General features: G+C 36.8%; 1 protein-coding gene across 1 annotated transcript; it reads left to right on the forward strand.

Annotated features, from left to right (window-relative positions):
* Positions 1–28,709: 28,709 nt before the first annotated feature.
* On the forward strand, positions 28,710–58,404 carry LOC129253615 (uncharacterized). The gene is made up of 4 exons (XM_064095908.1): positions 28,710–28,863; positions 39,707–40,223; positions 48,039–48,316; positions 55,164–58,404. Exons 1-4 carry the CDS (start codon positions 28,710–28,712, stop codon positions 55,598–55,600), a joined length of 1,386 nt encoding a protein of 461 aa, XP_063951978.1. The 3' UTR covers positions 55,601–58,404.
* The last annotated feature ends 11,996 nt before the right edge of the window (positions 58,405–70,400 follow it).

Consider the following 70,400-nt stretch of genomic DNA (forward strand, 5'->3'; position numbering starts at 1 on the left):
ATTTTGGAAATATATGGATCTATATTATGATATTTCAACAAAACATTGGGTAATCATTAAATATAATTAATCATATTGCACAAGTTTCATGTCATATGATCAAGGTCATAGGTATTTTACGATCACCAAAATTTGACCATGTTGTTTTATTATCATTGAATCTCATAAAGTTTCTGAAAAAACAAACCTTTGAGAGTGCGTATATAAATCTATTTCAAGAAAATTGGACATAAAGGTATTCAACTATCACATCATTGTGCATGAGTTTCAGGTTAAAGTTATGGTCAATGAACGTTGACTGTACTGTGGTATCAACATCAAAAACTTTACTTAGGTTTATTAATTTTCAAGATAATTATATATCATGTCACTAGGTGAAGGTCAAGGGTCTTTTGAGGTTAAAAAACCCTTAGGATTCTATTATTAAATGAATAGGCTTTCATGAAAGTCCCACATTGAGTCTACATTAAAAATGGAAGAATTTTACCTTTGTTTCCTCAAAAGGTCAGTTATATCTAATAGGTGGCCATGATTATGTCAATTTGCCAAATAAACTTTGGAGTTAAATTATCTTGAACAGCTTTCTATTAAATAAATACATACATTTTAACATTTATAGCACTTCTTCATGTAAACATGCTCAAAGCACTTTCCAATATAATTGTGGGGGGGGGGGCGTCGTTGTCTAGTGGTTAAGACTTTTTCAATCTGAGGGATATTGGTTCGATTCCCAGCCAGGGTGTGTTTCCTTCATTAAGAAATTTATCCATATTGTGCTGCACTCAAGCCAGGTGAGATAAATGGGTACCTGCAGGATATAAGTCCTTAAAAAGCTGTGAGCACCGGATGCGGTAGTCCAGCTTAGCCAGGGTAATATAGGAGCACTATACAAATACTATATTATTTTATTTATTATTATAAAAATGAATAATTCTACTTTTCAAGTGCTTTCAATACATAAAGTGGGTGTTACAAATAAAATTCATAGGTTTGTAAGCTTTAAAAAAACAATTGTACAGAAGGGCATGAACGGATTTTGAATATTGGGACCAGTGAAACTTATGCACTGTTGACCTAAGTTGGGGGATAGAAAAGGGTCTGTAAACAAAAACCCAGCATGAAATGTATTGTGGTGTCAGGTTATCAATGGACAAGTAAACAAAGCAATTTTTTCTATAATTCTGTTTTTGACCAGTAGCAAGTGAATCTCTTTGAACAAAGGAAACACATGATCATACTTTCTGGCCGTTGAAATGGTACCGACTGCTCGATTCTGAATGTGCTGTAGTGACTATTATCTAAGCGGCTGAACACCAGTTCAAAGTGTCCCCAAGTGGTTATAAATACGAAGTAAAAATTAAAGGTCCCCGTACAAAACCCTGAGGAACGCCATATTGCAACCCTTGACCCTTTTTTTCTTAATGGCTACCGACCGCGATTCGTTTTAAAGGCAAGGTCAGTATGTCAAAGGTAGTTCAGATTTTGATTTCTTGACTCTAAAACCCCCAAATAAATATTTTGAACAACTCTCTATCAAAATGGAATCACCCCGTAAAGTTGTCATTTTTCAAAATGACAGGCAGCTGTCAGTTTGATTTTTTCATGGCGATAATCTCTGATTAGGCGGTCAAGTTTAGGTCAGTTAACTGTGTGGACTTAAGATTTTAATTTCCTAACCTAAAAAATCTCCATGTTGCTATTTTAAAAACTCATTTATAGCACAAATGAACCCAAATTCCTTTTTTTTCAAACTGGCCACCAGCAGCCACTCTGGATATTTTAATTATATCATAGTCAATCTCTGTTCAGGAGGTCAAGATCACTTCAACTCATCAAATAGACTTAAGATTTTGATTTCCTTTTCCCTATAAAACTCATTCTTTATAATATTTTTATCAGCTTTATAGCAATATCCACCCAAAATTTCTTTTTAAAATGGTTTCCGGCAGCCATTTCAAAGCTTTTATACGAATTTCATGGTCAATTTTTCTTCGTACAATTAATTGTCCAGAAACACATGAACACATGAATGTGATTGGCAAATTTATTTTATTCCATTAACGTTTAGCTTTAAAATATAGACATTTGTGACCCTTAAATTGGCAGCCACCTTGGAGTTTGAAGTTGGGGTAATTCAATTCAGCAAATAGATGTCACATATCAATCTCTTGAAAACTTTACCCCTAAATCAATATTTCTGTCAGATTACTAGGCCAAATGGCCCAAAATATTCTCAAAATGGTCTCTAGCTGAATTCTCCCTAATTTCACAAACCCTTAGAAATATTGGCATACTGGCTATTTTTTTTTTTAATTTATTAGAGCACAAATGGTCAAAAAAAGATCTTTACACTCCACATTCCTCACTTGAACCTAGGAAGTGATTCGCTAGGTCCATAGGAGAGCTTGTGCGTCACAGACTGTAGATGGTTGGACCATTGGGTGACCCTTTGATTGTGAGCAGAGCCATCAAGGGATTCAGTCAAGTGAAGGAAGCTACATCTTGTTTTGAATCTCTTTTTGGCAGGTTCATAGTTAAAAGGTGGATGATGAGGGTGATCTTCTTGCTTGTTTTTTCCACCTTTGCTGGCACCTATCTTCTAATGTGTAAATGGGCAATACCACACAGTAGGTAGAGATCATCTGCTCTTGTTTTGTCGCAGCCAGTAATTGCTCTGCAAGCAGCATTCAGGGCTGTATCAATCATTGCAGCATGTGATGACCGAAAACGGATGGGGACTGCATACTCAGCAGTCTAGTAGCATAGAGCAAGAGCTGTCGCACGGATGGTTTTGGCATCTGTTCCCATTTTATGTTGGCAAGCTCCTTCAGGATGCTGTTCCTTGCTCAAACTTAAGCCTTTGTCTTGGAAACATTGTCTTTGTAGGTAAGGGAAATGTCTAGGGTGACGTCAAGGTAGATTGGCTTACTGGTGTGTTCCAACCATTTTCTATACCATCTGAACCTTAGTTACTGGTCTGCATCTCTGTTTTTTAGGTGAAAAGCACTGAGTTGGTTTTTTTCTGGATTTGCCCAGAGATGATTTGCAGCGTAGTAAGGAGTCAGGCCTACCAGAGCATTGCTGAGTGCTTTTTCATCTCTTCAGAGGACTGTTTCTGTGAAGCAATGCAAATGTCATCAGCGTACAGGTAGCTCTCATTATTTGGTGGATTGGTTGGTCATTTATGTAGATGCTAAAGAGTGGGACGAAAGAGTGGGACGATGATTCTTCCTTGTGGGAGACCTTTTGTGTGTCAGCCTTCTGCTACTGAAACCACTGAGATGCACAAAAACTGCTGATTTGAGAGCATGCTCTGAATCATCTGTGTCAGCTTAAGCCTTCCTTTGTCATCTCAAAGACTTTCCTTGTGAGTATTCGATGATTGTGTCATAAGCTGTAATGAGGTCAACAAAGGCTGCTCCAGTTATCAACCCTTTCTCGAAGCCATCTTCAATGTACTGTGCCAGATTCAGCAGTTGACTAGTACAGGACTTTCCTGGCCTAAATCCTGCCTGTTCTGGAATGAGGAGCTCATTCACCAAGGGAGCAATGTGGTTGAGTAGGAGCCTTTCAAAGATCTTGTATGTGTGACAAAGCAGAGATATGGGCCGGTAGCTCTTTGCATTGGCTGGTTTTCTGCCTGGCTTGAGTAAGGCAACTACCCTTGATTTCCTCAATAAGTTTGGCATTGTGCTTTCACTCAGACAGTAGTTTAGCGTGTCAAGCAGCCGTTGCAACAGGTCCAAGATGTTTCATCTGCTCACAGATCGAGGACATCATCCAATCCAGCTGCCTTGCTGATCTTCATTGCTTTGATAGCATTGCACAAGTCGTTCATGCTGAAAGGTCTTGTGAACTCAGATGACTCTTGGCAGGCTGTCCGCACACTTTTAGGTTGGATCTTCGCGGGTAATTATGAGGGTTACCTTGGCTGTTCACTAGAAGCTGGTTGGCCACTTGGGACCTAGATTGGGACTTTGTAGAGTCTTTCCCAAGGATCCGAATCTGCATGGTGTTTCTGCCGGCCCTGAGTATAGCTTGTACGGCATTCTTGTGGAATATTCTTCCTTGATGATTTCTTCAGCAGCTCAAAAAATATGTCGTAATGAGTAGGGAGTGCAGGGAGGTTCTGAAGATATGTATCCAGATCTATGCCAAACTGCTCAGTTTACTTTCTTCAGGTTGAAAGTCTGCAGAAGGGAACTTTGCGAGGAGTGATGTTTACCACGGCATCAGGCCATTTGCAACATTGATATTTATCATATAAAATTAAATTATTTAACCACTATCAAAGCAGCAGCAACAAGAATATCAAGTTTAGCAACCTACGTGTATACTTTGGCGGAAATGAAAGAAAAATCAGACTCTACATATTTTTATTAAAACTTTTCTGGTGTAAAATGAGCCGTTACCATGACAACAGGCAATTTGCAACATTGATATTTATTAATAAAATCAAGCATTCCCAAGGGAACATCAATTTTTATCATTCTAATGAATTCATGCAGAATAATTACGTAATTTTGGTTTTGTTTTTGGTTTTGGTCATGTAGATTAGTTCGTTTTTACTGTACATCCCACCATTACCTTTTTCAACATGTTATTTTTTACCAAATAAGTTGGCATTTGGTTGCCATGGCAATGGTCTGAGATGGTACTTACATATTTACCAACAAGCATATTTATTTTTAGCAACCTAAACTCAGCGGAAATGAACGAAAAAAATGTGACTCTATATGTTTTTATCAAAATTTGTTCTTTTCTGAGAAAAATAAGATGTTACCATGGCAACGGGCCATTTGCAATATTGATATTTATCTTTAAATTCAAGCATTCTCAAGGCAACATCAATTCCTATCATTCCAATAAACTCATGCATAACACTTATGTAGTTTTTATTCTAAATGAGTGGGAAAAACCCAACGCAAGTAGATTACATGTAGGTCGCTTTTATTGTATTTCTCACCATTGTCTTTTTTTACCATGTTATTTCCTTTTTTTACCAAATTAGGTATTATTTGGTTGCCATGGCAATGGAATGAGAGTGTATTTATACATTAAGCAAAAACCACTCCTATGTTTAACACCCTAAACGCAGGGAAAATGAAACAAAAAACAGATTCTACAACTTTAAATCACATTTTTTACTTTTCTGGAGGAAAAATGAGCCGTTACCATGACAACGGGCCAATTGGAACCAATTTGATGATCTTAAATATTTTTGAATTTCATTTGTATTTGATTGGAACCCTGAAATCAATCTATTGGCTAATTTATATCATGTTTTTCTACCATTTACAGGGGAATACATAAAATTTTTGAGAAATTAATCTGTTGCCATGGCAACGGTCGAAGACGGCATTTATAAATTTGGCAACAAGCAGATTCGTATTCAGCACCCTAAAAATAGGGGGATAAGCACAAAAAATCAGATTCTACAGAAAATTTTTGGAATTCTTACTACTTGCCGCCTACTATATAGCCAAAGACTCCTTTCATATTTTTGGATTAAGCCTTGAGTAGAAGGCATAATCTGATCTGATTGGAAGTGATTTCCACAATTATTATTCTTGCAACTGAAACTTGGGTACAGGTAAAATAAGTTTATCTAAATTCTTGAAATTGATAAAAGGGGGAATCACAACACCGTTCTGTTTTAAATTGAATAGAAAATTGAATTCTTTCTTACTTGCCCTGCTTTTCCTTCTCTTCTTTATTCAACTCAACTTCCATTTCATTTTTGTTTTTATCCCTCTTTATCCTTTCCAGCTATTTCTTATTTATTTTTTTCTGATTTCTCTGAGTAGTATTTCTTGTTATTATTGTTGTTGTTGTTGTTCATCATCGTTGTCTTCTTCTTCTCCTTCTTCTTCTTCTCCTTCTTCTTCTCCTTCTTCTTCTCCTTCTTCTTCTTCTTCTTCTTCTCCTTCTTCTTCTCCTTCTCCTTCTCCTTCCTCCTCCTCTTCCATGTCCTTCTCCCCCTCCTCCTTCCGCTTCCTCCTCCACTTCCCTCCCCTCTTCCTCGTCTTCTACTCCTTCTCCTCCTCCTCCTTATGTTTGCACCCTTTTCATCACCTCCCTCCTCTCTAGCTTTCACTCTATTCCTCTTTTCTCCTTCTTTTCATATTCTTTCTCTCTGTATTTGACCTCTCTAAGATCTGCTCCTCTACACCCGTAAGTGATTCTAAATTAAATTTCAAAACCAATCAGTTGGAATTATCTGTGTATTATGCTCTGTAGTGCAGTGACTACTCCCTGTGACTCGGAAAAGAAAGACATCAAAAATGATTATTACCATTTTCCTACCGACAAATAACAGTATGTCTGGGCTGTAGAGTTCTTGGCCCATACACTTTAAAAATATATGAAAATATTCTTTTGGCCCTCTGGCAATTTCATGACATAAAAAATTATGAATGTAGTGGTCTATGCAGACAAACATTCAATATACCACTGCTATTGGTGTCTTGTCTTTTCTTCCCTTTACTCTCTCTCTGATCATAAGATTTGTGCTAGACTTTGATAAAAAAAATATAGATGTATGATATCAGAGGTTCTTTATTCATAATGCTTTAAATGAAAGTAAGTTGTCTGGAATTTGTGAAGGGGAAATTGAGCCCCTTTGGTGATTTTATTTTCACCTGACAGGGTGGAAAAGTACATTTTTTATTGTGATGTATGGGTGCTGTTGTGAAGGAAATTGGGTGTCGGGTGTCTTATTATGAAATCATCAGTATTCTAGACTTCTTTTTCTTAACCTTTTTATTGTGGTAGTTGACACAGGGATTTTGGAAGGGGAAGTACACTGATATCAAGTTGGGTTAAGTTGAAAAAAAGAAATTAGAGAAACATTGAAAAAGGTCTGACAAAAGTCATCCAAAATACTTTTATTCCATAAATTCACATTTTGAACAGTTCATGATGACACAGGATCTGTAGACAAGTAAATGTCATAACATAGTTTTATCTATGCAATGCCAAGTGCTGTTTACATTAGGCTTTGATATTGCAAATGGTCTGTTTGAATCCTGCTACATTTACTATCATTATGACATGAAGGAATCCCAATGAATAAAGCAAACTATAAATAGCCCTTTCAGCCATTTTTGTTTTGTACAGGAGCATGTCCCATTTGAGAGTAACTTTTCAGCATGGACGGGTCCATGATTCAGCCAGGTCGTTTTTCAATTTAGCAATTGACCTGTTTGCTTTTTTCTGAACTTGAATCCATTCTCCAATGATAGCAGTGCTGAACAGGGAATTTTTTTCTACCAAATAGGAGGGTAAAGTGAGTTGTCTTTTGTAAGAAAAATAGGCCGAAGCCCCTCAAAAGACGCTAAATCGTGCACCCACATTGAAACTAAATCATTGTGACGGGTGCAAAACAAAGCTCAATTTCCTCGTCTAACGCCCCATTTTACTTTGATCAATTCAATCCTACTCTCAAGTAATAGAATCAATCATGAAATGAACACCTTTTATTTCATTAAGGCTGCAGCGTCTCTTCCAATACACAGACTGACGACCTATGACATTCACATGCAACCACCTTCCAAAAAAGCTTCGTCTTGACTTTCTCCTCGTCTCTCTGCACTGGAATTGCCGGCACAATATTAAGCCCCTTAATGAATTTGCATCCATCCTAAATCACACCAAATTGGGCAAGCCCCGTCAAGGCTGATACATTTTGGCGTGCCTTGCAGGCGAGCGCAAATAAAACAGCAAATTGTTTTAATCAGGTAGGATGCTGCACTGCCATTTATTAATTTGCCACATTAATTTTGCCAAACTGGCTCCGCTTTTGTGTTGCCTTACCTCTTCTCCCTTCGTTCGCCCTCTTGTCGTCGGTTACCCTAAAGTGCGCATGCAATGCAAATATCCGGTATGCGTAATGAGGTTTGATCGAAAGCGTAATGTGTGTGAGGGAAAGGGAAAGTGGTGGGATGGAAGAGCAATCACGGACCAGTAATTGGCCTTGTTCATGTGGGATAAACTCTAAACAGATCCTATGTGACTGGATGGTGGTGGAAGTGGACAACGTTGGCAAGATTGATGTATCGGACTGTGTATACATCATATTACGGGCTTTGCGCAAAAGCCAGTGTTGTATTTTGACAAATAAGAAACAGTGGAAAAGGGGCACTGTTCTTAATCCTTTATCTGTCCAGTCTGATGGGGTTTGTCTGAATTGAGCCTCCATCTTCATATATCAGATAATAGTCATTGGTCAGTGATTATTACAGAAGTTGAAGAGGCAAACATGTGCCTTTCATCTCCTATGTATTCCAGTACTTCAGATCGGCCATTAAGCAGTATATTAAATAATTTCTTCAATAAAAGTAGTATTTAACCAGAAATATTTCATGATTATACATAATAGAGAAGCTGGTATTGTTATAAGGGAATTTCTAATTATCAAATCTTTAGGTCTAAGTTTAGTAAATGTTTGGATAATTGTGAAAACGCCAATTTGAAACATGAACTATATTCATATAAAGCTTTTCTAGCATTTTGGTATTTCATATTGAGTAGGGAAAATTAGGGAAAACCCATTAGTTCTCATCCAAAGGGTTTGATGTGTATTATGAATAGCCTAACACCTAACCTGAATCAATGAATTTCATAGTGTGGCATATTCCCGTTAGAGGGCCTTGTGAATGAAATTTCTTAAATATGGCACAATTAGATAGTGGGATTTATTGGGCTAATCCTCATTTCATCTATCCTGGGAGATGGTCATTTTGTTTGTCTAATGCATTCCAATAAGTATGTTAGTTTACAATAATGGTAATCAAGGGAGGAAAACGAGGGGAAAAGAAAGAAAAAATCCAAACCAAAGTGACAGTGAAAAAGAGAGAAGAGCAACGAGGCAGAAAATAAATGATGTGAATTGCCTTTCTTCTTCCTGTCCCCTGTTATAGTATTATTTGTTCTCGGCGACGATCTGTAATTGGTAAGAGAATTCCCATGTTGGCTTTGAAATGATGTGAAATTAGGCTCTTTTCCCCTGCAGCCAATTGCATCTCCCCAACCGTAATGCATGCAAAATGCAATTACAATCCTCAGGTCGGGAGCTAAGGTTTTATGGATTTCTGTCTATGAGGAACGCCTCTGGTGTTGTATCCTATTTTTCTCTGTACATCTTCACAGTGGTTTTATCAAAACGGTTAGCCCCTTCACCCCTTAAATTCGCTGTGTTTGTCGTTTGTTTCGTCTCTCGAGTTATGTTTTGCCTCAGTGTGCCCGTGAGGGAGGGATATGTTGCGATGATTCGCAAGCCAGCTATTGCTCGGGGTCATAATCGGAACCAGTCTAGCGCGCACTCAAATGTAATTTGCCATGTTGCAAACCAGAGCTCTGTCTAAACAAGGAGAGCGCGGGGGCAGTGTTGTTATTGCAGGGTGCCCCTGTCGGGACTAATTCAGCGTGAAAAATGCCAAATGTGTCAGGCAGGAATTGTATTGATAATTGACTGACTATGATTTGGTTATGAGTCCGGCGCAGCTTAAATAAAAAAAGAAAGGGGAAAGCCTCTGGCACTGGGGGGTAAAAACTCAGTGAGTCTGTTGATGATGTTTCTTTTGCTTTGAATAAGCTGGAGTACTTTAGGGACCAATGTCCTTGTTTTTACCCATAGTGCCTAACTCGTCTTGTTGTCGTCCGTTTCCGCAGCCAAGCTCGTTTGCCCCTATTGCCCCAGAGTTTGTTTATTTTATGGGCCACAATCAAATGGAGTCTGATGATTAGGCAATGAAAAAATAATGCCCGAAGTCATTTCCATTCAGTGGGTGTTGACACGATTAATCCGTTCATAGGGAAGGAATCAAGATGTAGTGTGGAAGAGGGGATGTGTTAAGTGGAGCGTAGGGAGAGAGAGGAGCCTGTGGTTTTAGTATGTGAGATCTGGTGATGCTGCTGTCGGCAGCCGCATTACGTCCATTGATCCTCGCAGCAGGTTATTCGCACTTTAAGCCTCTTGCTCGCCTCTTCATCCTTGCCATGTGTTTTAAACAGAAAGGATAGCCACTGGAATAAAACTCCATCTTTGTGCGTAAGTACCTTTAGAGAGCCACAACTAAAATCGTGTGATATTATGCCCAAGACTCTTTCTACCATTTTCACATTGGCAGTCCCAATCGAATTACTGGCTAGGGTTTTGTTTCTTCCCCAGGGGTTTTACATTTGTGCGCGCTCTCTTTCTCTTTTTGCTTTTTTCCCTTTTTTTTTCCTCCCAAGCAGTGCATCAGCCCCTCCACACATATTGAAGAACTCCTCTCTGAAGTGTGTCTGCAGTGGGCACACACGCATACCCTTTCTCCTCACTCACTTGCAGCTCAGCCGGCGCTAACAATACAGCAAAAATCCGTTGACTGCTCATTGCAAGAGTATACATACGTTAGCAGAGAGGGTCTGCTCTCCTGACCAGCTAAGCTTACCAAGTCACAAGACCAGTTATATGACCGGTAAACTACTGGATAACATGCCCCCAGCATGCCTACTGCCTGCTTGCCTGCTAGCCTGCTAACCCCTCAACCATCATTGTCGTAGTCGTTCTTTTTGTCATGGGTAGCGTGCTCTGTTAGGCTGCCTGATACCGACAACAACGTGTGACATTTATCATTGTGAGGTGATGGCAGTAGAACCCACATAGCCATCACTCGACAGTCATTGTATGGAGAGAGACACACAGAGAGATTGAAGCAGCGGGCTAGCGAAGCTACATACATCATTCTACCCGATCGTTACCCATAGGAGAACACGGGGTTGATGTGTGCTGCTCTACGCTTACAACCAGACAACAAGCAGTAGCCATATTTTATTCAAGCCAGCTATTCTGTCTTTTCCAACTCCTTGTGTATAACTGTAATTCACTCTGAATTTGGATTTATTGCCATTGTATCAAGGATTTCCCTTTGTTGTGTTGATGATTAAACTGCCCAACTGCCTACCCCATCAGCTTGAGATTATGGAATGGTTTAGCAAGTGTTTATATTGAGAGTACAATTGAGGATTCTGCTTATTATAGGGAGGATCAATGCGTTCATTATATCATTTGGATATATTCACTTCAATTATTGGATCGTACTCAGAGATTACTAATAGGATTATAACCTTCAATTCAACAGGATTACTTCATATAAAATATTGAATATAGTTTATTCCAGTCAACCTATTGGTAAGGCTTGTTATCTTTCATCATCTCTTTGTGTTCTGCTTACATTGAAATGATTAATCAAACACTTTCAATTAGATTTAAAAGCTTAAATTATGAGCATATTATCATGAGAGGATGCAGATTTTATTTTTCTCCTTTTTTAGCTTGAATTCAAAAATTCAGTAGGATTTTAATGCAAAGCGTAGCAACTGGTGTAGCAGACCATTGAACAACAGTGCAATCAAGTACAATACAGATCTTCACGATTCTGCAGAATGCAGTTCTATGAAAAGTATCTGAGAATTGTAATGTTAAAGGCTGAAATCAGATGATTATAACATACACGTCTTTGTATTCTAACATGTTTTGTGTACACTCCTGTTGACCTTTACTTCCTGAGTCAAAGACATTGAGTGGGTTGGCTTGATTACAGTTTCCCAAATTTACCATCCTTGTTTTGCGTTTACATTTTTATGATTGATACATCTGTGGTTCAAACATAAGAAAATGTAAGTAGCACACCCAGAGTATGATCCTGCCTAATACTAAGGCTATGTCTCCTGCAAGAACCATGCTTTTTGTAGCAAACAGAGACATAAAAAAAAAAAAGAGGATTTTTATCATCCTTGTAGATGCCCCTTGTTTTGTATTTCACACTATATCAGTTTTTTAATCCTAGATAAATTTCTGTATTAAAAGCCCTTTTCCCTTTAATTAGAATAGTTAATTTTCTTAACCCTAGTATTCTCCTAGTTTATTTATTACTGAAAAGTTCCAAATGCTTGACATATCAAATTTATTTTTGTATTATATCATGGCAGTATAGTCACCTATAAATTGGAATTGAAGGTAATTGGGCAAATTAGAATAATGCTAGCATCATCCAGTAGAAACTATTATTTCGTTTTGCACAATTTTCTGAATATATACATGTATATATATATATATATATATATTTTTTTTTTTTTTTTTTTTTGGGGGGGGGGGGGGAGGTTTGATGAATTTTCCAACGAGAGGAAAATTTACCTTATATTACTTTTGTTGTATTAGGCAGAATTCTTGATTTGTAGATATAGGTCAACGATATGGCTAGTTTCACCAATAGGCCTACTTACCTGAACAAGTTCATTTTGAAGCATGTCCCTATGTAAATACACAGAAGTGCATATTTTTAAAATTTATTACGTTCTCGGAATTCCAGAAAAAAAATAGGTAGGCCGACATAGTGTAATGAATAAGTACTTCATATGCATATTTCACTAAATAAGCAATAATATGAAATGTGCGAGGTATAATAAACCGCCAAGATAAAAATGAGATATTGAATGAAATTTGAAGTGAAATATATAGAGAAATTTTCCTCTTTAAGTCAATCCATACTATCTAGATGCTACTATTTCTTCCTTCTTTGTCTGACAAGCCATGTTTAAAATTGAAGATGTATACATTTGTATTTTGATGAGAGGGCGGCAAGGATTCATAAGAAGATGGAATAAGGGCAGATCAATTCAGTTAGCCTTAAGTGCATGCTAACTCTTTGTCCCACTTTGTATTTAATCCAGCTGGATAAGTGTGGTTTTAGAGGAGGTAGCCTAATGACATCCCCTCGCTGTATTTCACTTTACTTGACATTTAAGCCTAAGCATGGGACTGAAGTAAAAGGAATATATACATACTGGAGGGTATTTTTGGTTTAGAAGAGATTTGTCTTTGATTCAGAAAGAGAATGCATTGGGATTACACACTGAGTTGCCTCAATTTGTTATTTTGAAATTGATATCAAATTATTTTTTATCAGTATGATGAACCAATGTAGTTTGGATTGATGATTTTAATTTACTTTTAAGAGGAGGGAGGAAGTGTTAGATCGGTTTTAGATTTTTTGTTCTCTTTGTTGTAACACCAGTTAGTTATTCCAGTGCATGAATATGCCCTACTATAAGAATATCCAGTCAAACATGACCCATTAATCGTACCATATGCTGCTTATTGCAACGTCTAGTGCCTCCCTAATTGCCAATGCTAATTATACTTTGAGTGTTTCAAGGATAAAAGTGGCATGATGGTGAGCGCAATTGGGAGGCCCTATAAGTAGCAAGAGAAGAGGTGTGCAAATAGAAAAGAGTTATGACCCCCCCCCCCCCCTCAAAAAAGTCTACATAATGCATTTTCCCAAGAGAGACTGGCATGCACCTACAAGTGTTAGTAACGCTTGATTATTGAGAAGTTAAGTACTGCTCTTGTGCTAGGGCTCATTAATCACACCAACAGACGAGAGCCTCAGAATGGACGCAAGAGACCCCTTTCTGTGATTCAGTCCCATTTCCACTCGCTCTCTCTGCCACATTTTTCAGTATCATCATCTATTACGGGGCAAATGTTGCATAGCCGTGGATTATTAGTGTCAGGAGGGAGAATGCAATCTTGCATCCGGTGATCAAATGAGGAACGATGGGGAATGGTTTGTATGAGGAACCACTTGGGTATGATAAAAAGGCCCCCTCATTGTTGCATTCACTAACAGTTTGCCGGAGATGGTGCAGTAGGGCGTCAAAATCAGCAGCCAGATGTCGGATGGGCTAATCAGTCTCACACCAGTGTGGGGTAGGGGTGTTGGGACGTACTCCATACCTATGTTGATGAGCAATTGGTTCATTTGCTCTGTTCTATCAGTATGATTACCATATAGCCATTCTTATCATGAACATTATCTCCTCTACATCACCACAAACAACAACACCTCCACCACCACCACCACCATCATCATCATGTCACCACCAGTATCATCAGACTCCTCATCGTTATCATCATCATCATCGTTATCACCATCATCATCGTTATCATCATCATTGTCGTTATCATCATCATCATCAACTACTACATTACGCAGTGCTCTAGATGTACAAATCTGCTATAACTATGCCATGATAGCACCTCCTTCCCTCACTTCCGGGAATCCAAAGATTGACTGAAGACTGTCTCCACCAGGACTCTGGTGTTGACATAGTACTTTAAAATCTAATTTACATTGGGTGCACATCCCAGAGCGATCATTTGTGTTTTGATTAGATGTACAAATGCATTTTTGATTTATGACTAACATTCATCAGCCCATGCACACGTTCATGGGCATCCACTATTATCAGGCAATAAGGAAGCTCATCCCTCCTGCCCTCCTACCTTACATCGTCCAGCTAACCTAACTTGAATGCCACATCTGACTTGAACCAGGATCTGACATCAACACCCACAACCAGCATATGATCATCTTACCTATCTATTCTCCCATTTACCCCTTGCTATCACACTATATGCACTAGGTGAAGTTAAATGCATGTTAAATTTAATTCCACATACATTTAATACTCTGCAATGCTGACTTTACATATTTTGTAAGAACACAAATTCCGGCTGAGGTGAACTCATTTATAAATATCAGTACAACTTTTGAGGATTAAAACTGTTTAACACAGTTTAGCTGCATAACCATATTGAAAAGTAACATATGTCATATACAAAGACTGTAAATATTCTTTGTCTGTAATAAACTTTAATTATTATTGCACTGTAATAACGTCCGTGTGTATTTGAAGTACTTCCTTTTGAACCACTTTAATCTAAGATCCTTCCCTTTCTACTTTTAGTCCTTCAACTTGAACTCCTGCTACTTCAACACATGTTTTCACTCTCCCTGTGTACTTTTTGTTTCCTGCCATATCGACAGGAGGTGTTAAACTTAAGCATCTCTATAAAATGTTTTGTTGAAAATGTTCTTTAAAGTTCCCTCCTCCTCTTGTGCATCCTTTCCCAGCAAATGAAGTTAAATTGATTTTACCAAAGTGTTGCAAAGAATGTTCAATTCCAAATTCATCCGTATAAAAGTGAGTCTGCAAATAGTTTCTCCATTTTTATTTCACTGTATGTCCATCAATTTTCTATCAGAGGCGTGATTTAAACTGATATTTCTTTGTCACCATCTTGCAATGTAATATCCTCAACATTCCACGCAGACAATAAACTTCAATTTCGGTTGAAATCTTTGAAGAGAGCTATGAACTTCAGAATCCAATCTTTGCCAATATCACCCAAATAAACACATTTTGCCCGATGGAAATCCAGCAAATTGTCAATAGAAAGAGGACAAGAGAAAACGTTAACGCAAAGAGTATTACTTTTCACCTTCCAGTAGAGGGACTGATATTACCCATTACAATAGCATTGAGGACTTCTGTCTCAAAATTGGTGTCGGAATTTGGCAGCGATAGGAATTGAAGCAAATGTCTCCTGACAACTTTGATTGAATTTGTGGTATTTATTCTAGAGTAGGAGCTCTATTTGATGTGACAATAAGTTTTTTTGCGGCGGTATTAAATCAGAAAATACTGGGATGTGATCAGGTGGGATGGATAGCAGCTTGACTTACTGGCCATTCCAGGAGGTGATATTCGTCTGGATAAGATTTGAGCAAGACCCGCTTTCGTGTTTACCCTTACATTTTTCAAATCAAGTTGGCCGTGATGTTATCCCCTCTAGTAATGCGGACCTGCCATTAGTTGGGATGCTCTCAATCTCATATCTCTGGACTGCCAATATGTTTCCAATTTTATTGAATTGGATTATATTACCGCATGCAGGGGTAATACGGCGCTCTATAAATATAAAACCGTAACTTCTGACGTGACCATCCAGCGTTTGGGGCGTTGCGTCGGGCAAACAGAGAGGAAAGAAAGCAAAGCAAAGAAAGGAAGAAATGAAAATTTAGACAAGGGTATTCAAGGAATGGTATCAGTTGCAATCATTTTATTTCTCTCCCTTCTCCCAAGCTCTTTCTCTCTTTCAATCCATGTGGAATAAAGAAATGAAGATTGTTCTGGGCCTCAAGTCTGTCAAGTGAGTGAAGATTTGTTTTGCCTGGCAAGTGCGATGTGCAAACAACCCAAGTGGGGAGAGTATATTTGTTTGGGAGCTTCGACCGTGCCAGGCAGAAAAGCCATCTCCAGGTGTAGAGACAAGAACGCCAACTCCATTTCCGTTGTCTTTATGTCTTTGCCTTCCAGTTTGTCTTTGCTGTAGGTGTATGGTGACCCAATATCAGCTCCATCTCTGTCACTCTCTTAACAATAGTACAGGCACTTCTACCATTGCCATCAATTATTGTAACAGTCAATCAATTGATAACACCTTACAGGAGTATGTATTTCCAATTAAAAAACTTGGCTTCTCAATTAGAGCACATTATTTATTGACATCAGAGGAGATTACATCAGATTTTTGTTGATTTATCAGTTCATTATCCCAGTGCAGTTATAAAGTGCATTCACCTCAGATGAACAATGGTTAACCTTGGATGGGTGAAGTCATGTGAAATAGAATACAAGCAATGAAGTAGAGATGAATCCATTACAGAGTTAATAGGGCGTTGGCATATTTGAAACACTAATTTGATCATTAAGGCTATTATTGGTAGATAGTCAAGCGTTGGTAGCTGCCAGTTGTAATGGGCAAATACCATCAGGTAAAGAATTTATATTTATTTATTCATTGATATTCACTTAGATATACGATTTGATATGCAAATATGTTCGTATTGATGACAAGGCTAGATCTGAGATATATAGGACTATATTTTTTCATAATTTGATTTTTTTTAGAGAGTTTCATCCAGATTCCTTCAAGAAGATTCAATCAATGGACCTATACTAACTAGTGTATTCACTGCAGTCTTGGTGTATTGCACAACCTATTTCTGTTTATCTTCTTGTTAATGACAGAGATTTAGCGTACCCCTGTAATCCCTCTTGCTCGTTCATTAATTCCAAATGAGTAGAGACACATCTTAAAAGAGCATAATAGATGGAATCTACTGGTAATAAATATCTCGTAGCCACCCTATCCGTAGTTTTGATTTAGAAGGGTCTTTAATTCAATTTGATTTGTAATAAATCCCAATTCGCCCAGACTTGGCTATCTGACAAACTGAATTACTATGATAGAATCCCTAGCTCCAGACGTACCAGTGACTAGTTTCACCAACCCAAACCTTTTTGGTCCTGGGCCAATATCAAGTAAACCATTTCTATTAGCTAGCCCATCTCTGTGCTTGCATTAGTAAGATTAGTGAATTAGTAGTGCCTCTTAACTAACTGAGAATGAATATTGGAAATAGTTTGTGATTGACTTCTTTTTTTTCTAATGGTTTGGTGCCCAAGTTGTCTGATGGTAGAGAATATTACATGTTTGGTGGAGTGTTCAGCCCAGCAAGTTTATTTGTCTTGCCATTGACATAAGCGGGCTTGTTTCTTTCGCAAGGGGGGACAGACAACAACTGTGCGTGAAATCACCTACAGCAGCGTGCCGGCGTAATTCTCCAAGAAGTTGGCGGAAGAACAGGGATTCCAATTGTCAATAACGGTTAATGCCAATAATCGTGATCCAATTTCAGCAAAGTGAACAAATGACATCTCTCTGCCTTTCACTGCCTTCTTGTCTTCCAGTACCTTCAAACTTGGCTAGAGAATTTTAGACAGTTTTGCTGTGTTTTCATATGTCATTTGTTAATTTGAAATCATAATGATTTGCAATATTGAAAATTTGTGAGTTTGTCTTTCTTACACAACTCCATTTAATCTATAGTTTCCATCATGAACATGTTATATTTTTGAAAATATCTTTGCTGATATTGTTGCCAATTTGAATACTTAATTCATATATTTGACATGAAAATAATGTGATAGTGAATGTTAGCCAGTTAATACCAACGATTGATAACAGCACTGTAATTTGCAATTTCCTTTCTGAACAAATCCCATATATTAAATGAAAAAATATGTCTTATGAATATTTTTGTCGATTTTGAGGACTACCCTAGGACTTTGTATATTATCATTCCTCTAGGTGTGTTAGTTATTTCTGAGAATTAGTTTTTGTCATCTGAACTCCTGAATATTAGCATCATCAATTATGACAGGAGGTTGACTACACCCACTGGGCTGGCCAGGCAAACTGGAAATGATGAAAAATTGTTAGTCCTGCCAAGTTTACACAGATATCTGAGATAGTGGGAAACTTGATCATCCGCGATGGACGATCTGTCAAAAGTGGCAAACAAAAACCCTGGTTCTTTTCCCACTTGAAGGATAGATATTGGCAAACTTGGTGACCCAAATGTGCATCATCAATACAGGGTATATGCACTTTTGACAATCTTTTGCAACAGTTGAGTGTCTCTTTGGTATGGATATGAAATGAAATAAAAAGAAAGTGTGTAGTTTGTTCTGTTATCAAATTCTGGTCCATCCCTCGATCCATCTAAATTCTTCTTCTGAGATGGTCAAATATAGTTGCACATTTTCAAGGCTATGTTGTCAGAAAAACTAAGAACGAATTTTCATTGTATTTGTAAGCCTGATTTTTTTTTTATCTGTCAGAAGAGAAAACGTGATACAATTGGTTTGTTCATTTAATATTCTACAAGTATTTCACAAGGAAGACTTATCTAGAGAAAGATCTTCCATGTTGCTGTCATATCTACTAGTGTTAAATTGATTTGATTCTAGTCCAGATGCCTTGTTGTCCTTAGATTGGCATAAACAGGCAGTATTTAATCATACTGAGTAAAAGTGTACACAACAGAATGTTTATTTCGTTGATATTCTCTGATTGATGCCTACATAATGTGTGTATATAGGACTATGTGAGGAGGCATGATTATATTTTATGTTCCTAAACTCAAGAATTTCAAAATACCTTTATATTACTGAACTTATTTGAGGATAACTTCTTAATTTCTTTATTTTCTTACTTTTTACCCATTGCAGGCATCTGAGACAGGATCTGATCTATTCACAACGGCTAATGCAATAAACAGAAGTAAGTCTGTCCTATCATGTTATATTTTGCGGCCTGCTTTGGGGATATGAAATGTATTGCTCATCCTTGAGTAATTAATTCAGTTCTTCAATGAAAAATATATAACTTAATTATTATTTACACTAATTTTTAGTATTATAGCTTATCTCTCTTAATACCTTGTATTAGTATATAATTTTTTTTTTGGGGGGGGGGGGTTGGGGTGGGTTATTCAGAAATTCATTGAAAGTTAACTGCACAGAATTTTATTTTTTATTATCATTGTTAAAAGAATGATGAACAACACTAGTTTGTCTGGTCAAGTGTGGGAGAAAGGATTCTTTCTTAGGAAATAAAAATGGCTTGAATGATTGTTGATTGTCTCTCATATTTCAATTATGATTAATAATCATATCAAAACACAGAATGGATATGACTTGACCTAATTAATAATTATGAAGTGGGCAGTGATTGGTGATTAGATTGTGTGTAGTTAGTTGATGTAAGATGATGAATTGTGATGTTGTAGAGTTATTTCTCCATACTTCCAACATATAAATTATGAAGTGGTAAAGAAAAGCAACACCATTTTATGAAATGACATCGACATCGGTCATCTGAACCGTTGTATCGGTCAATTTTGGTTTTAAAAAATCGATTATGAGATTTTTGCAGAAAATGAAAGTACAAGTCCTACTCTATTCATAACTGAATTTCTAGGCAGCAATTTATATCATTTTCTGAGATATGAGAGGATTTTCATGGCAATGCCATACAAATTTTAATAAAATGCACAAATCCCATTAGAAACATGTACTTTAACAGAGCGATACAACGTTTTGACTGACCGCGATTTCAATGCGCGCGGTCAACCAAACTGTTGTATTGGCACTGGGCACTACATTGACTTTGCACGTAAAAAGTGATACGACGTTTTGACTGATCACGCGCATTGAAATCGCGGTCAGTCAAAACGTACTGCGTTTTCCCTATGGCCTTTTTGTACAGGGAAAATCTAATTCGCTCAAACCAAAATTTTGTGATATTGTCTTGGATTCTTAGTTTTGTGTAAAACTAAAGATACCAATGTCAAGCAGTTTTCTTGGTCTTTCCAAACGGGTGTTTTCTAGCAATGAATATGTTACAAGGCTGGGGAACTAAGTGTGAAAATTAGAGTAAACTGTGAAGTCGATTTTCTATGAAATGGGTTTAGACCGTCGTATGTGTGATACGATGGTTCGGATGACCGCCGACAATATTGCACTCCAAATGATGTATTTCTTTTCTTATGTCAATAAGAAATGAGTGGTTTTGTATCGCTCTTGCAATTAATTGTAATATAGTGTAAAGCTTTTTAAGGCATCTTAAGATAAGGTTTGGTAGAAGCAACATGTTGAGTTTGGATGAGTGTGTATAAGCATTAGAGTGAGCAGACACTGCACTCTGATAGTCTTCATAATGAATTCATAATGTGACAATTTATGCCCGGCTCCCAAGAGTGAATGGTGAATGAAAAATGGAAGGAGATGCCTTTTAGCTTGCTGAGAAAAATTATGGAAGATGGTCGGAAGATAAGGCATAATGCAATAGCCATGGGGGGTGTTGGTAGCCTAGGAGACGTCACTCCTCAGCATAGGCTTGAGATCGTAATCCTCAAAATGGCAACACGAAATAAGAGGAATAGGAAGATACACTTAGATTAATATCTTACAGGACCCATTGATCCAATACGATAAGGCCTCTTCTGAGCCCAACAGTGTTACTCTCATGACACCAATCTAACACATTCATTGGGAGGGGAGAGGGATTGAGATGGGATCCAGAGGGGGAGGAGAATGGCTGTGAAAGGAAGGTCAAGGAAATAATTTATTTCAAATACATAAAAGATGACTTTATTAGTCAAAGAGAAGATATAAAATCAGAATTCAAATGCAAAAATGAGTTTACACAACTTGTTCAATGCAAAGGGGGCAAATTATTTACTGCTCAAAGAGGAAAAATATTTTCTGTTCGGGCTGGTATGAATGTGGTATAAATGTGGAAATTGATTTTAAAGTCTGAACAACTTCCGTAAATTTACTTGTGTTTTGGTGATGGAGTCGGTCTGAATACACGTTTTGAAGGATAGGAAGATGCTGGAGGTGATTATGACCAAACTGAAAGGAGAAGAAGCTAAAAGTGATTTGACTGATGATGTAGGATGATAGTTTACCTGCTTGCCAGCAAAGCGTACATCCCTTTCTAGAAGGCTTTTGAAACATAAATGCAGAGGAGGCAAAAAAACCCACCACAAATCAGATTGGTGAGGGAGATAAAGATGTTTCCGTTCCCGTAAAAGTAAGTCGGTGAAGACATGGATGGCGAATGTCGGGAGCACTCCATTTGGGGGCAATCCCATCTCTATGATCATCATTTGGCTTTTTGTGGCAAGGCCGGGGACTCGCAAGTGCTTGAAGGTAGATTAGGGCTGCATTATCTTGTCAGAATATCTTGCTGCTTCAGGAGATAAAGTATCTATCAGTCACAACACAAGAAGGACAAACCAGAGTGCATCTTCAAACTGTTGCTATGGATACAGGAGGATAGCCATTCTCAATTCTATACCAATAAAATAATTTGGAAAAATAACTATTCAAGGCTTCCTTAGGATTTTGCAGGTATACATTTTGGAGTATTAATAATTCCTGAAAAGTTAAGTCATGATGGCAAGACACCAGATGTAGATTTTTATTATGGTTATGGTATTCTTTGGATTAATAAATATAGAGCAAGAGAGCTTTTTCAACTTTTAACTGCCATCTTGATGATTAGATGAATAGTCAGCTTGGTGCAACTGATATGCCTACCCAAATGAGACTGACTCAAATTACAGTTTTTCATGATATCTTAAAGATGGTCATTGCTGCTTAAAATTTTACACAATTTAGTTCAAACATTTTTGCTCATATAATATATAGGCTTTTTTTATAATTTTAAGCAGTTAATTTTTTTTCTTCATGAATAGAAGTTTCCTCATTTCATTTTGATTTTTTTCAATCTTCTCTGATTCTGAAACCAGTTCAAACCATGCCCTTTTCCAATGGGACATTTTTTTAAAGCAATAATTTTATACCACTTCAATCTCATTCTTTCTGATCACATCCATAAAATCTGTTTATGACTAGCCATTAAATGAAGTATGAGAATGATTTCTGCAGTAATTGGCTTATAAAACTTGTTTATTATCAAGAATGAATGACCATGATTGTCTGCAGATGTGGAGAGAATATATCTAACATGTTGGTTAAGTATAGTAGATCACAGAGGGTAAATAGTTTGGAGGGGAAAATCTAAGGTAAGGAGAAAAGAGAGCAGCATTATAAGAAATGAGAAATGAAGCGATTGGTGTGGTATCAACAGAGAGAAAATTGCCCCCAAATTACCTTCTTTGACCCCAAAATTTTGAGTCATTTTTCAAGCAAATTGGACATGATGGAGCAAATCAAAGAGATTGGTGGGTGGGCTCAGTAAGCTAGGAAGTTTTAAATAAGTGGGATTCAGAGAAAGGAAGCAATGACAGAGAAAGGTTGTAATAGTCAGAAAGTGTATGGAAGTGAATGTATAGAAAGGAAAAGTGTGTGTGTTTGTGTGTGAGATAAAAGCAGATGAAGAGATGGAAGGATGAAAGAAAAGAAAGGGGTGTAAACGCCATATATTTAAAGAGGAAATAAAGTTTCTACGAGGGCACAAAAATTGCATCTTTTAAAATGATGATCAGAGACAGTTGGTTAATGGGATTCTTTTATTGTCCAACAACAACAACCAATACCTAGAGGGTGGCCCTGCCCTACCCTCCCTGGAAAGTGATAACCACACTTTAAAAAGGAGTCATGAAGATAGAAGTCAATTGAAAATGGGTTTAGGACTGGATATGATGGGTGCAACTTTAGAGTCTGGTGCACTGAAAAAAAAAAACCAATAGGGCCGTCTGCACCATCCCGAGTTTTCAAATTAGCGCGCTATTTTTGATCCGGCAAATTATCCCGATCTGAACAATCTCGAGATTATTTGCAATGGAGACGCAATTATCGCGCTAGTTTGTAGGATTAATCTCGAGATTGTAATCCCAAGTCAACCTGGGATTATTTGCAAAATAGCGCGTTATTTTACGAATTATCGCGCTAATTTGTAGGTGCAGACGCACTCGGGATTGTTTATTCACGGCGTCAGACCATAATGCATCGATGCCTCGCTCGAGCAGGAATCACTCTTGCGATGGTGAAGACGGGGTTTCATGAATCTCGAGATTAATCGCGAAGAGGGCCGATCGGGCTAAAATCTCGAGATTGGGCAAACTCGGGATGGTGCAGCACCGCCTATTGATTTGTTTCTGTTAGTGTACTGCAAAGGTTAAAAGTGCCCTTAGGGAGATAGGGAGGGGTTAACAGGGGTTGTTGTCCAACTAATGCCATGCATGGAGGGGGCACAGCACATTATTCAAGAAGTATTTTTAATCATTATCTGTCATTTTTTATGATGATCATATGAACAATAATTATGATAATATCCTCTTTCTTCCCAAATTATTTTCATGTTACTGTAGGAGCGGCTGAACATAATGCAGGCCTAATGTTTTGTTATATTTTGGGTGTTTAACAATTTTGCCTTTGAGGCTTGTAAAATAACATCATCTGGAGGGATGTGTATTCACAGTATTGTAACACTGTACAGCAGATGCTGCTAGCAAGATATCAAAGATAACGGCCATTCATCTTGGTATCTTTAACATCAAGAAATTATGTTGAAAGGGAAATATTTACCCTGAGTCCCTGACAAATGGCAACGATATGTTGATTTTAATAAAAAGAAAATTATGAAAAAAAATATTGGTGAGTTATGAGTTTTTAGAGTTTCTAATTCATGACGTCATATCCAAGCAGCTCCCCCATAGATCATGTAATATCAATTCCATAAATACTATTTTTTAATGGAACGTGATGAATGAAATTATTTTTCTTATAGAATCAGTTATGAAATGATGCGTCTTGTGATATATATACCCAGCTCAAATAAAATCACAAGTTTTTGAGAAAGTGTCATTGAAAAAATACCATACTATAAATATAGGAGTTGCTCATCTATAATGTCACAAAACCAAATGTTTAAATATCTGCAAATCATAACTCTTTTATTCTTTAACTGATTTTTATCAAACAATAAATTTCTTTAATTTTTCTGCCTTTATTAAAACGAACTTATTGTCAAGGTGAACTTCCCTTTTAATGTATTATCCACTGCAATTCCTTTGTGAAAATGGAAAGAAAGGCAAGAATGAGCTCTTGAAATCTGCCAGAGAGGGATGCAGCACATAACAAATATCACATCCAACAATACATTAGCCTGAAGAAAGAACAGATCTGCTGTGATTATAGAAACTTGAAGACCTGAAGTAATGATGGAGAGATTAGATGGTCTGAATTGCTACTGTCTATGACTTCATTTAACTCTCAATTTTGCATCAAATTAGGCAGTGAGTGAGTATTTGAAAAGACATCGGCACAGTCAATCTTTCCTTCAATGATGACTTATTTTCACTACAAAGATCCCTTAAAGCCAGTTTCTTAATTGGCACGGCCTGCAGGGAATGAAAGGAAATTTTTAATATCAAGAATGCATATATTATCTTGCTTGTTGATTGGGTTGAGGGATTAGGCAGTGAGTGAGTATTTGAAAAGACATCGGCACAGTCAATCTTTCCTTCAATGATGACTTATTTTCACTACAAAGATCCCTTAAAGCCAGTTTCTTAATTGGCACGGCCTGCAGGGAATGAAAGGAAATTTTTAATAACAAGAATGCATATATTATCTTGCTTGTTGATTGGGTTGAGGGATTATTTGTAAGCAGCTCATCCATATAGGATGTTAGTATCCTTATCCATTGAACCTCAATTTAAATTGGACTGTCCATCTTAATCTACTATTACAATAATATATAAATGAAGAGGCCCACCTGAATCTAAGATGCTATTATTTCATTTCATGTTTGTGAGAAACAAAAATAAGTTGCCTCAGTCGAGAAATTTGAACTGTATATCTATGTGTGAAGGAAAATAATTCTCTGGCCTTTGTATGGTGCTACTAAAATCAGCACTAGCATAATCACAGACTTTTTTTATCCATTTACACCCAATTGATGATGAATCCCTGAAAAGCATCAAAAAACGCAATTTGATATTTATTGAATGCAATGTTAGTGACAACAAAAATGTAAGAGGGGAGGTAGACCCAGAAAAAAACTGTTTGCCTTGTGAATCTTATTTGATGCTAATCATCCTTTTTTATCTGTTGTAATTTTTCCACATCAGATGTATCTCTTACGTTTTGTATAACAGCATTAGACTCATCAAAGCAAAAACAATAGTTGCAGCCACCTCCTAGAATATATGCTGCTAGCACTTACCCTGAATATACAATCACAATATTAGTCATGGATATTGGAGCTATATATGCCATTGAAATAGTAATACGGTATTACCCTAGTTTGATTAATAAATCCAAGCAGTCCTTTTATATGGATCTATGCCAGCTCTTTCAATTATCAAGGGATTGTTTCACATCCATCATCATATAATCCCATTTATTCATTTAATCCCTCTCTAAACCTTCTTTGTGGTTAGTCTGTGTTTGTGTTGTAACCAAGTTTAATCAGCATCATTGTTTTTTATGGGTGTGTTTAATCATTTTTGTTTTAACTAGAATAAAACAGACCTGCATTGCAAATCAAAATACAAGTTAATATGGTTACATATTTTGAAGCTGTTTCTTCCTCTTTTGCTACACTGATATATTGCGCATTCTCATATTTAAACTTGGACAACCTACTCTGATAGACTATGGTTCGGGTGGGTATGTATATCAAGAATTATTTTTTGATGCCTGAACAAGTTATGTAAATTATGGGTATTTTGGTGATCTAGTCGGTTGGAAAGCACCTTATTTGAAAAATAATTCCTTATTATGATTTTTTTTTAAATATTATTTTCAACTGCAACGTATATTCACCACTGAAAGTTCTGACCAAATATGATGAAAAATATCATTCTAAAACCATTTTGTCACATGCAGTACTAAAATACTATTGTAAACAATCACAAGAAGAAAGAGATGATCCTTGACAATAGGAATGAATATGCATATGTTCATTCAAAGGGAATCATGTCTCTAGAAGGGTCACTTTGTGAAAGTCTTATTGCTGATATTTTGTTTAAATTGTGTACTTTATAGAGAGGGGGGGGGTTGGAAAGAGAGAGAGGGGGATATATTGATAAATGTCATTATTAAGTCAAACTGAAATCTCTCACCACTCAACTTTCTCCAATAATGACAATAATATTGTGTACTGGATAGTTTTTTGTTGTTACCTTCATAGTTTTATCTAATAGCACCTCAACGGTTTTCAAATTCTTTTAAAAGATATTGCTCCAGATAAAATGGAAGGATGCTGCTTTCCTTCACAATTGACAAAAACAAATGAACTGAATGTAGGAAAAACAGGTTTTGATGATCTAAAATTCAAAGAGAAAGAAAGCTAAACTTAGCAAACATCAGCACTGCATAACTGACCCAGAAATTGTGCCCGGCCTGATAATGGTGTGGGATACAGAATAAGGAAATTACATCCTTCACTTTTTGAAGCGCGATGCCTAGATCCCCTTTCAGTTTTTAAAGGATATTAAGAGTTTACCTGAAAGCGTGGATTTACTGGCAAATTGAACGTTAGCATGGAAAGTAATATCTCTGTAGATTTAGGAGGGATAAGGGCTGTGGATTAAAAGAAGCAGGCACTTAAGGCTATAGCTTAGCCTAGGTTTACCAGCAATTACCATAGATATTGGAGGATGATTGTGTTGTCATGGCTTGCTTGTGCACTATACATTGTTTATTTTGTAGGCATTGGTCTACAATTTTCCTTTCCTTTACTCACTTTTGGTTTGCATTGCATGATCCTTTAAAGAAAAAAAAAAACACCTGAAATCACGTTTGAACCAGGAAGCTATCTGTTTAACTCACTTTTTTGCGTGTGTAATGGATGAAGTCATGTTCTTCCCATAATCAAACACTGATTTCATGAGAAAGTCTGTAAACCAGGCTTAATTGTCAGTATATCATCGAGGATAAACTGAACTTTGTGAAATCTTGAAATCTACACTGAAGATCACCAACACAGATAAGCGCAATTGGGACAGTGTATTATTATTGCCTTGAATGTCGGCCCGACGCTTGACCCAAATCCTGTGCTTATTTGCTGATTTCTCAGCAATTACACAATTTCTTCCAGAATTCTTTGGCACATATGTTTTATTTATACAAACAGACACTTTGGTGGTCATTTCATTGGATTCTGTACGAACTCATTTTGATATCGTTACCACAACTGGCATTTACCTTTAATATGGATAGTTAGTGGTTAAATTTACCCATTGGCTCCCAGTTGTGTTTTTATGAAATGCTTTCCCCCTTTTTAAAGTCAAATAGAAGTTATTTTCCATTGCTCCCCAAAAATTAATTATATTCATACTTTTGTGTTAATTTGTCTCCCTTGTTACAAAATAAGTTCAGCAGTAATTATCTTACACTTTAAATCAATAGTCAATCCTATTTTTACATTCTTGGAGGACAAAGTTTGAATAAACATAATTTGATATGATAAAATAAAAAACGATAAATTGGGAGATGGCATCATCAGCTTGCTAATTGCAAATTCATGAAGACATGTATAGAATTGTTCACCAAAATGATGAAAAAAAATTAAATGTCAGAACTTTGCTATTATCTGATTTTGTTGAAGTTTCATCGATTTGTCTGATTTTATTCTGTTAAAAACTTATATGTTCGAATAAAATGATTTTCGGCCTGGATTATCCTTTAAGTGTATACAAAGTATATCCTTAGAATACTTTTCACTTTGTAACTTTAATAAACAATTACATATTCTGTACCATTGAATAATTCCCAAAGGATTAAGATGATATTTTCACTAGCTCTTATGCCAGTTGGTGTTTCCTTCATCTCTGTGTTACAAGTAGTTTGGATTTGAGATTAAAGTCACACTTACACTAAAATGTTTTTAGATTCCTTTTAAATGAAGTATTAACAACTAACAAAGAAAATTTTATGACAGAAAATTGTCTATTGCTGATCTTTTCCTCTCCTAAAATGAAGGGGTTTATGTAATTGCATTTTTTATTAGAAAGATGATATTTGGCTTGATTGAAATTCTCAGCAAGATATTTATGCTAAATTTAAGGGAAGACATGGAAGATATGAATCAGAAATTGCTCCTCAGACATATAGACATTCTGAACCTATTTTTTTCTATGTTTTTATAGTTGGACGGAAGCGTGGCAAAATGGAAAAGTGAAATTGAATAATATATAAGTTGTGTTTCTTATAACTTGTTTTAAAAGATAGAAACTATTTATTATGCTTAAAATGTCTGTCATGATAGGGTAGTGGCAAAATGTACTGTCAGTGAACCAGTTTGGGGGGCTACAGAGCCCTTTAGAAAATCACTACTGGTGTACATTAGACATCACAATTTAAAATCATCAATGGTGATACTTTGTTATTGATTCTATTGTTTAAAAAATGCATGCAAGCATTAATGAGATGTATCCAGAGTTGTTTTTGCCATTTCCATCAGATTGAAATCTCAGTTGCCCATGATGCATCAGATGTCATCAACTAAAGTGATCCTTGGCATGGGTTTCAGGAGATGGATAAGGGGCTGGGAGGAGGGATGGGGAGGAGGAGTGGGGATGACAGGGGGAAGAGGAAGGGAAAGAGAGGGCAGGGAAGGTGGGGGGAAGGCAGAGTCAAGTAGGAAATGACTAACTTGGAGGAAAGAAGGGAGAGTTGTTGGGAATGGGAGGGGAAGGGGAAAAGAGAGGAATGGAGAAAGATGATGGGGAAAGGAGGATGAATAGATGAATAGTGAAAATGCATATTTCAGAAAACTCCTGTGTTTAAATAGTTTGAAAGATCAGAAACTTATTCATTGTGATTTTTATTTTATCTACCTTTTAGGATATCTGTATGAGATGGCATAATTATTATATCCATGATTTATAGTGAATGTAATTCAGTGTCATTATTTGAAATGAGCATAATAGCTTCGTTGGCATTGTACCCTGCAGCAAGATTTCTGCCATCTATATGCAGAACTCTTGTTTTGTTATCTTTATTTAAAGGACTTGGTATATGCCTCTCAAAGAGGAGGGAGAGATGTCATCAAAATTGAAATCTAGATATTGACAATACAATTACTGTATCTCTGTATTTGACCCTTCATCTATAATTACTTGAGTATAACTTAAAATATGCATGACTTTCTTCTTTCTTAGCAATCAGCTGTCACAGATTGGGATGGGATTTGAGAGGGTTTCTAAAGCAATCTGGAGTGCATTTTAAATTAAATCTGGGAATTTTGTCAGAAAGATACATTTCCCAGTAACTTCTGGGGCATAGATTGATGAGGTTTCCAAGTACACATCCACTTACCCCATTCATTTGGCCTTGTTTTATTTTCAATCTCCTCGGTAAGAGATCATATTTGTCTATTTGGATAATGATTCTGCTGCTTCAGATTATAATGATAATAACTATAAAAACAGTTCTTGTATAGCGCATATTACATTATGATATGATAGCGTTCCTATGCGCTTCCAAAGGACTTGGATATTATTACCCTGGCTTTAGCCCGCAGCCTTTTGCAGCGCGGAAGCATTTCAAGGAGTAAATTCCCGTCAGATACCCATTAATCTCACCTGGGTTGAGTGCATCACATGTGGATCAATTTCTTGCTGAAGGAAATTACGCTATGACTGGATTCGAACCCACATCCCTCTGTTTCAAAGTCAGAAAACTAATCCACTGGGCCACAATGCTCTACACACGATAATTATGATGATATCTAACTCTGAGAATGTATATTAGTCAAATCTGGATGATTGCCAGAAATATCATTACATTATTCAAATCTGATGCCATGAATGATTCCTCAAGTCATAACCCAATCCCCTCTCATACCTTGATATCACAACACACCATCACCTATATATACCAAGGAGGATCAACAACTTATGCTATGACTTCGGGGGTGTTGCAAGAAAATATTTGCAATCAATTGCAAATATTCTGTTGCAACTTTACAATTGACAGATTAATTTTAAGTGCAACAAATCAGATAACACTGCTTGTTTCAAGAAGCAGATTAGAAATCAATCACACATTTGCAATTAATTAAAAAATTATGATTGATTTAGGGACTGAAATAAAACCTGAATTGGTCACAAGTTTCTTGCAACGCCCATGCAAGAAACTTGATGTGGTGTGTAAAACTTACCATATAATTGTGATTTTTTGCATTACCAGTCCTCCCCCCCCCCCCCCCAGCTTTCAAAACCATTCCCCAGCCCTTGGCATAGATAGGTCAACTTGAACACTGTTCTCACTGCATATTTCTATTTTATTATCTGAAGTTAATTTGTGTATAATAGGTCAAGTTGTAATAGTGATCTAATGTTAAAATGAAATGCTGTACTCTCTTCTTATTTTGGTTTAAAAGGGATAAAAATGAAACGTATGTGGATTCTGCTTTTAGAGAAATGGAAAGAGATGAGTACTTTGGACTTGATAATTTTGTTATGAATTTCTGAACAGGCTGAAGCCCTGTTGCAGAAATGAGTATTCAAGATTTTGACAGATGTTGGGCTCTAGTCAATAGCTTTGCTTCAAGCATCCTTCTATGGAGGATTTATATTTCATAATTTCTATGTCATCTGAAGTGCTTATTAACCTCTCCAAACTGACAAGTTCTCTCTACCATCTCTTGCTATTGCCTCCTCAAGATGGAGAGCGCTTGTTGCCATGGTGATACAGTAGAAGCCGGAGGCTCAACCTTTGGGAGGGTTTGAGTGAGAGGGATCAGAAGCTAGGGTAATCCAGCAGACCTGCTCATTTGTCTGAGTGATGACACCTTTTTATTAGCGACAGCCAACAGCGACGATTATATGGATTAGGGGATTGTCTCACTTGGCATGGATGGGGGCTTAGTGTAGCTTTACCTAGGAGGCTCTCACCCTTGGGGAGCTGCACCATCTGCGCGGTGTGTGGCGAGGCCGGTCCTGTTTTCGCTGCTGAGCTGAGAGGACAGATCCCGTCCCAGAATGGATTTCAGCTTCTCAGCGAGTCGTCGACTAGCGATTTATTTTAATGAGTTATGGTATCCAGTCATTGGCCTGCAGAGAAGTAATGCCAGTGGGTCAGCTATGGTAACTAGAGGGCATCCCTTGAGATGTAGCAATCTTTGCACTATATTAAAGGAAGGGGGGGCTGCTGTTCATGTTTTTGGGTGCTCGTCCAGAATACTCATCCCTTGCATTATCCAACCAAATGCTTTAAGTGAGGATAATTCTCGGCGACACAACGGTTGCACTTTTTGGAATCAATACTGCAGCGGCTAATTACGCCTTTCCTCCCTTGCGAGCCTGAGACAGTTGTCCGAAATGAAATGCTCAAGAGAGCAGTGCGACAAGAGCCCTCAAGTGCCAGAGAGCGACAATACACGACTGTGTCCCCATATCACACTCAAGCCCTATTTGACAAGATAAAGCTCGTTCACAGACAGTCGTAGGCTTGTAATCCTTTGATCCAAGTAGTAAAGTCACCTAGCTTTGTCCTGGCTAATCTGACCAAATTTGTTAAATCATGTTGATTTATTTGGCGAATTTTCCTCTGCGGAAACCCTCAATAATTCCCCGCTGTTATTCCTTCTGTTAGCTATGTCCTGTCAAGAAAGCCCCAATGAAGTCATAATGATATTAGCGCCAATAACGTTGGATTTTGTTTTCTTTGCAGCAAGCAAACGCAGCAGGGCTTGAGTATTAACTCATTTTGATGGGGGAGGTTGTTCTCAATCAGGCTAGCTGTACAAATTCACTGTGACAGCTGTTGTTGATACAGTCAGATCCTAATGGAGGGGGTCTCTTCATGTCCTCTTCACAATCCTGAGGAAAATAATTTTCTGTTGCTTTTTAAAATCAAGTCTTTCTTTAGAAAGATACCAATCATTGGAAAATACTCACATTTTGTCTTCATAGTCACTATCCTTAATGAGCATAAGATTTGATTTTGCATATGTCATGCCTTCTTAGAGCTATTAAATTTTTGTTTGTAGGGAGAATCTTGAGGCACCCGACATCCCTACCACCGATATTTTCACCAACAGACCATTAGAGCCTTGAGCATTATTGCTCTGTCATAATTGCAAATTAGTCCCTGTTTCCGTCCCCCTACCGAGACCTTAATTCGACCCTGTCAAATTTAACATTCGTTTCCCCAAAAGCAACATGCAGGATTGCAGCACAGTTTGTGTTCTCCAGTTTCATTCAGATATTTTTCCGATATATTTCAGATGAAGTGTTAGAAAGTTTTTTAAAGCTTTCTTTGCCTGAATTATTATAATTGAGTATCAGTCAGTTTTTCTTTGAATTGTATCTCTATTTATGACTTACACAAGAGCTTCAGAGAGTATATGGGTTTGGCCTGTACGGTAGAAGTATGAATGGTACAGGTAATGTATTTAATCTATACAGTCCGACCTCTCTTATCCGGACACGTTGGGACCAGCACCAATCCGGATAAGGGATTTATCCGGATCTGGGAGACCCAATATTAAATACATGCAGCTGCTGCCTGCCCAACATTAACGGCGGTGGCTACACGTTATTTATTGTAGTGGGCGTACAGACAGTATTCACTGCAGTGTCAGTGCAAATTATAGGCGGTATTTTTACGGAAATGAAATCGATCGATGGCCAAAACTGTTGGATAGTTTACCTGCTAACATGATTGAGCATACCTCGAAAGAGAATGAAAGTTTTACAATTAGATCATCGCGGTGGGTATCGCAGCTTCCCAATGTCAGCCATTGTTATACTGACTGTAGGCTCAAACATGATAGATGGCGCTGTCCGTATTGAAGCCTAGCGTTAGCTAGCGAGACACGCATTGTTTTTCCCGGGAAACGAAAAGAGAACGTGATGAAATGTTTGCGCTGCGCCCTGATTTACTGGAAAATTATCCTGCCTAAATTCTTTCAGTGATTTTCATGAAAAATAATGTTGTAGGTAGACTATATTGGAAAATAATTAATATATGTAATCAAAGTGAGTTTGCGCATAGGATTGGGTTTAGATTGAAATCTCATTTCCTCACATACTAGATTGAATTGAAAAAAAAAAAAAAATCTCGGCAATTGTGCGTCCGGATAATAGAGAGATCCGGATAAGGGGAGGCCGGATAAGAGAGGTCGGACTGTAGTTTGAATTTTAATCTTTTTTATTCTATCAATATAACAATTTAAAATAACAATTTTAAATAACCATTTTATGTACAGATAGACACAAATCCTTAAATCAGCTTTGTCATTCAAAACCACAATGTACTTACTTTACATGTGGGCCTACTCCTGTGTATAAAAAGCATTTTGAATACGATTATTATGGTATGCTTGCTACCAGGTTTTAAAACTCAAGGACTAGGCATTTTCCTCTTCAATATTTCTCTCCTTCATCAACCTTCAACATCTTGTTTCACCTGTCTTACCCCCTTGTCTTGAGCAAATACAACAATTGTTCCAAAATGGCATGATTCACGTCTTGGAAATTCATTTTCCAATTTTATCATGGGTAGACTAGGCCAAGACATGCAGGGATGCACAGCGTGAAATTAGCAAGCTTCCAAGTTAGAAAATGACAAAATGGATGGAACCTCATGCTGTGTAGACAGACATTGGTAATTTGTAGAACTCTGTAGGAGGGAACCCTTTACAGGAACAACCAATGCTGCTACACTTGTTTTATTGGGGTGGGAGGGGTGTGATACTTGGTTTTGTCTACTTGGTTTATAATGGAGTATCAATATGATTTATTATGTTTGAATGAGATGTAATTGTGTTGCATAATCTGTCAATACAACTTTGTTTTTAAAGTGACTTTGAAAGAAGAGGAACGAGGGAAACAAAATAAAAAGAGTACTTGATCTTAGTGCAAAACTTTAAGCCCACTTCGAGAATCATCTCTTAAAGGTCTGAACCTGATTCCATGATTCTTAATACCTTGGTCACTTTTGCTCTACGACGAGTCAAAAACAGCCGTTTTATTAATTTTAATTCAAACCACCTATATGCAGCTGGTACAAAAATGTTAAAATGGCTGTTTTCAACTCGCCGTACGGCCGCCGTAGAGCAAATGTGACCAAGGTATATGTGGTCTTTGAATATAGTTGAAAATGGGTCAAGAATTATTACAATATGCAGCCTATAAACTGTGTGTCGTTAACTTGACAAACATAAATACATAAACCCAATATCAAGCCTGACTTAAATTTACAATAAATCTGAATGGCTGAGGTTGGTTACTGAAATAAGAATATTATCTATTCAGAATGACCCTAGTTCTGATGGTACCATAGGTTACTTGATTATTCATCAAGATAATCCACACAAGTGAGAATTCTGCATGAAATATTCTCACCCTCCCCGGACGGTGCTTGGCCACTCTTAATGCAGCCCCTAAATGGGTTGTTTAAATCACAGGCACTGAATAATTCAGCTCACGGAATTAAAGAATGCGCCCCGGTTGGCGAATTAAACCAGCTCTGGGACTTGACACTCTGCGCTCCAACGCCGCATCATTTATTCACACAGTCAAACATTAGAGCGTCAGATGTTATTTCCTTGGAGGAATCACGCTCCATAGTAAATGAGTTATGGCCAATCAGTCGCACATTTATCTTGGCGAATCTGATCCCCATGTCTTTTATCATACCCTATTCAATTCGGCTCCCACGAGGGGGCTATAATCCGAGGTGAATCCATTGGATGAAGAGTTCTGGATTCGGCTGGATGTCATCTGGGTCGACACTTCATATATCACAGTGAGCATAGGTTGAGTTATGAGACTCTGTCATCTTACTAGAGAAAGAAGAGCATCTTAGGACTTGGTTACCATGACGATACAAGCATTAAAGGACCAAGTAGTATTCATGTATTCAGATGATAAGAATTAAATGTCAAAAGCTGTACTTATCTATGGCTTTGAAAAAATGGGGCTTGTGATATCAAGATGCAAATGTTCATTCTGAGGTTCAGGTTTGTAGAGAATTAAAAAATGTGGAAAAGGTAAGAAAGAGCAATCCTTACAAAATTCATACCACCTCGCAAATGTTCACTGAAGCAAAAGTAGTTCCTCTTGACTAAGGAAAATCAAATATCAATTTGGGAAGGGGACCTAATCCTTATTTACTCTTAGAATAGGTTTGATATCTTTTTAATGTTGATAAGAATGGCATTGATTTATATGATTTCCCTCTTATGCAAAAAATAATTAACAAATTTCATTTCAATTTGAAATTATAGGCATAATCGTCATTGCAAATGAAAAAAGTTACGTCCAGTGGGGCACACTTGATTACCTTCTTATGTTCTATACTTGATGAAATTGAATGAAAATTTATTATGCTAAAAGAGCTCGGATGCAATCTCTGTAGCTACACAAAACATGTTCAGTGTTCAGTCTAATACCAGTCTTGATAGTAGGACCTGCATAAATATACTAGTATTGCCAGGTGATTTTTGTACAAACATATTATTACAATTGAGTTTTTATTCTAGATCATGTTTTGATGTCAACATATTATCGCCATTTTCTTGATGGAAAACAGTAAATGTTTATGTGTAGCTTAATGACTTTAAGATTGCTTGAACACAATATTCTAGCTAAATGATACAGTGTAGTCAGGACATAAAGGCTGGGGACTCTGCAAACCACAATCATATGGTTGAAATTCATGTTTCAACCAGATGCTAGATATAATTGATGTTCGGTATAGGCAGATATGAATCTGTTCATTCTCAAATTCTACTTTCCATTCTCTCCCAGCAAGAGCCTCTGAATACAAACTACAATTGCTAGTTTAAGAGAGGAAAATTTGTTCTTAACCATTCTCAAGGAAATCAAATCCAATACAGTTGTTTGCTCTTATTAACTTTGTCTTGATGACTTGTAGAAATTTTGAAAATATCATTTATTTTTTAAGAATCACAGAATAATCAGCATAATGAAATTTATGCTAATGGAGTAACACATCTACTAGTGGTTGACAAAAGAGAAGGTTACCTTTTGTGTATTCAAAGCTATCTTCTCTATTATATCAAGGATGCTAAGGTTTAAGAGAGGAAAATTAGTTCTCTTTTCTCTCCTCATGAACCCATTTGAATTTGCTTTCATGAGGATGAAGGAAATATATATTTTAAGTACAGGTACTACAACTAATATACTCGCAGTAGCAATACTTGGAAACTCTTGAAATATTTATATTTTCAATTATTTAAAAGATTGATGAGATAGAGTCCAGGCATGATGACTATACCTCTCTCACTAAGGTCATTAACTATCTGATTGCAATAACATTTCATTCCGATGTCCCTTATTGATCATTTGATTTAATAGCTGTGTATCTAATCCAATTATCACTCATCCCAGAAATATTAAGATGTAATATATTCCCCATACCATCCCTCCATGGTTGAAGCAATATCGCCTCGCCTCATCCGAGCTAAATTTGTCAGTTTACAAAATAATCGTGGGGATCATCAACCACAAAGACGTGCAGAAAAGCCGGAGAAAATCTAATTGATTTGTGGCGATGAGCGGTGCTATAGATTTGACCTAAATTCTCAATGTGCGCTCCCTCTCACTCCTGCAGAGAAGACATAGATGCAAAGATTTGATTTATTGATTTAATTATGCAGACATTTTTTGCATGATTTTTTCTCCTCCTGCAGTCGCTTGCTAATGGGTGATGTGATCTCATACTAACATTGTTTTGATCCATGCTTGAGGATGCTGATGTGGTATGGATTCTTCTAATGAGCTCTGGCACCATTCTTCAAGCTCTTTTGTCTTTGTTGTGATGCTTTTCTTGTGAGCAGTGGGGAGAGATTAAAAATAGATAGGGTTTCCAGAAAGAATAGCTTTAACCTCTGTCTAAAATCATTTAGAGATCAAGTAGCCCCACATCAGGCTGCAACCTCCGCAAGAGATAATCATTTATCATTTCGGTGTAGAGGGTTCCCCTTTTGAATCTCTTGTGGATTACTCTTCTGCTCATTTGTTAGTGAAAAAAAAATAGAAGAGGACATGAATTCAAAATCACATAAGGAGTTTGATACATACAGAGATGTTATTATATTTCCATTATATTTCCAATCATGATGAATATGTTGTGCTATTATTTAAAATGAAATTAAACACATTTGGCATTGATAGTGATGATACCTGAAGTTTTAATGGTTTCAGTCAATTAATTATTAAAAACCTAGTTCATTTCAATGGCAGTGATTATACACCAAAAGTGCTGCCTTTGTCACACTCGAGTGTGAAGGTTAGCCATTTATTCACATTTGTGTTTGATCACATGAACTAGTTGTTGTCTGCGTAGTAATGAAAACATGGATCATATACAAGGTCATTTATTATTGAATGATCATGATGAAATAAGAGTATGGTACTTTTCATTCAGATTAAAGCTGTCATCTCTGGAGCTGCCTTTGTGTTTGTCTCAGTACTCTTGCAATCTATCTTATAACTCTACTTATCTATTTTTCTATCTTGTTTTCCCTCTCTTTCGCCTGCATCGCCATCTCACAGTTTTCAGTATTCTCAAAATAATACCTTGTATATCTCAGCCCCCTGTGTATATCTAACTTTATTTTTGTCCTTTGCATATTTAACTCATTGTTAGCTCATCTACTTTGAATTAATTTTCTGTATTCCATTCACTTCACACTGATCTGTTTCTTGCTCTCTATCCTCATGATCTGCCTTGATCCTCAATGTTGTCAATTTTGAACTAAAGATCACCCTTGTTCCTTTTAACCTCATTACAGCTTGTACTACAGACAGACCTTGTATTTATTATTAGCTGGTCCAATGAGATTCATTCTAAACACATCTTGTAGTCTTCCCCACTGATTCTACCAAGAAGAGGACAAACGAGGGAGCCCCGCCTTGCATGCATCAGGCCAATTTAGGGCACTGATTAGTCTTGAAAACTTAGCCGAGACTTCATTAGTCGTCAATTGTTTTCAATTTTGGGGTGCCGAACCCTGTCAAGGTTGCTTTACTCCTTGCAAAAAGGATGAAGGCTGCAAGTGGGCGTGATGGATCCTCATCTTTGAGGTTAGATGGCTCCTGAATGTTCTTGATTGGTTTTTAGTGGGAAATTTTGCACCATATAAAATGTGAGGATATTCATGGAGTTTGTTGCATTTTTTTAATTGGAGGGGGAACATCCGAAAGGTTATATAAAGCTTTTGACTTCAGTATTTAGAAAGATAGACCTGCTTGATGGAGTGTCCAGTTGTGTTTCTGTTTCTTAAAATTATTGATGAAATTAATGTGACACTCATGGCTGAAATCCTGGTGTTCGATATGCATTTACTAAATTCCTTGTTGTTTCAGTATTATGAATGTATTTATTCATTCATTGGTATAACACTGATAGATGGAAGGCATCCAATGGAATGATAGGAAATAGATATATGATCAAAGTACCTTGATCATCTTAACCAAGGTTTTTTTTTGTCAAGAGCATCGATAGTAATTGAGGATAAGTGTCTCCTCTCCACACCTTTGACAGTTTCAAAAAGTCTTGAAGATCACATTGATTACTGTGCATCTATTGAAGGACTAGATGACCTTCCTTCCTAAATTGCAATCTGTTAGGAGCATTTTAGATAGTGGTTGCACAAGTTGCCTTGCCTCTTCTAAACAGATCATGAGAATTGGTTCAAATGATTGGCTAGGGAGGAGAGTTATTGATGGATGTAATACAACACAGCCTCAATTTGCGGGGAATCACGTCCAGATTTAGTTTCAATTTAGAGATTGATAGCTCTCGAAAAGGGAAAGGAATAGCATAACATGTTTAGAAACAAAGCTGGCGTAATGTAAGCCCTCTGTTCTCGGTCTCTGCACGCAAACCTGGCAAGCATACGCTTGCTCTCTGGATGTGGCAATAGGGATGTAAGAGGAGTTTTTGGCGAGAAGAAAAAAAAATGGCGAGAATAAGTTGAGCTCAGAGGATGCCAATCTGAATTGGTAGGTTAATTATTTCCCCCTGAGTGTGCGAATTCAATTTGGTGTCAATCTGGGATCGGGGCTAAGTTAGATTACGGCTTGATCAGATTAGTGGCGTGCTGGGGAGCTTGCTTGTTTGTTACCTGCCCTAGTCTATTTGTGATCCCATGACATGATGTAAATAATGAATCTCTGCCTTGTCTCTATCTTTAGTTTTTGGTGGTGTAAATGTGAGATGGTGTGTAACTGATGTCATTATAATGAGACTGAGATGCATGACTTGATTTGCTTTGGGGAATAGTGAGAGAAAATGTGTGATACTCTTGGTACAAGGTGAGGTGTTTTTTTTAATGCTCATTCAAGAAGATAAGGATATATCAAGAAATGCATAGTCATAACCACTGTCAGACAAATGCATATTTAGCTATTCTTCAGTTTTCTATGATAGATTAATAAAAGGTATCATTTGATGTGTTGTAATGTGACTATAATAATTTGATGTTTTATTTTCTTCTCAGGAGACCCAGTGCCAAACCTTAACTCCACCACACCCCAGATCAACGGGGATGCGAGCCCCTCTCCACCAGAGCCAGCAGTACCCCAACCCACAGCTCGCCAATATCCTCCCGTCAACGCTGCTCAGCCGGACACGATCATCAACAACAACTCGGTCATTATAGCCAATGCTGCTGGAGCGGCGCTGCCTCATCATCCTTATTCTACAACTACCACAACTACCACAACCACTACCACTTCTGCCTCCAACAACACACTCAATATCAGCAGCAATGTCATCCAGAGTAACCCTGCCCACCATGCCCGTCTGGGTTCCCAGGGTCTAGGGGGTCAACCCCGCCCTGTCCAGGAGCTTCCTCCTCCACCCCAGGAGCTGATCCATCAGGATCCTGCTCTAATAGAGAAGGAGAGGAAGAACGAGAGGGAGAGAGAAAGGGAACGACTGATACAGAGAGATCATTCGTTGGACAGAGGAGATAATCGAGGAAGCAGCTTTAGTAAAGGTCCTGGTTGGAATAGGTATGGCTATATTTTCTTTTTTCCATCTTAAAATATTTGCATTCAGTGCAACTAATAATGCTTTCCTCACTGTTCTTGATAATTTTTTTTTCCTTTCTTCCTAGTAAAAGCCTAACTAGTGTCATGTTTTTCAAAGACTAATGCATAGGGAAGAAAATGACATTCAGATGTTTTATTTATATCGTAAGATTAACATGTATGTGAAAAGAGTGCTTTCATCTATTAGCAATTTGGGAAGAAAGTCTTGAAGGAATAAAAAGAACACCAACACAGTCAAAGATAATGTAATTTCATGTTAGGGATTCTGTTAGCAGTAAATAATTACACTAGTGTTTACAAAGGCATTTTGATGAAGGAGGGGGAGGGGCTATTTCTGTCGACTTGGATTTCCTAGAAAGAAACTGGCATAAATTGACCCCATGATGGCAGCATTAAAGGTTTGTTGACAGCCTATTTTATAAAGCAGAGGGAGTCATCCCCTTGCAGGTAACTTCCCTTCTAGTGGTTCCTGCACCCAGATCAATTCCTGCAGATGAGTCATCAATGAATGTCAACAGTGCATTGAAAGACGGCTTCATAATGTGTGATTCTCCATAGAAATGTTGCTGAGATATCTATCTTTTTGTGTTGGAGTGCCTTTCCGTTGCCTGGCAGGGGATTGCTCACTCTTCATGGTTTGGAATTGTTTATACTCTCTATCAGCAAAAGAAAGGTTTCCAGTGCTTCATGAGATACTGGTATAGACATAAGATAACAGGAATGTACAGTAGGTTGCAGGGAAACAGGAGGATATAGTAGAAAGCTAGTAATATAAGGATTGCTTTTTCCATTTAATGTAATAAATGATTACTCATTTTTCCCTTAAGAACATAGAATAAAGGATAATAAAGAGAAAAATTTCTGAAAGTAATATTATGGCGCGTGAATGTGGGTCTATAAGCACAAGAATGGCCTTTATGTTTCACTTAAGTTCTCCAAAATTACTCAGGGAAATATGTTGATTTAAAAAAAAAAGCACTTTATTTAAATAGTAAAGGAAAGAGCTCATTTTACCTTACAAGCATTTTCTTAGTGACAATGTTTGTGACATCTTGACATACTTGAAGTGTACCTTGTATTGAATAAATATCAAGATACTTTTATTTTGTTAGTTTTGATGTGAGCCCCACCTATCTGTGAACAGGAGATGAGTCAGTACCTTGGACCATTCATTGATCTGTTAACCAACGTGACTCAAGCCAACAGGTGGTTAGAGAGGGAGGGTGCTATTAAATACCAATCTCTTCTACTCCCTGACTGTGGTTAATTAGTTAATTGATTGGATTAATTCTTCTGTATCAAGTGAAAGATAGAGAGAGTAGTCATTAAATGATGAGGGAGTAGACGCCGGCAATTAAGGATAAGAATAAAATCTGAAGGCAAGAGAAAGGGGAATGCCCCATCGATGGTGTTCAGGTCATATCATTGATTCATTTCATTGTATTGTCATTGTGCTTCTTTGAGGAATTCATTCCTGGAAATTCCAGACCCCCTTATGGGCAACTTTGCTAAAGTGGGATAAAAATTATGGACACCAAGAGTGACAATTAGGGCTAACTATTATTATTATTTATTATTATTGTTGTTGTTGTTGTTGTCGTCGTCATTGTCATCAGAAGCTGTAGTTTTGATAACTTTGTTGGTATCAGTATTATGACTGATCCTTTAGCACTGGCACCAGTTATTATCAATATCATTATCACAATATGTGACTAGATTTCAATGATGATATCACACAAGGAAAATATATAAATTAAGATAAAGGGAATCAAAAGGCAAAAGAGAATGTAGTTCAAATATATCCACAAGATATAAAAATATGTTTCACTGGTGTGATGGCTCAGTTGGTAGAGTGTCCGTCTTACAACCGGGAGGTCGGGAGTTCAAATCCTGGCCGCGTCAGACCAAAAGACGTTAAAAGATGGAAGTTGCTGCTACCCTGTTTGACGTTCAACGATTAAAGGGATAGAGCCTCGTCGATCTGGCGCTGCACAGCGACTGCCAGGCCCAAGATCAAATGGGCAAAGCATATTTTTGGAGTATTTCATTTCATGTTGATTTCGAACAATAAAATATGTATATTTTTTAGGAGGTATAGGTAACTAAAGAAAATTGAAGAAAAATAAATAAAAAATAATCTAGAACTGATAGTATTGGGGTCATAAAGACAGCAAATAAATATTACAAGAATATGATTATATTTATTTAGGGTTGGGTTTTTAAAAACATATGTTATCTTTAAAAAACTCACAATGAATGGTATATTACATAATAGGGCAAAATGAAAGCCAAATACAATTGGAATTATTCATTACAAAGCATTTGATAAAAATAGCGATTTAAGTCAATTAATTATTGTGTTTTTTTTAACAGGTACGGAATAGATATTGATGAAAGGGGTAAATGGGCATTTAAGTGAACTAATCTGTGACTCCTTGCTATTCCTATACAGTTAATTGTGTGGTTTTTATGTTGTTTATTACCTAGGTGTAATGAGTATTTCCCTTAACGTAGACTCTCATCTCACCGCATCCATCCATCATGATCTGTTGATGACCTTGATTGTAACGTGTAGAATTACGATCCCTCTTAACCATAATCCCCGGGATTACTCTCCAGATACTGCCTCATAGTCTTGTGCTTCTCGTCTATGAAATGACACCCTCCCTCCCCCCACTACTCTGTCATGTTGCATTAGATGTGCGTGTCACCATTTTAATGGGTTGATCTTCTTCTTTCAATCCTGTCACCTCTCGACCCCTTCAGCTTCCCCATGCGTCTTCTCCTTTGTTTTCCTTCTTCTTCTTCAACAATATTCTCTTTTTTCTTTCTCTGATTTCTTCCTTCCTTTACAACACACACTCTCAAAAGTAATTGCCGTTTCTCCTTACCTATCAAATATTGAGATTCAAAATCAGTGCTATCTTTCGGTCATTCTTGTTTATTATGTAACTAACAGGATACATATTTACGTCCCTCACTTCGCTGGTGCATTGGGGTTTCCTCTGGGAATAAACCCCTCCTTTCCTTAATGATCATTCATTTGTCTTTTTACTCCCTTCACCAATTTCTTTCTGATCTTTGTTTTTAATCTTGTAATACTAATCCCTGATCTATACTATTTACTGTAGATGTTACAAAAGGTTTACCTTACTGCAATCAGTCAAGGAAATTTGTCACGCTCTTGTCCGCCCACTTCAAGAAGACGCATCTCATGGGATTATCTATGGAGTTTTAAAGGATGTTAATAAACACTCTTGTCATGAAACCATTGAGGGTAAACTTCTCACCCCTCCCTCCTCCTCAAGAAACCATCCAAGTCAAGTTCTAGAATATCACTGTCGGAATTGACATCATTGACCAAAATATAACCTACTTAAGAAGCTGTAATCTAATTTGGAAGGGGATATGTCTGGGAATTCAGAAGTGGAAGTTCTAGAAATCAAACCATAACAAGGTAGTTTCTACGAGAATTAGCAAATCCTTTTTTGTGTTTTTTGTTACATTGTTGTAATGCCTTACCCAATGCTTGTTAGTGTAATAATGCTAAAAGGCAAGCGATAAGTTTAGTTTGATGATGATTTAATGGATGTGAAAGAGAGATGGTGGGAGATAACAAAGGATGAAGTAGATGCGTAATTTTTATGATGTTTGTTTGAGATCTGTTGCTGTTTTCAATTTGGCAGATTAGGAGGTGGAGTAGCATGCAGGATAGAGAAGGGGAAACGTCCCAAATCATCCATTCAATGTTCAAAGTTCAACAGGATGTAGGAGGGAGAAGTCAGCCTGATAAGACGTCCAAACATATTACTCCTGATGATCTTCATCTCTGTTTGTTTATCACGCTATGACTGCCAGTATTCGTTTCGAATTCCTCGTTGTAATTGGGATGAAATAGGGAGGGCAGATACGACAAATTCCACACTCGTCTTAAAAACTTCTTGTTGTGATGCTTCCTTTTATTGTGTTTATGAATGTCTTCAGCGACCAGTGGGACAGTTCTTCAGGCACAGATTCTTGCAAAAGTAATTGGCTGATTTGAAGAGGAAATTATGGACAAATTTACCCCTATGCCACACCCCCTTGTAGGTCTGGCTATGATGTAGGGGTATTTCTCTTGGGTAGGAGTAGTGACTCCCTGATGAGTAGAGGTTGTGAAGGACAGGGGTTCCTCAGAGACACATGTTTGTGCTGCCCTATAATTCACAGGAAATGTGAGTAAATTAGGTCATTCCTCGCTACAAAGGATTGTCAATTCATAAGCCAGGCTCTGGTGCTTAACGACCCGTTACCTCGGTCTTTCCCCGATATCATCATCGTCGGGGCTCCGATTACCTTCTCCGGTATGACATTAACTGTGCAGGAAATGTGACAAACTGAGTTTGTTCCAGTTTATGAGAAAGCGCCTGGGTAATAATTGAATTTTGTCGGTTGTTGTCGTTATTATGCGACCTGATAGAGATTGAGTGATGCTCCTGTTTTGGAAGGCTGCCTAGAGAAGGGTGTTGCTGCCCCCTTGATTTTTTTTGTGCTGAGCTCACTGCCTGACTTGGTGCTCAAGGCGGCGTGTGTTGCCGTTTGCGTCGACTGACAAAGGCGGTGATGAGTGGAGACCCCACGAGACAGCTGAGAGCGTTATTCATCCATTAATGCCCATCATCATAATGACTCTATGGATGGGCTTTGAATATCAGTGATACGTGTGCTCTCGTAGCAAAGGGGCAAGTGACTTGCTCACGGCAACGGCTCGTATCCAACCATGCATAGCTGTGACTACACAGCATTCCATCGCCTGAGGTAGAGTATGATCAACATGAGGAGGTGAATAGTGAGAGGCTTTCTTCAGGATCAGCTTGGGGCAAGATTAAGTTGCCTTGGGATCAAGGAGATGCTTCCCTGCTTCCCCCACCTAATCCCACCAGCTGAACCCACCAATTCCTTGGCTTACAGCAGAGAGAGGGACCCTAAGTCCACAGATTTGCAGCTGATCTAGTATTATTAGGTGCATAAGGAGACGCATACAAAGAGGAATAAGAAGCGCTGGCCCTGTATTGCCGAGATGATGACAAGTCAACGCCATTTGGGACTTGAAAGTGAGTTGCCTGGATTTGCACCTTGGCTCGATCATCCATCTCATAGGAGGGCCTGACGCCTCCCCCTCTAACACTCGCATATAGGTTTGCTCTCTCCGTATCATGGATTAAAGCATTGGAAATACCCAGTTAGCTTGCTATATGTGATTCTGATTGCAACGTGATACATGGAATTATCCCATTGGGGGTGTGCCATTGGATATATTGCTACATTAATCATGGTCTTGGAAACCTTGTGAATAATAACAGATAGTAAACCTCTTACTGGAAATGAAGACTAGTGCAGAATGACCATGTATGTTTCTTGGAGATTCCACGAGTCTCATTTGTTTTCATAGCTCTATAGAGTAAAGGTATGTTTACAAAATACTTCATTATATTATGAAGATGATAATGTTACTCTGACACAGGCCTACACTCTTCTTTATAAGCAGAGGTATTTAATCATCCCTCAGTACGAATTTCCGGAGTTTATAGGCCTAACCAATTATGTTTATCTACCGGTATCTCTTTTCTGTCCATAATACATTCACATATCCTGCATATATACATTTTTTTTTCATTTTCAACAGTTCTTGCATGCTGTTTCTAGGTTGAGAATACAAAAGTATTTTTCTGTGCGGAAGTGTTGTTTTATTTGAAGAATTATGTCAATGGGAACAAGCGTTGTTGTGCATCACAGTCAATAGTACATGGGATCGGTCGTAAGACAAGTGAGGGGTAATCAACATGTGATATGGGTAGAAAGACTGAGAGTGACTTTAGTGATCTGATGAAAACGCTTTCTACCTAAGCCCCCCTAACCCTCAGCGGAGATCTCCCGACACCCATCGTAGAATGCTCAACTTCCGTGGAGATTTCTTGGGCTTTCGACTCACTTTTAGGGGGTGAATTGCCGTCGATGGTGATCAAATCGATGATGTTATCACTCTATCTCTGTCTCTCCTTCTCTTGGATTCAGCTCAATTGGATGTATGTTTTAAGCAAGGACGCCATGTTTCTGCATGCTTACAGGAAGCTGGAAAAACAATAACTCTGAGGGAGAGGAATTTATGACAACTTGTGAATTGGATTCATACATACAATCTAAATGAGTGGAATATATGCAAGGAGTATAAATTGGAATATACTCTTATTTAGGGCAAATATCAAAGGATAATATGTTTCTGTTGCAGTGATGGTGATTGTTTCTGCAGAATAGGTGGACTTTGGAAGTAAAATCTGTGTTACAAGTTTGTATTGAATATAATTAGCCCTTCTATAGATCTAGTTCTATTTGCTCTGTTCACTGAAAAGTAAATTTGAAAATATATATATTTGCTGATGATTGAAATGAAAATTAATAAAATATTTTTTCGCAATTTGTTTTTTCAAAAAGTAGAGAGTATATCATTCTTTGAGGATTTAATTGTGTATTTCCTAATAAAATGAGGAATTTTGAGGTCACACAAGAAATGTGATCACTTATTGTTCAGACAATAAAGAAATCATTCTGACCTCTGTAGATTTTGGGCACAGAACACAAATTGCAATTATGATTTAAGAAACTACATCATTTTTCTCAAGTGCCTTTTTCATTAAATGGATGAAGATATCCTAGGAAACCAGAACCACTATTTATTCAAAATTTAATTGGAATGATTGATTTGTTCTAGATAACACCCCCCCCCCCATTCTTTGATCAAATATCATGATTATATGTAGGAGATTATGACAGGCTGGGCACATTTATTTGAACATGATTGGAAGTTCACATTTCCAGGGATGAAATCAAGCATCTTCAGTGTTGCCGTGACCTGAAACGCTCATCGACCACAAATAAAAGAAAATCAATAGCAATCAATATCCGACTACGCTTCGTCAGGAAATGAGTTCGGAAACACACATCGGGGGAAAAAAATAATGGCATTCAACACCGATAGAATGATATTATGAGGACAGAAGATTGCAGCCTCCCTTTTTTAAACTGATTGTTTAAGATTCTTTATAATTCTTACATGCTCTTCAACATTCTTTTTGAGATATATATGTAATATGTGAGATTAGCAAACAATAAGATATTCCAATGGATAGAATTTCATATTTCTCTTGATCTCTTCAATGTCTGTTCTTTTTTAGGAGACATTGGTCTTAATTCTTTTGAGCCTTTCCTTTCAAAGGTTTATGTATTCTTATTATGTATGACAAGAAGGCTACAAATAAATTCCCCAAGTCATATATATATATACCATTTGTTCATGAGACATTTATTTTTCAAATTGGTATTGTCACAACTACTTTGATTATTTATTGTGTTAATGAAGTTATCCTTTGTGATTATAAGAGACATGATAAATGAGCCCTAGGAATTGTCACATAGAGTGCTATTCATGGGGGAGATGTTCACATATGAAACCTCTCTTTACTGGAAATGACTCATGAAAACCATGATGGTTGAAAAATGGTGTAAAAGCACATGTTTTTTTAAATACACTGCAACAGGCCTGTATATGTTGTGTATCCTATTACTTATTTATCATTTCAACTTAAGTGCTTCAGATTGGTATATCATACAATTCACACAATGACCTTGCCTTAATGACTTAGAATATCTAATTGACACAGATGTACGAATTTGGGGTTATTAAGTTTGAATAAAGCAATTCTAAGCCATCTTTTCCTTCATTTTTTTTCATTTGTACAGTAATTCCAGTCACATTGGACCACCAAACCCAGGGTCGCGAGGTACACCGAATCAGCGGTCATCCAACCTTCAACCGTACCCCACCCCCCAATACCCACAGCAGCACAGTAGCCAGCCCAAGGGCCCTCCACCCCCTCATTCTAACCCACATATGTTTTCTTCTCCATTGTTGCCACCACCGCCACCTTTAACATCGAGCACACCACTGTCGGGAGGACCTAACCCGGCTACACAGCCGCCACCCCACTACCCAGAACAACCATCAACGCACTATCCTCGTAAGTATACCAGTAACAATAACAATAATGATAATAATACTGTCATTTCTATAGTGCTTTTACAATCTAAAAATTGTTTCTCAACACTTAACAAAGCAATTGCATCCCGGAAAAGAGTCGAAATGAAACAATGAATCATTCCCAACTTGTTCAGTTGATCGTTCTACTCGTACTTGAGTAAGATTATTTTCCCCTCTGTCATGTGCTGACTTTATGACGGGTTCATAACACTTGTTTGCTAACAAATTTTTACAAATTCACAGTACATCAATATCCGCAATCCACAGGATTTTCTATTATGGTAAGATATTAAATACACAGGTGGGTGTTTCACAAAACTGTTCGTAAGATACAAATGACTTTGCGCACGACTGGTATTCTTTTCTCATGCCAAGTGATATATCCCTATGTAATTGAGTTAGGACCCAAGATCCAGTTTTGCGTAACTTTACGATCAGCTTTATGAAACACACACCAGATATGATATACAATGAGAGGAAGTTCATATAAACTTAATATGAAAGAGACCATTTTGGAATCTTTTTAGGATTAAGTATCCTGTGCTTGAATTTTAGTTGAGTTTTTTTCTGAGACTCATTTTAACAAATGAAAACCTATGCAAACAATTTGGAATTTTAGATTGAGAGGTTGAAGTATATAAATCATACTAGAGTGCAATAACAGACGTATGTTGTTTTTAAAATCTCCTGAAAATGGATGGGACATATTCTTGGACAATAATATAAATAAGGGTTTTCTTAATGCTTGGGCAATCATTGTGAGTTGAGCATACAAACATTCGCTTGAACACTCAGAGAAAATTAAAACGAAATGTCAACTGATAGAGAAAACGTCAGCAAGGGGATACCTACAAAGACGGGGATGCCCTTTTGCTGACATCCATTTTTGGATTGAGAGAAAATTGGGAAAACAAATAGATGGATTTTTTAAATGTAAAGCGAATGCAACAAATGTGTACGGGTAAGATGGATTGTGGATACATGTGAGTACGTATAGGTTATGGGAAATTGCTTGAGGTCACTCCCCTCTATTATAATTCTATGATTTATCAGCAATTTATCCATGACTTATGCTTAATGGAATAAAGTTAAATATGGCAACTGCATGCTGTTGATGGCTGCTGCTCAGGGAGGAGAATGCACAGAACTGTAAGTTGATTTAGGTCTTGGGAATAGTGCAGAAAGAGAGTGCACAAATTTGGTATAATTTGTTCAAAGGAGGAACGAACGCTTGGATACGCTGTTAGTGTAATGAAGTTGCATCCCGAGTTAGATTGCTTTGGAATGAGTAAATGGAGATTGCTGGAATGCAGTCGTGTCTGTACTAGGTTTAACGTTCATCATAATCTCATTTCAGGTCGAAAACTGGTCAGCTAGGGATTCTTACTATCTTTTCACTTCTTAGGGGTCAGTCAGCGGTCATTGTGCTTTCTATGTCCTATGGCCATTCTCATGGATATAATTCAATAAATCCTTTTATTTAGTCACCAAATACAATTTTGTTACTCAGTCATTTGGCAAGCTAATTGAAAGGAGAGGTAAACCCTGTTTGCTACTATGTTGAATCATCCCTCATTTGTAAATTTAATATTTTCAGCTGATTCATGAATTCTGTCCAGTATCATCAATATAAACCTCCAGTCTTTTGGAGGCATTGTAGTCGTAGTTTGTTTGTTTTTAAGGGGAATAGGAAAGGTTCTTAAATTTGTATTTCCCATGTAGGTCTGTATAGGTCTAAGTGATAGTTTGCCTTGAAGTAACATTTTTGATGAAAAGAGTTAATACCTGTATCCATCTTGGAATCTGTCTGTATTTATTGGGAAAGTACAATTCTTTTCCCATTCATTTGTCAATTTTTGTTGTGAAATTGATCACCAATATCTTTACATTTCATGCAAACAAGGAATTGGCTCAAGCAAATGACCCATGAACCCAAATCTCGAATTTTCTGTTTCAAAATTGGACGCGTTGACTCTATTGTGACCTTTATAGAATCTTGTCAATTTAGTTGGTCAATTGAACATTCTATAAATGACAAAGTGTTGTCCAGTCTCAATATCTGTTATTATTCCAGAATGGTAGAATCTTGATAGCTTGCATTGCCAAGTTTATTCCTCAAATGTTGATGAAACTGATTTTTTATTGCCAAGAGATGAGACATTGTCTCCCAATCGTAATAAGGTAGAGGTGCTTGTGTACTTTGAGTATTGTTAAATTTGATTTTGTGGTTTGGTGATGTGACCTGGCAGTTATATTAAATAGAGAATTGCCGATGTGTCTTTATCTTTTGTCTTATCTGTGCGAGATTTCATTTAATCTATTCGCAAAAAAACCCAAAAGCTAATATAGGTTAGATCCAGTCCAACAATTATTACTGATTATTATTTTTTGGTATAACAGGAAGATATTACATTAGATAGTATATATTTAAAAGTAATATAGTAATTATGATTGGGAAAAAAGTAGGAAATGTTGTCTTATGCTGATATGAACACACTAGAAACTAGAAAAATGCAGAAAAGTCACAAATTCTTTTTTTTCTGAAAGAAAATTCTTTTTCAGGATTCCCATTTGATAAACTTATTTGGTTTTATTATCTATAAAAATCTGCAATTGCAAAAAGGATGGGGAAATTAATTGAAATTTGAATTAACATTGTGTAATAAAATACAAAAAGATGGGAAGATTTAATTCAATATGACATGCATGGAACTGTTTCAATTGAAAAGAGGAAAAATCCAAACTTTAAACTAGCAAAACTCTATTTTTTCATCTCAATTTTCTGCCTGGGGTACACCTTTCAGAAGCAGAGCTTGTGTTGGCACAACTTATTGGACATCCATTTCTCTATAAGTATCAACAATACTCAAAGAATAATATTGTAAAAAAATATTCCATTAAAGAGAGAGAATATCTCTGTTTTAAACTTTTGGAAGGAAGAGAGGATATAGTCATAAATTGTCCTCTTCCTAGTTTGGAAATTGGGGGAAATTTGGCAGAAATGTTTCCCAATCCTACAAGTCAGGAAGTGGTTCTGCTTCAGCCTCCAGGGTACCCTAGCAGAACTAACCATTCATTTTTACTTTTCTGTAAAAAGATGCCTGATACGCTTCAAAGTCTTGCTGGGGAAAGATATTCCCTCGTTCCGCCGGCCCCCAACAGTTTAAGCTCTATGACCTTGCCTCTAAGATGCTTATATCTCTTTGACGAGAATAGAAATGCTAAACGATTAGGACTAAATTTAGCAGACTCTTCATAAATGCAATGGATCCAAATCCATGGAAAGCTGTGTATGCGTTGGGGTATTATATATTGCGAGGAAGGGGATTGTTGGCAGTTGTATTTGAAGTAAGTTCATGGGATGGTAAGAGCAAAGTACATGCTATCCTCCATTTCCTGTTCAATTTTGCCTGGAAGTACCAAAAATGGTTATGCACCAAGGGTAGAGCAAGTGAAAATGGCATAGAGAATCGTACTAGGATGTTAGAACTCCCTGTAAATTCAAGTTAGTTCGAGAAATATCTGGTGGAAGTTAAGACTTCCTAACAAAATACATTAAAAATTATTTGTTTTTTATATTCACTTTCTACATTTTAGTATACACTAAACTTCCAAATCTGTCAAGCTATAATTTTTTTTGTTAAAAGAAGATAATTTTTAGATGGCTGTGTACAAAGGATAATCATCTATCACAGGAAATCGAATTGAGATATATGATGAGATAAACTGATATAGTAGCAATCGGTTTGATTGAACACTGACTGGCTTTAATCCGATATGGATATCAAGTTACTTTTGGAGTTCGCTGAGATGCCTTGTTAATTTGTTTGTGTCTATAGTGCCTCCCATTTAGTAGAACAGTGTCTATTTTCAGACAGTTATATCAATAAACAAATAGATCTTTTCATTGAGTGGAAATCACTGGGCTTATTAGGATTAGGATCAGACACACAGTAGCTGATATCTAAGTTTCTCCCTCAAAGATCTAGTGGATACTTTCGACATTGTTTTGTTGGAGAGCGAGGGGAAACTGGCAGGACGAAATGAGATAATTGAACTGTTTCCTTTCTGCGGTTGAAAAGTAAGCCTTCAGGTTTTTGCTGCTTCCCTCATTGGTTTTGAGGTGCAGCCAAAGGGAATGGCTGGCTTATGATGCCAACACGCAAGTTATTTAAAAATGGATTGAACTTTGAGAGATCTGTAGCATTGATGTTGTTTTCATGTATGTAGAAATGTCTACAATTCCATTGGGTCTGTGGTCAGGGAAAGGTTACTGGACAAACAAACAAGCTATTCCAAAACATACCACTATTATATTACATTTGATTCACTTGACATCCAAATTAACTATTTAATCTTTTTAGTTTACTACTTTAATGGTATTTTCTTTTGGCGCTTTCACTTGGAAAGAATGTTTTCATTCAATAGCACATTTTTATACATTTACTGTTAAAGAGCCTTAGTAAATAGGAGGGTCTATGTGTTGAATTGAGAGTAGCTATGCTGTATTCATGATTTGGTTGTATATTGTTGCCTTAGAAAGCGATGACTGTATAGATCTCTCAAGGGTAATGCAGGAAGATGAACGGTGTGATGTTAAATAACTCATACCCCTATAGATCTCAAGATTATAAACTTGATAAACAGCCCCTGTGTATTCTGTCACCCCAAATCACCTCTTAATCTTGGTAGATTGAATGGATCATCTCATGTGGGTTACCTTTTCTACCCCTTCCTTTAATACCCTTGGCATGGTTGATCTATGAAGATTATATCAAGAAGTCTTGAAGAGGGTGATGTGTTATTAATTGATCCCGCTAAGCTTTCATGTTGGTTGACCTCACTCTACTATTATTAGTCACATCTAAATATATTTAAAGTGGATATTATTGAGCAGTCTCTGTAATGTCACTGTGCTGAATTGGATCAAATGAATCCCATAGCTATCATCAACAGATTGAAATAAATGAGACTTTGATTGATTGAGATGCAACTATTTCAACTATTCCATGCATGTTGAACAAAGAAATTGCCATTCCTATACCTATCTTTATCTTTAAGGTCATGTGATTAATGTGACTTCTTTGTATATTGTTTTTAAAATGTCATTTTCTTTCACTTTAGTCCTGTATATGTTGGGCAATTGAAGTGTATTAGATAAGAACATTCCAATGAATCATATTCATATTGAGAATACGTTCATTTCCTATCTGTTGATCCGAAGAAGAGCCGTCATTTCCATCTTCCCAATGTGAGTGGATTGTTAGGCAGATTATACATATTGGTGCTGTGCTTAAGTTGGACATCCCTCTAATGCGTATATGCATTGCAAACCAGACAGGCAGTCTACATAAGTATGAAAATAGATTATTAGTTAATCCTGCCTCTCTATCAAGTGCAACTATGGAAGCACCTACCAAGGTCAGGGAGACAATGAAGCAAGTTAACCTTGTAATCGTCTTGTTTACATTTGTCCAGCAGGCTGTAGACAATCACCAGATTGCTCCTGTGTTCACATCAGGCGTTAGTAGATTCCCAGTCGCTGTCACTTAATGGGCGACAAATCACGCCTAATTAGCACTTAATTCAATTAGGAAGGGGTTCATCTGATTCAGAAATCAAATGGCCAAGTGAAGGAGATGCTTGGAACAGAGACAAATTCAATTTGGTGGTGGGGATTATGACCTGAGCTCCCCAATAAAATAAATTTTGAATGAAGACTCATGTACTAAGAGCAAAACAATGAATAGTATAACAGATTAAAGAGCAAAGAAAAAATTGAGATTGAGAATAAGCCAGCAGGGTGTAACCATGCTAGGCAAATTGGCAACACGGTACTAATGACGACCACGACTGAGTAACGAGCTCCTTAATTGGAATTACTCGTCATGCCATCTGACGTACTTTGGAAATAGCACTGACTATAGGGTATCACTAATGTACTCAATTTAGCATTGATGGCCTGTTATTATTAGGCCATTATGAGGCTAAATTGATGAAGTTAGACTCGACACATTGCATTATCACACAGATCTGGAAATATGATACACAAATTTAACCTCAGACATTTAAAGGTCCATTTGTTTGCACCGCCATTTTTCAACTGTGTGTATGTATGTGTGTACAGGTGGCTATCCTATACTGCGGCTAGATGATGATGTACATGTAGGCAAGTTGACATAGCAAACATGCATACTTTCGATCACTTTATATTCCAGATGTTTGCAAATTTGCATGGCATTAAGAGTGATTTGCTGTCATTCTTACTCAATGGAATAGACAGATGTGGATCAGATCTTCTGTCTTTCATATGAATAACAACTAAATACACATTTACATTTACATGAAGAGATGACAAATGTCTATGTTCGCTGATGACAAATAAACAGTGATTATTTTTAGCTTTTGTAAGACTGAGTCAATTATGAGGTGCTGTAGATAAGTGGCCCTAGAGTATGTGACATTTCCCAAATGTTTGCTTTTTAAAAATGAGTACCTTAATTACATTAGGGACATGACAGTCATTAACAATAATTTTGTTGTTCTAATTTTTATGTGCCCTTTTTAATTAAGGCATTGAAAGTTGAATGATGACTGTTTGAATTTGACTCGAGTTAATGTATTCTTGAGAGAATTTGTGATTATATTTCACTCTTTACATTAAGATTGAAATTTCTGTGGTGATTGTCATTTAGTATTCCACATTCATTTAAAGTTATGGATGAAACATTGATTATTTATATATCTTAATGTGTTTCCACGTAAGCATTAAATTGACAAGTATTAAAGATGGAGGATAACCTTTATGTTTCAATTTGTTCTCCCAGCAGAGAGTGCACCACAGCCGCAACCAGCGGCGCCCCCAGCGCAACCTCCGCCGACACCCACCCCACAACAACAGCAGCAGCAACAACAACACCAACAAGAGCTGCTTCGGCAAGAGCTCAACAACCGTTTCCTGGCGTCTCATAACCCCAGCATGTCGGTTGGCCCCCCTCCATACCTCCGCCAAGAGACTCATATGCACCAACACATGCACCAGCATCAGCATACCCACCAGCACTCATTCCTGCCGCCGTCTGCTGCTGCAGCACCTCCTAGTCTGGTGTCTTCTCCAGCAGCACCTCATGTGGTGCGTGACGCAGAGAGACTCAGGCAGCAGGCTATCAGGGTAAGAATCAACTTTCAGGTCAAACGTAGCTTCTCCTTTTCTATAAACTTAGCACTACAATCAGTGAGCCTCTGCTTCATGTTATTATTTTAGCCATATAGGGTTTATGAAGGATGGTCTTCAAGTCCTTGATTACAAGCTATTGACGTTAATGACATTCCTAGAGTAACAGTAGGATCATGCAGTGCTTGTAAATGATCAAATTGGGATTTTCATATCCATAACTCCATAATATTCATTCACCTTTGAATATTCGGTGTCAATCAGGTCTATTTCTGAATTGTTTTTTGTAAGGCAATGCTTGGGTTCCAATAGTTCTTTTTTGGTTCTTTTTTATAGTGATAGATGTACAAATGTATAGTAAGTGCCCATTTAGGAATGGAAGATTCTCAGAAGGCCAGGAAGGAAGAAAGGTTTTTTCTTGAGAATATTTGTCTGACTTTTAGATGACTTTGTTTTTATTGAAGGAATTTCTTTGCTGTGGCTGCTATTCCTCTGCTCCCATAATCTCATTCAACCATTAGGCCAGGCAGTGTAAGATAGCAGATAAGTTCAAGTTACCTCCTATTGTTATCAAATATCATCTCAGGGAGATTGCAGGGGAAAAGGTTTCCACAGAGGGATAATACAATATGGCTGTTTCAGTCAAAACAAGCAAGAGAGCCAACACTTTGCAATGGTAGGTAGCCCTCACGATGGCCCAGTTATAACTAGGTCACTGTCAGAGCCATAGAGGTATCTTGGTCATCTCAGTAGGCAATGTGACCAGGCAGCGTCTGGAGATTAATCGATTCGTGACTTAGGTAGATACGCAGCCAGATGCTATGCAATTATTGCTTTATCTGCCTGTACCTTTGTTTTATTGAATTTTGGGGCCTGGAAAACATGAGCCTCCTTGATCTTTGCATAATACGTCACAGGTTTTAGGTCCATTGGTGAAGGGCTTGAGGTAGAGTGGAGATAGGGGCGATAACTTATAGTTAGGTCTTGGAACCACAATCCATTGATAAATTAGTGTTGTGAACAGATTAGGGGAATGAAAAGGGCAGGTTTAAAAGAAGGCTTTGTTGGACATTCATTTGAACCGTTATCGCTAAATCAAAACAGGCTAGAGTTTAAATCGGTCAGAGTAAAGGTGGTACATAGAAGAATGATTAATAAGAGGGTTGGAGACCTTTAGGTAACAATAGAGGTACCCCTTTTACTGTCACTACCTCGTCATTGGTTGATTCCAATCACATGTCACTAATCATCTGCCCAATCAGAATCACATGCAAGGATCAGGATGGTTTAAAGCCCAGAGGATCACCCTTTTTCTTTATTCTTCTCCACCAACAGATGGAGTCAATAAGGGTTCTTCCCCCAAATGGGGGTTGACAGAAGGTGTGAAGTAATGTTGTCTAGAGATATGGGCGGTTGCGTGTTGAGATCGAATCCCATTCTCAGGGGTACAGTCTAGACTCACATGCGCACTTTTCTGAACTTTAACCGGGATACACAGACGGCATCTTTGTGGTTGGTTCTAATTTAGTTAGACATGGGAGGAGTGGTAGATTGCCGGGTTAAGGGTTCTTGAAATGTGCTTAAATATCTGATTCTGGGAGAATGTTCTATCTGTAAACATGGAGCATAACAGTCCTATTCAGTTCATTGCACTTCAAGGTTGTTTGGTTTATATCACCCTTCATTTTGACTTTATACAAATTTACAATCAAATCAAATAAGTGGGACCTGTTGGCTTGCAATCAAATCAAGGATAATAGTAAACCTTATACTATACCTTATACTTTATACTTATTAAACCTTATACCTTTAACTTATTACCTTATTAGTAATATCACTCCCATTATTTACGAAGAGATATATACTTTTAAATAGGAAGATAGGCTTATTGCTGATTCATTGAAAATGTGGAGGAAGTGAGTGTGTAGTAGATGTACATAAATGTTGCATGTTAGCATTGATTTTAAAACATCACTCATTATAATGATAGATTCATGATTCCTGTCAACATCACATTCAAGGTTTCCTTGATTTAGGAAAGAGGAAAGAGAGTAGTTGGTGATATGGAGTTGGCCTAGGTTCGGCTGGGGGGGGGGGGGTGAGGGGCATCACAGACAATGAACAACTCATCCTTCCTCCTGCCCTTATTCAAGAGAAGAAGCGAAATTTGTTAACTCATCCCACTTCCTGTTACATTGATGATAAACATGGAGAGGGACGATTTAAGTAAGAACTAGTCATGTGAGGATAAAGAATGAAAGCCAAACAGAATTACAATGAGCTACAAGAGGATAAGCAGAGTTCCTCCAAAAAGAACATTACATGAGTAAACACCTGAGGCTTTCCCTGATCATCATGCCTTCCTCTTTACTCTTTGGTTGGTTTTGTTTGTGGGGAGGGGAAGAATTTTTGGTTTCCTCCTGGAATTATTCACCCTGCTTGGAATGAAATTACAAACCACTAATGCTTCCACAAGAGCGATCCCTCCAGAATTTCGTAGCACCCTTTCCTTCCGTATTGTGTTTTGTAGCCTAGGTACCAAGAAATTCTTAACAGAACTGCAGAGAGGAAACTGAGAGATGACTTTTCTTCCGTGCATGTTATACTTGGAAGGGAGACACATCCCTGTCTAGCATGGGTTGTCCATCTTCCCTGATGATGCTCTTATTTCTGCAGAGTAATGCACTCCCTTGTCCCTTGTGTCCTTCAAACAAGATGATAAGAGGAAACTAGGAGTGACACTGAGTTATAGCTTTAGGACACCTGCTTCAAATATCATACTACTCAAAAAATCACTTAAGAAATGGAGGATAGGAGGAGACAAAGATAATTTCTTGTCATATTTTCTGTGACCATGTTCCACTCTTCCCCCATTTAAGTATTATATTTAAGAGAAAAAAACAAAAGAAAAAAAAACTTGAATCTGTTTTTCCCTTTTTCCTGAGGACATTTGAGTGCATTCAGAAGCAAGCAAAATATATACTGGGATGATATGTATGTCTTTTTAAACATGGATTTATTTTGCTTTTAAAAAGGTAATTAATTGCATTTAAGCAACAAGTTTCCATCCTTTGCAAATATTCGTATTTGGATTGTTGAAAGGTTTTGCTTAACCTACATGAAGATTAGCTATTCAAAAAATGTGCTACATATATGCCCAGTTTATTATATTGCAAACGTGTAGACCATAGGGAAGACCACATGTTCCAAGGCATCACATGATTAAATCCTGATTGAATTCATTAAGCAAAGACGTAATACCTTGCTTGATTAAGTTTTCTTGCCTAGATATCTATCTTTCTCCTAAAGCATCACCCTATACCCACCTAAGCCTGTGCCAAGTCAACCAAGTTCAGAAATAACTCTTGTAAAACAAGATTTGTTTAGTTGAGCCAAGTAAAACAGGACTCTGTAGGCGGGAGAAGACGTAATACAAGTCGATGATTAGGATGATGCTGCAGAACTTCACCACCATCATCACCGTTGAGTCTTATCACAAGATACGGACTAGAGGTACTAACTTTTAGTAGAGCGGATTAGCTCCAAAAATCACAACAATTGTGCAAATTTTGACTAAAGCATGAAACTTTCACAAGTATTAGTATATGCTGTAAGATTTATTTTAAAGGTGGGAGGTAAATTTTAAAATGCCATTTTCGGCCGTTGCCATGGCAACGGATTAATTTCTCAAAAATGACATACATTCCCATGTAAATGGTAAATAAACATGACATAGATGACCAAAATGATAATTTTCAAGTTCCCAATTGAATATATATAAAATTTAGAAACATTCAAAATTAACAAGATAGTTCCAATTGGTCCGTTGCCATGGCAACGGCTTGTTTTTCCCCAGAAAAATAAAAAAACTGATTAAAAAAACGTTGTAGAATAGGATTTATCTTTAATTTCCCCTAATTTTACAGTGTTGAACAACGATATTTTGGTTGCTCAATGTATAAACTACATCTCAAGCCATTGCCATGGCAACCAAATAACATATAATTTACAAAAATAACATGGTAAACTAGACAATGGACAGGTGGAAAATACAACTGGAAATGACTTAATCTGTATGCTTAAGTTTTGACCCCCTCATTTGAACAAAAAATACAGAATGTGTTCTGCAGGAGTTCTTTATAATGATAAAACATTATGTTGCCTTGGTAATGCTTGAATTAAATAAAAAAAACGAATGTTGCAAAGATCCCGTTGCCATGGCAACAGTTTATTTCCCTCTAGAAAGGTAAAAATATTGATAAAAATATAGAATACATGTATGATCATCATTCCATTTTCAATATTTTTAAGGAACTAATCAAAATATGATTGTGACTACATTTATAAATATAACATCTTAAGCCATTGCCATGGCAACCAGATAACATCTAATTTAAAAAACAACAGCAGGGATGACAAGGTTATGGATAGGTGAAAAGTACAATGAAAATTAACTGAAAATGCATAAGGTTTGACCTACTCAATTAATTTAGGGGAAATAATACAGTGAGTGTTCTGCATGAACTAATTGGAATGATACAGATTGATGTTGCCTTGGTAATACTTGAATTCAACGATAAATATCAATGTTGCAAATTGTCTGTTGCCATAGCAACGGATCATTTAGTACCAGTTTCTATTAAAAAAGGACTATAGAATCTGGTTTTTCTTGCATTTCCCCCAATCTTAGTGTGTTAAACATAGATATGTTTGATGCAAATTGTTTAAATAAAATCTAAAGCTATTGCCATGGCAACCAAATAATATCTAATTCACAAAAAAATAATAATTTGGATGACAAGATCATGGACAGGTGGAAAATACAAATATAACTCAATATGCGAAAGGTTTGGCTAGTCATTTAATTATAAACAAAAAATTCACTAAGTATTCTGCATGAGTTCATTAGAATAATAAATTGATGTTGCCTTGGTAATTCTTGAATTAAATGATAAATATTAATAATTCAAATGTTCTGTTGCCATGGCAACAGCTCATTTCCCCCAGAAAAGTATCAGCAGCTTTGATAAATAAAAACATGATAAAATCTTATTTTTCTTTCATTTCCCTTAAGTTAAGGGTGTTAGAAAATATATGTTTGCGGTTAATATGTAGATAACATCTTCAGCCATTGCCTTGGCAACCAATCAAGATGTAATTTATAAATACAAAAAAAAATTACTGTTGAAATGATAATGGTCAGGTGGGATGTAAAATAAAGTTTTACTTTTAAAAGCTACATAATGTTTGACCAGTCATTAAAGGGGAATGAAACCTTTGGAACAAGTAGGCTTGTGTCGAAACAGAAAAATCAAAGAATAAGAACAAAGAAAGTTTGAGAAAAATCAGACAAATAATAAGAAAGTTATGAGCATTTGAATATTGCAATCTCTAATGCTATGGAGATCCTCCCATTGGCAACGCTACAAGGATGTGTGATGTCACACATGAACAACTTTCCCTTTGATGGACCCTGAAAATGTGTCTTTTTTCTTTTTCGTATGGTGATACAAACTCTTTATCCATGATGTATTCTTTAAAAATCTGTATTACATGCCCTCCTATAGAAAGAATACATGTTCTACTGATAGAAGTAATAAAAGAGGCAATTTAAGTGAAATATATACTAAAGTAATGGGGAGAGTTGTTCAAGAGTGACATCACACATCTTTGTCGCATTGCCAATGTGAGGATCTCCATAGCATTAGTGATCGCAATATTCAAAATCTCATAACTTTCTCATTATTTGTCCGATTTTTCTCAAACTTTCATTGATCTGTTTCTTAGATTTTTCTGTTTTCACACAAGCTATCTTGTTCCAAAGGTTTCATTCTCCTTTAAGTTTTGAACAAAAATTACAGTAAGTGTTCTGCATGAGTACAATAGCATGATAAAAACTGATGCTGCCTTGGTAATGGTTGAATTTAATATCATTTTTTGCAAATGTGTATTGGATCGTTTTTCCCCCAGAAAATACCATCTTTGATTAAAAAAATACCTAGTAGAATCTTATTTTTCATTCATTTCCACTAAGGTTAGGGTGTCAAACATACACGTACATGTTTGTTGTTAAATGTATAAATAACATTTTAAGGCGTTGAAATGGCAATAACATAACATTTCATTTACAAAAAAACATAGCTGACAAGATAATGGACCGAAGGAAAATACAATAAAATTAACTGAATATGCGTAAGGTTTGACCTACTCTTTTAATTTTGAACAAAAGTTACATTAAGTGTTATGCATGGTTTCATTAGGATGACAAAAATTACTTTTGTTTTGGTAATGCTTGAACATAGTGATGAATATCAATGTTACAAATGGCTCCAGAAAAGTACAAATTTTGATAAAAATATGTTTATTTATTTCCTTTTCCCTTATAGGAGGTTGCTGAACATAAATATGCTACATGATAAGCACCATCTTATTTCATTATACATGGCATCGAAATAAGACCTACAAAAATCACATCAGACTTTTTTGGGCTCAAATAAATTCCCGAAACTCTAATTTTGATGCTGGACAATTACGTTCAAAGTATTCGCAGGCGGCCATTTTGAAGAAAGCGTTTTGGGGTGATTTGTGTTTTAAAGCTGTTCATCATATCAATATCTAAGGGGATTATAGGGGTTGATGAATCAAAATCTTAAGTCTATTTGAGGAGTAGACATGGTCTTGATATCCTAATCAAGGTAAATACAGTAAATCAACTTTTACATGGAGATCATGAAATCATGAAATCCTTCCTTGTTCGACTGTTTTAGCATATTTGGCTTGAAATATGATAGCAAAGCACTATTAGGCATCATCTGCCAGGATACACCTTTTAATTCCTGCATACAAATGTCAGAAAATCGTTACTTTGTGAAAATTCCCATAATTTCTTTAAAAATTCATGAAAATTGCCGAAAATAAAAAAAAATTCCCACAAAAGTCACGTTTATTCCCATGGAAAGTTTCCATCAAGAAAATTCCCGGGAATTTGCAACCCGTCTCCCCCCCCCCCCCCCTCCCAAAAAAGAAAAAAAAAATCATTATCAAGAAAGAATACAGAGAAAGTGAAAGAGAGATGGATAAAATATGATTATTTTACGAATAATATACCAAAAAGGAAAAATTTTGAAATTTTTGCTCTGTCGCTGGCTCGGTGAGAACATTTTAAAGTAAATTTTGCTTGATATGTCATATCTGGCCCCCTCAAAATTGCACTGCTGATTTTGAAGAAGAAAATTTTGTAATACTGTGATAATTTTTAAAGTAACATATGAATCTATTCAACGCCAAGTGTAATCTATTCACTGGTTATTTTACATGAAAAGTAGACTCGTCAAATAAAATAAAAAATACCTTTACTGGTTGAAAGGTTAAAAATAATTTAAGCAAGGGTATTCCAAGATGGTGCCCTCAGTGGGTGCCATAGGCTAAAAATCCACAATTCATCCATTACTTGATAAAATGGCTTTAATTTGGTTTCTATTCATTGGTTTTAAGGATCAAGTAGTACATTGGACCAAGTTACAGGGAAAGCCAGTGGTCTGGAATGTCCAAAAATCCAAGATGGCTTCAAAAAATTGAATCTAAAATGGTTGCTTATACCTAAAGCGGACATAGCTCATTTCATATTGGCCTGGAGGATAATATTTTGGTGTCTAAATCATTGGTTTCAAGAGTAAATCATTGGTTTCAAGAGTCTAACAATATTAGTACAAGTTACAATGACAGTCAGGTGTATTCGAAAATCCAATATGGCTTCCAAAAACCATTCTAAAATGGCTGCTGATACTTAAAAGTGGAATAACTCCTTTTATATTCACCTGTGAGATATGATTTTGGTGTCTAAACCATAGTTTCAAAAGTGAAATAATAAATTAGGACATAGTTTGTTCAATATCTGTCTGGGGAATATGATTTGATGTCTAAACCATCATCATAAAACCATGGTTTAATGCATTAGAACAAGTTACAAGGACAACCAATGGACTGGTATGTTAAAAAATCCAAGATGGCCTCCAAAATGGGGTCTAAATTGGCTGTTGTTACTTCGAAATGGACATATAATGCATTAATAATGCACATTGGGGGTATGATTTTGGTGTCTACACTAGTGTTTCAGGGGTCAACTAATACTGTACATTGTGTCAAGTTGAATGGACAGTCAGGTGTCAATATTGTGTCCAAAAATTCAAAGATTGTTTGAAAAATGGGGGTTTTAATGTTACTTAAAAGTGGACATAGTACATTAAAAAATACTCCTGGGGATGTTATTTTGGTGTCTACATTAGAATTTCAAGGATCAAATAGTACGTTGGGACTGGTTACAATGATGTATAGATGTCCATTTTGCCTGAAAATCCAAGATGGCATCAATGAATGGGTTAAAAAATGACGACTGTTACGTTGAAGTGGATATGATATCCACTTGTGAGAATCTACCTTGGATTTTGGACAAAATTGAAAACTAACCATCCTTGTTACTTGTCCTAATGTAATAGTGGACCCTTCATACCACAGTGTAGACACCAAAGATGTTTCTCACAGGTTGTATGAACTCTGATAATTTTTGAGTGATAGAAGTCATTTTAGATTCCATTTTGGTCACCCTCTTGGATTTTTAGGCAATTTGGACAACTGGATATCATTGTAACAAGTCTAAACGTATTTTTCGAAACTTTAAACCAAAGTTTGAACACCAAAATCATTTTTCCTTGGTTGACTTTCAATGAACTTTGTCAATTTTTAAGCAACATACTCCAATTAAACCCCGATTGTTTGAAGCCATCTTAGATGTTTAGACATATTGGATTACTCACTGTCCTTGTAACTTGTTCCATGTCATGATGTATTTACTGACTTTTTAAACCATGGTTTAGATATCAAAATAATATGCCCTTGGCAGATATTACACGAAATATGTCAATTCTTTAGTAACAGGGCTATTCTATAATCCATTTTTTGAAGCCACCTTGGATTTTTGACATACTTGACCACTGAGTTTTCTTGTAACTTGTCCTAATGTATAGTTTGACACATTTCACCATGGCATAAACTTATTCCAGGCTATTAAACAATCTACGTTTTTTTAATGCAGCAACAACAATTTTAGACTCTATTTTCAAAGCCATCTTGGATTTTTTAAATATACTGGACAACTGACTGTCCGTGTAACTTGTCATAGTGTATTACTTGACCATTGAAACCATGGTCTAGACACCAAATCATATATCCCAGACAAATATGAAATACATGTAAGCTATGTCCATTTATATATCAACAGCCATTTCAAACTCCATTTTTGGAAGCTGTCTTAGGGTCTTGGACACATCAGACCACTGGCTGTCCTTGTAACTAGTCACAATATACTACTTCACCCTTAAAACCATTGCATAGAAACCACATTAAGCCACTGGAATTAGATGTAATTTGGTTGTCATGGCAATGGCATAAGTTATTTGTATATCAACAGCAAACATAATGCTTTGCACTCTAAAATTAGGGGAAATTTATGACAAAATGCAGATTCTAAACTGTTTTTCGATCAAATATGGTACTTTATTCGGGAAAAAAGGAGTCATTGCCATGGCAACGGGCTATATGTAACAGTGATATTTATCATTAAATTCAAGCATTACCAAGGCAACCTCAAATTTTATCATTCTAATGAACTAATGCGAACCACTGTAATCTTTGTTCAAAATTAATTGACTGGGTCAAACCTTGAGTTAATGGATTGCATTTTCCACCTGTCCATTATCATGTCAACCATGTTATTTTTTTCAAATTAGATGTTATTTGGTTGCCATGACAATGGCTTAAGCTATAATTTGAATGTTAACAGGAAACATATCCATTCTTACCCTAAAATTAGGGGAAATGAAAGGAAAAAATCAGATTCTACAGATTTTCTGATCAAAACTGGTACTTTTCTTGGGGAAATGAGTAGTTGCTATGGCAACAGGTCATTTGCAACGTTGATGTTTATCGAATTCAATTATTACCAAGGCAACTTCAATGTTTATCATTCTTAGAATGATAAATAGTTCATGCAGAACACTCATTGTATTGTTTCCCCTAGATTAATTGAGGTCAATCCTGATGCATACAGTGATGCACATCAAGTGAATTTTCATTGTATTTTTCACCTGTCCATATCCTTGTCATCCATGTTGTTTTTTTAATTAGATGTTATCTGGTTGCCATGGCAATGGCTTAAGATGTTATATTTATAAATTTAGTCACATATATATCTCGATTATTGAAAATGGAAAGATGATCATACATGTCTGTATTCTAAATTCTTATCAATATTTTTACCTTTCTAGAGGGAAATAAGCTGTTGCCATGGCAACGAGCCCTTTGTAACATTTTAAAAAGAATTTAATCCAAGTGTTACCAAGGCAACATAAGTTCATATCTTTTTAAAGAACTCCTGCAGAACATTTTAAGTACTTTTTGTTCAAATGAGGGGGTCAAAAGTTAAGCATACAGATTAAGTCAATTCTAATTGTATTTTCCACCTGTCCATTGTGTTGTCAACCATGTTATTTTTTTTTCAAATTAGATTAATTTGGTTGCCATGACAATGGCTTCAGATATTGTTTGTATGTTAACAGCAAACATATCAATTCTTACCATTAAATTAGGGGAAATGAAAGAAAAATCAGAGTCCAAAGTCCTTTTTCTAATCAAAACTAGAACTTTTTTTGCGTAAATGAGCCGTTGCTATGGCAACAGGTCATTTGCAACATTGATATTTATCGTTGAATTCAAGTGTTACTAAGGTAACATCAATGTTTATCATTCTAATTAGTTCATGAAGAACACTCACTGTATACTGTTTCCCCTAAATTAATTCAGTAGGTCAAAACTTATGCATAAAAGTTATTTTCATTGGATTTTTCACCTATCCATAACCCTGTCATCCCTGTCATTGATTTTTTTTTTATTAGATGTTATTTGGTTGCCATGGCAATGGCTTAAGATGTTATATTTATAAATGCAGTCACAAACATATATTTTTATTAGTTCCTTAAAAATATTGAAAATGGAATGATGATCGTATTCTACATTTTTATCAATATTTTTACCTTTCTAGAGGGAAATATGCTGTTGCCATGGCAACGGGGTCTTTGCAACATTTGTTTTTTAAAGTTAATTCAAGCATTACCAAGGCAACATAATGTTTTATCTTTATAAAGAACTCCTGCAGAACACTTTCTGTATTTTTTGTTCAAATGAGGGGGTCAAAACTTAAGCATACAGATTAAGTCATTTCCAGTTGTATTTTCCACCTGTCCATTGTCTTGTTAACCATTTAATTTTTGTAAATTGATGTTATTTGGTTGCCATGGCAACGGCTTGAGATGTAGTTTATACATTGAGCAACCAAAATATCATTGTTCAACACTGTAAAATTAGGGAAAATTAAAGATAAATCCTATTCTACAACGTTTTTTTAATCAGTTTTTTTATTTTTCTGGGGAAAAACAAGTCGTTGCCATGGCAACGGACCAATTGGAACTATCTTGTTAATTTTGAATGTTTCTAAATTTTATATATATTCATTTGGGAGCTTAAAAATTATCATTTTGGTCATCTATATCATGTTTATTTACCATTTACATGGGAATGTATGTCATTTTTGAGAAATTAATCCGTTGCCATGGCAACGGCCGAAAATGGCATTTTAAAATTTACCTCCCATCTTTAAAATAAATCTTAGGGCATATACTTATACTTGTGAAAGTTTCATGCTTTAGTCAAAATTTGCACAATTGTTCGGCTAATCCGCTCTACTATTTATCAGTGGGCCGGATGATTGTAAACGGATTTACTTTCTTAAGGTGAGGCGAGGGGAGATCGGGGGAGGTAGCAGGTTGTCAGGACAGAGTCTTATGATGGAGATCATTCATACTGTAGTCGAAGGATTGATAATTAAACAAGAGTGTTCTCAGGCAAGGTGTACTTTATGGCCTCTCTTCTCCCCTCTCCTCGGTTTCATCATTTCAGCAAATTAATTATGTGCTGGCATGAGGGTAAGGAAGTACGTAAGAGACCTTAGGTGAGCTCTTGTTGACTTTACTGGATAAGTTCAGTTTTGGCAACATGATGACAATAATTGCTGTGCAAACATCATTAATTCAATCAAATTTCAGACAAGTAGTAAAGAGGGGAGTTGGGAGTGTCCATTAAACCATCCAAAAATAAGTCTTTGCATTTTGATTGCATGGAATGTTCTGCATATTAAATCAAAGATGTCTGTGAGATAAGATAGTTTAATCAGGATATTAAAGTTTGAAAATTGAATATTTTAATACGGATGTAGTCTCTTTGATTTTATCTGACATTTAATGCCAGGTGATTACTGAAAATGCCAAGATGAATTGACTGAATGTTAGAAGACATTCTACCCCATGAATAAAACAAATTTCTTTGTCAGAGTTTGTTTACCTTTTCCCCCAAACCTTCTCTCCACTTCTGTTGCTGTGAGTCAAGTTAAATCTTCAGGGAACTTCTATTTGTCATGGAAGAATTGAATCACGGCAGTAAATAATTTAATTTTGGTTGTGATCTCGAGTCATTACACTATCACAGATCTCCTGCCTGCATGCCTATTTTTTCAGTCTGACATCTTGTGCTCCAAAGACCCCTGTGACATATACATCTGAAAGTGAACTGAAGCCACTCAGTGAACTCTTATTTGTATCAGCATGAGAAAAGGCTACCTGAAGTTAGCCTATGTATGGACACAAAACTGTTCCTAGGGTTAATGGTAATGTAACAGCTCCATATTGCAACTTTGATGCTGGCTTTAAAAGCCGTTGTATGTCTATCAGGGATTATGTTTTATTCCTTATGTTGAAAGGAAACAATAGTCGTATTTACAACTGAACAGAGTGAATGATAATAATATTAACCTCATTTTCACCCAGGGTAGCCACTTCATTTTCTGTTCTCCCAGCATGCCCTGCTTACCATGACAATGTTTTTATTACCCTGGCTGTAACACAGTCACTAAAGCTTACCAAGTTTGTTTAGAAAGAGATATACAATGAATGATATCACTTTCTACATTTTAGAGAAGAAAAAAAAACAGAATAAGATACAGATCTGATAGGTCTAAGACCCATGGTTTTCTTCATGTCAAATTAATTGGAATAATTACATAGTGACACATGACCCATGGATGCTTATAAGATTCCTGCATCCTAGCACTTATGAGCAAATTAACTTTCCTCTACTTGATATCCATAGGTGATGATGTTGACATAATATCTAATACCCCTAGCAGACATCATCCAGAGGACAACACTATACTTTAGTGCCCCACCATCTAATATTGGTTTCCTCAAACATGAGGCATGTCCGTCGCCTGCTAGCCCAACTTCATTACTGTATAATCTAATCAATTTTCTCAAACAAATTTCATTACCAACCCAGCAGGCGCAATTTGTACAGGTGCTTGCCAAGTCTATGGTCTTGACCTATGACCAGGTAGACCAGTGTACATGTTACTTTCTATTTTTCATGGTTCCACCTATCAAAGTATATGTTTATCCTGTAGTATACCTGACTTTACGTATCCAGCGGTGTTATCTACATTTTCCCTTTCCAAATTGATAGAAATTTTGCCAATTTCCTTTCTAAGTCGTATCCCACTGTGCCAGATTGATGCACCAAACAATCACAGTGGTGATGACCTCTGACCTTCGATTAGCTCCAGCTTCCTGTCGATATAGGTTCCAATTGAATCAGTTAGCTAATGAGTGCTGATTGCCATCCTGCTAGGCGAGCAGCTTGTGGGTGTCAAAATGGCCGCCTGTTATGAAGCTACCTCCAAAATATGTTTCACCTAATATGGTGAAAATATCTGCGTTTGTTATGTTGGAGTTTCATGTTCCATGTAGACTCATTGATGGTGTAATGTAAATGGATTATTTACTTTCCCTGCTATTGATGTAAATATGATTGTCATCATTGTGCTTGTACCATTTCTTGATGTGTTTATCTCATCATAATTGATGCCAAGTAAAATTCTCTGAATGCATAGTCAACTTATCCACCCCAGACTTTTATATACAGCTACTTTTCTTTGTCTGTGAGCCTTGTTTATTCACTTAAATGCCCTGTACAGTAATTGCCCTAATCCATTATATGCACTATACCCCCACTTTCTCTCTCTCCATTTCTCCATTTCTACCATGTAATGCAAATCTAAAATAATTTCCTACACAAATTTAGACTAATAATTGCTTCCAAATTGAGATGTTAAGATGTCTGACCTCCCTAGGGCTATGCTGTACTTTTCCCCGTTGGAGGTCTGGATCAAACAGTATGACCATTCAGTCTGTTTGCTCTAGTTCTCTAGCTTTACAGTGTGTTCACCTCATAATCACTGGTGTGTTAGCAGGACAACAACTGCTGTTGATGCAGGATATTTCCTACTTCTTTTGTTGACCTGGGTGTGCTGAGCCATGGTATAGATTCAAGAAAATCTTCATTTTTATCCTCCCCTCCTCATATTTGTTTTTAATGTGTTTTTTTTTTTTTTTTTTTTTTTTTGGTGGGGGTGTGTTTATTTCTTCTTACTTAGGGCAGTTTTGTGCTCATGTTCCTTTGACTGTCACTAATATGACCACATAGATCCAATTACCTACCATAATCATGCCTGCTACAGCATGGAGGTGTTTCCAGGGAGTTAGAAATTGGCCGTGATGAAACCCTTGAAGGTATATATACCCACGTTATAGTTATTGTTATCTGACTAGAGTCAGTTTCTGAACTGGCTTTTAGTTCCTCCAAATTCTTATGAGATCTTTAGATAGCTTGCCATCACAAAACCCTTGATCAGGACATTAAATCAATATTTTTTTGATGACCAAAAATTTGC

Source organism: Lytechinus pictus, chromosome 2 (assembly GCF_037042905.1).
Source record: "Lytechinus pictus isolate F3 Inbred chromosome 2, Lp3.0, whole genome shotgun sequence".
In the NCBI taxonomy this organism is placed as follows: domain Eukaryota; kingdom Metazoa; phylum Echinodermata; class Echinoidea; order Temnopleuroida; family Toxopneustidae; genus Lytechinus; species Lytechinus pictus.

Excerpts from the sequence above, each read along its gene's own strand:
- LOC129253615 (XM_064095908.1), top strand. The coding sequence starts at position 28,710 with ATGCATCAGATGTCATCAACTAAAGTGATCCTTGGCATGGGTTTCAGG. Across the intron at positions 28,864-39,706 it reads TGGGGGGAAGGCAGAGTCAA|GAGACCCAGTGCCAAACCTT; the intron begins GTAGGAAATGAC and ends TTTTCTTCTCAG. Across the intron at positions 48,317-55,163 it reads ACCATCAACGCACTATCCTC|CAGAGAGTGCACCACAGCCG; the intron begins GTAAGTATACCA and ends TTGTTCTCCCAG.